We start from the raw sequence: 72,089 nt of genomic DNA, 5'->3' as shown, positions 1-72,089 counted from the left end.
GGTACAGCTGATGGCTCACTCTGCAACTGAGTAATCTCTCCAAGGGCCCTGTCCGGTTAGGTCACACAAAGCCAGGCTTATTATTTAGAGAGCACACAATGCCCCCTCACATGGGGCACAGACAGGAAGGAATTTTTTTTAAGCCAGTTCCAGTCCCTTGGAGCAGCAAACTGCCCTCGGGGCAAAGAAGCCTGCAGGATAATTGGGAGGAGTCTGGCAGGAGAAAACCGTCTGCTGGAGTGAATCTCTCTCTTTCTCTCTCTATATTGAAGGATGCCACACCACTGTTAAAGCATTCCCCTCTGGGACAAACCTGTATGTCAAGATAAACAATTAAATAATATGCAAGGGCCAAATCAGGAAAATTGCAGCCTCAGCCCGAGACAGTAATGTGGGGAAACATCATCCATCTGCCACAGTGAAGGTGCTGAGACAGGTTCCGAAGATTCCACAAGAGAAATGGGTCAGGGAGAAGGTGTTTTCTGCCTGGAACAGGCTTCAGGCCCCCTGAACTTGGTAGGTTCATGCTTTCTCAAGATAATAAGGTGGAAAGTGACCTTACCTCATCTCTCTATCAAACCAGAGCTCAGCTGCCCCTGGATCCCTGACATAGTCGTGGATAATGTGTCTAGGGAATTGAGTGAGAAAGGAACCAGAGACCAGACCCCAAAACTGTGAGAGGAGGGCAGACCATTAGATGGTACACCTCTGCCCTTAGAGCTGGGCAGGGGCTGCAGGGAGAAGATTTTGCACACTGTCATCCCTGGAGCGCTATCCTAAGTGCCAAGCGATAGTCTGAAGACTGTGAGAGGAGGGCAGACCATTAGATGGTACACCTCTGCCCTTAGAGCTGGGCAGGGGCTGCAGGGAGAAGATTTTGCACACTGTCATCCCTGGAGCGCTATCCTAAGTGCCAAGCGATAGTCTGAAGAACAGAAGTAGTGGTCACAACTCTTGTCTAAGAGACTTTTTGGGGATAAGGGGGAATATAGAATTCACAGTCCTGTGTGAAGGCATGGACAGAACTGAATGATCTTTGTGTCTCGTCTTCTTGCTGGACAGGGCAGGCCAGCAGGGGCTGGGGATTTGGGCTGGCCAACGTGGCATTCTTAAGAGGCCGGAGCAAATCCCAGCAATAACACCCAGGAACATAGCCACTGGTGCCCAGGGCAAGCAGCCAGAGCCGGCGTCGGGTTACTAAGGTCGAATTAGGCAAGAGAAGGGTGGGTCAGGGGAGCATGCAAGAGCATCTGGGCCTGTAAGGAGCTAATGAGCCCTGGGTGAGAGCCAAGGTTGGAAAGCTTGGTCTAAAGGAAACTACTGGGGGCTGTCTGCAGGGGATCCTGGCACCCGTGTTCGTGTTCGGGGGCTCCCTGACAGCATCTGTATTTAGGGCACCCATATCTCAGGGCTTAAGGGTATAGCTCAGGAGTGGAGGATAAGAAATGTTTTGCGCAGACTCACTCTTCTGAAAAAGTGAGGTATTCTTAGTCTTTAAGATCAACTTTAGGAAGTACAGTCAGGCAAACCAGGGAGCCATACTTTGGATCCCTTTGCCACAAAATCGAAGGTGATCTTTGTCTAAGAATTCCTTGTCTAATGATTCCTCTATCAGGCCAGCTCCACCCTCAGAGGGCTCTTAAGTGTATGTTTCCACGCAGAGAGCTTTCTATTTTCTTGGGTAGGGTGGAAGCAAATCTCACTCTGAGAAGCCCCACTGGGTGGGGGTGGGGGGTCTCAGTGTTGCAGTACAACCCAAGGAAGCTTGATGTTCATACGCTGTGACAAAGGAGAGATGCCAGATTTAGCAAATAAAAATACAGGATGCTCAGTTGAATTTGAATTTCAGAAAAACAGTGAATAAATTTCTTAGCATACATATATCCCAAACATTGCATGGAACATACTTATACTGAAAGTTACTTGGTCTTTTTCTGAAATTCAACTTAAGCTAGGCATGCTGTATTTTCTCTGGCCACACTGCTTTGGAGGTCCCTATGGAACAGCTGGCCTGAGACAAACCCAGGTGGGGGGCCAGAGCCAAGCAGGCCAGTATCTTCCCTTGGCTCAACGTCTACCAAAGGTCCAGATGTAAGGCCAGATCCTGAGTCAGCAGAACAGGCTTATGTGTTTAGTAAAATATGACTTGCCACCAAAAGTTCTTCGTATCTGGTTTGCAGTCCACTCTGACGTACTCCTCACCCCTGCGCTTCACACTTGTGGAGAGCTATACACAGGCGTGTCTGCTACAGAGATTCTGACAGAGCCTGATGCAGGCATAGCACCCACAGTCCCGGGGTGCGTGGCTTTCAGAAAGCTTGCCGATCTTTCTTTTTCTTTTGTTTTGAATTCTCCCTAGGTAAATGCACCGAGGAAGAAAGCCACGACTGCTCTTCCTGGGCCAGAAATTCCAGGCCGGGATGACCCAGGGGTAGCAGGCAGGCTTGACATTCTGTCAGTTTCTGGGGTGTGTTACTCATCACTCATTACTGCTAAATGGCGGAAACTCGTTTTCTTCATATCAGACTCGATTGGCTCCTGATACAGTGATAGCTCAGTTTCTGGAGTGTCTTCTGGGAACTGGATACCACCCTGTCCCCTTGGTCATAGGGAAATCATTAAGTCAGCCCAAGGACTTAGCTTCTTGTTCTTCCCAGCTGAGGCGAAACCTCTGAGCCCTCTCCAGATTCTTTATACTACTTTTATGCTCTGATCTCACGTTGGCTGTGGCCACATTTATAATTTCTTTCTGTTCTTTGAATGTGCTATGCTCATTCCTCCAAAAGGGCATCTGGAGTGTGCTCCCCCCCACCCCAGTCTCTCTACAGCTATTCCCCATGACCTCCTCCCTGGCCTGCCAGTCTAATCCCTGTCTGCTGCCTCATTGACTTAAAAAAACAACAACAACCTATAACACTTATCGCTAATGTTGTTTCCCAGTTTATGTGTTTGTTCATTTATTTATTCTGTATCCCTCCTCTGGAACAGAAGCTGCCAGTCTTAGCGCAGAGGTTGAGAAGCAGTGAGTGACTGGACAGGAGGGTCATGAAGAGCTTCCCCTATGGTGCCTTTTCTCCCTCTGGGGCAGGTCCTCCTCTGGTTCCTCTCGCCTTCTACCACACCCACAAGCAAAGAGAATCACCCCCAGAGGCCAGTGCTCAGATTGTTTTACACATACAGATTAAAACAACAACAACAACAAAACAACTGGAACTTGGTCCTCCGCTCTATGGAGATAAAAACAGAGTATTGTATTCAAGAAGAATGCGTGTAATAACAGTAATCTGAAAATAATGATATCTATGAGGTGCTGGCACAGCCACCCAGGAAAAGAAAAACAATAGACGGGAAAGCTTCAGGGAGTCAGGACGCTACCTTTCAGCATCAGACTGGCCTGGAATCAGATTCAGATAAACTGGTTTCATCAACTCCAGACTCAGCGGTCCACGTCCTTTTTTATTCCCAGTGCCAATTGCACATTCTCCAGATAATGGCAAGGTATTGGCTCTCCTTCAAAACATTCAGCCCTGCAGAGGAAGAATGAAAAGGATTCCTTGCCAGCTTCTTGAGGGCTGAACACAAAAAATAGCTCCCTTCCTGGGCCTGCCCAGTGGGCTTCCTTTTTCCTCTGGTCCCTACAAAGAACTACTGGCTGGACCAGTATTTCTTGAAGAAAATACCCATATCAGGATGATTTAAAATGCAGATTTCTGGGACTCACCAGAGACCTAGTGACTCTGATCTCCTGGGCAGCACCCAGGAATCTGCATTTTAAATGACTCCATACTCTGAGGATTCTTAGGCACACTTGGGTTTAAGGGTCCCTACGTTCGTCTGGCCCCGTGGTCCTCACCCTGTCCTGCTGCCTGTGTTGTCACCTGCCATCCTCCTAGGGAACGTCTCTTGTTCCCAAAGCAATTCTGAGGGTTGGGTAGACATTTGACATTTCTTTCTTGTCTGCTTTAGCCCCGAATTCACTGCAGGTGTTCAAAAAGATATTTATTGAATGAAAGACGTGAACTGATTTCCCTTTGCCTCGAACTTGTTTAAGGAAACTTCCCCCAAGGAGATTGGATCATGAATTTGCCAATTTGGTGATTAAGACAAATTGACGTCTGTGTCTGTGTGTGTGTCTTGCTCTCCCAAATAAACGTTTTACGTTGGTGGCCCCCCTTTGTCCGAAGAAGGACAACAAGGTACATACTGTTGGACAGAACTGTCTCATCCAAAGGTAGAGGCAGTTTTTGCCCTTTCCTGGAACAGTTGTGTGAAAAGATGAGTGAAGTTCTCAGGATAAGGGAGGGCGGTCCTAGGGGTTCAGGTGGACATGAGCCCTGTGTGGTTGAGGGGATCGAGGAGGTCTCAGTGTGCACACGTGGTGTCAGTTGTTTTAAAGTCCAGAGCCCAGTTCAACGTCTAGGCGTGTCGAAGCCCAGAGAGCCTAGCACCCACTGGTGGAGCTGCCTGGGTGGATGGGTTCTGAAGGAGCTAGAGGTCCTGGCTGTGGCTGTGCTGGGAGGGCAGCTACGTAGGGAGTGAGGAGGGGGCCAGCAGGACAGTGCTGGGCCCCTGGCGGGGAGGGAATGGTGCAGAGAAAAGGTCCCAGGGGGCAGTGGTGAGGGTACCGAGGGCAAGCCTCGCCTCTTTGCTGGTCTTCTCAGAGTGGATCCTGAGGCACAGCCCAGGGTGAGGCCGCATCACCACCAGGAAGACTGGGAATGGTTGGGGTGTGGGGGTAGAAGATGTAGGTTGGAACACTCAGAGATGGATCTACTCTTGCTTAGATGGCCCTCCTTCTGGAAGTGAGAATGAGGTCAATGGGCTCCTGCCCATCCTGCTCAGTCATCCCAGGGAGAGGCTGCTCATGCCCTCACAGTCAGGGCAGGGTTTAGAAGGCACTTTCACGGGGTGCCTGGGTGGCCCAGTGGGTAAAGCCGCTGCCTTCAGCTCAGGTCATGATCTCAGGGTCCTGGGATCGAGTCCCGCATCGGGCTCTCTGCTCGGCAGGGAGCCTGCTTCCCCCTCTCTCTCTGCCTGCCTCTCTGCCTACTTGTGCTCTCTCTGTGTGTCAAATAAATTAAAAAATAAATAAAAAAAAATTAAAAAAAAAATAAGAAGGCACTTTCACCCGCTGAGGCATTGTCAGCTCCTCCAGGGTGTCGGCCCTTTACTGGTTCTCCCTCTCCCTCCTTCCTTTCCTGGACTCTCCTTCCTGCCAGACACTTTAGGCGGGTGAAGGAGCTCTTAGCCCCCTCGCCTTTTCTAGCCTGCAGGTTGAACTCTTCGAGGTACTCCCACTTCTCCCCACGTGACTTGCCTTCCTCCCTCCTTGTTCTGCTCACTGGCGTTCGGGTGTCAAGCTGCCGCTGCCTCCCAGTGAGGCCCTCTGTTTCTGCCCATGGCACCTGCATCTTCTCGTTACCCTGGCTTGACTAAGAGGCTCAGCTGTGCCTCTTCCTCCTTTATTACCCTCAAACTGTTGGGAGTTTTGGGGGGCAGGGTGCATTTTCATCCATCTCGCTTTTGTCCCGAAGTCCTGAGGCTTCAAGCGGAAGTATACGTGGTGTAAGCTTAAGGTCGGTCATATTTCAGGCTGGGCTGTCTCAAGGAGAGTTTGCGCTCACAGCAAACTGCCCACCACAGAGGACACGAGGTGATGAGGGGCACCACGGTCTGTGCCAGAGCTTCACCTCACCTGCCCAAAACTTTGCAGAGACCTGTTTTCCACTTCTCCTGGTATGAGTGTAAATCTCCTAGTTGGGCATTCAAGGCACTATGTGATCTGGCCCAGTGCACCTTTCCAGGTCATCTCTTGTCCTCCTGGAAGGACGCTTTGTGCTCCAGCCATTCTGAATGCTTCATGTTTTTTGTTTGTTTGTTTTGTTTTCTCCCAACAGAACCTGCTCAATTAACATGTTTGGTTTGGTCCTCTTAGTAATGGGGGATCCACCAGCAATTTAGAGGTGTGAGGGTAACTTGAGTAAGCTGCAATTTTAGGGAGACCAAGCTGGTCTGCGGCTGGAGGATGACTGAGAAGGAAGTAAAGCACTGGAAGAATGGGGCCAGCCTCTACCCTGAGGGTAATGAGGGAGCCACGAGTGTGTTCCAAGCAGAGTGGTGAGATAACCGTACTCATTTGTTAGATGACTCTGGCTATAGGATAAAGCTTGGATTTGAGGGTCACTGGGTGTGAGGCTGTGGAAAGAGTCAAGGATGATGCCCTAGGGTCTAGCCTGGGCAAACTGTAGATGTTGGTGCCATTCAATAATACAGAGTTCGAGGAATGAAGAATAGGTGGGGTGGGAGAGAACTAGTTTGTTTTTGAATATAATGAATTTGAGGTAGCTTTGGACAGGTAGAGTTGTCCAGAAGTCTGTTCAAGAGGGAGAGCTGGGCTGGAGCTATAGATAGGGAATCATTAAAGGATATAAATGATCGAGTCCAGAGAATGTGTTCATTGAAAGCAAGGAGGGTTTTGGGTTGCACCCCAAGGTACCCCTAGCATTTAAGAGATGAGAAACCCACCAGGAAGGCTGAAAAGCGGAAGCCCGTGAGGTAGGGGAGGATGACCAGGCTATGGCTGACAGGCTGACCAAGGGAAGAGGCTGTTTCGAGGGCTCAATCGGCAGTGTCCAACACTGCCGAAGTTCCCATGAGAGGAAGACAGAGAAGGGTTTGTTGGTATTATTAAGAAGCAGTCAGTTGGCGATATGAGTAAGAGGGGCTTCTGTGGGTGGTGAGGTCAGAGGCTGGTTGCAGTGGGTTGAAGAGTGAGGAGGAGTTGAGGAGATGGAGATAAACACAAAAATACATTTTGTTCTTAAAGAAGTCTGATTGTGAAGGAGAGGAGCGGAGAGGCCAGTGGCTTGAGTGACGGTTGAAAAATGACATTAGAACACATCAAAGTGTGTTCTTTATCAGTTAATATGAAGGATCCAGTAGAGAGGGCACACGCACCAGTCAGGGTCCAGGAAGCAATGGTGGGAGATGCGAGGAGTTCCACTTGGTGACTCTCTTTACTGTGAGAATAAGGAAGCAAGCTCCCCTGCTGAGGATGGAGGGGGGAGGTGTGGCCAGCTAGGTTTGAGCGAGCATGGGAGATTTAAATAGCTGCATGGTGGCACGAGAGAGCTCCAGCATGAAGCCCCGTCTCTGGCCAGTGTGGATGCTTGGGGGAGTCTTGGGGTTCCTTCTTTGCTCTTTCTACGTGGGCGTGACCTCCCCCCCCCACCCCGCCCCACGTGTCTTGCAGGATCTGTGCCTCTCTCAGGCACCCACCTCTCCCTAATTCTTCATACAGCTGTTTGCGGGCCTCTTAGCTGTCCTATGAGACTGTCTGTTGTAAGCTCATCAAAGGCCGGCTTTGTCTTTCTATTACTCACAGCCCTGTGACAGTGCATGGCACATAGAAGGGGATCAAAATGCATTTGTAGAATAAGTGAGTGTGGCCTGACCCGTACAAAACAGCAGGACTTACTCTGTCAGCTGGCCAGGCTATCTTTAGAAAGCAGGGATGTATCTGCTATGCTCTGGGGGTGGGAGTGGGGGGACACGGAGGTGGACATACCGGTTTAGGACTCATTAGAGTGTATAAACCACCAAGTTCAGAGACACTTGACTCTGATGCCCTATTCCTATTCCCATGCTGCAAAGTTCACCACACCCAATTATTGAATTCCAGGAATCTTACAGCAGCATTCTCAACCCTATCAGACACAGCATCCTCTTTTCCTTAAAATAGATTTTGTAATTCCCATTTTACTTTCTCGAGGTGAAATTCATTGATAACATAACCTACCTTTTCCATGTAATTAAAAGATTAATATAATGCCCTAATGTCATAGAGAGGAGAAATAAAAGGAAAGTTATTTGTGATTTTTAAAAATGCTTTCCCAGTGCTTTTTTGGTATCTAACATAGAAGAGGGCATCTCAAATTTTATGTGACTCGAAGTCATCTGGAGGTCTTAATACAGTGCTAAATCTTAGCAGATCCAGGATGGGGCCTGAAATCCTTCCTCTACCAAAGATGCTGGTAGTCGCAGATGCTGCTGGTCTGTGAGCAACCCTTGAGCGGCAGGGAACTGGGGCTCATTAGGAAGTACCTGGGCACTTTCCTCATGTTATTACCAATGTGTTTGGATTTGAGAGAGGTAGAACCACATCTAACTGAATATTGTCACTTTCTTTAGAGTGACATTTTGAAATAAGACAGATATATGTATATATGCATATATACACACACACACACACACATACATATATATAAAATCATCATGAATGTGACAGATTCAAAGGCAGATTTATACATGTCCTGTGGGTGACTCAAATACCATGATATGATTTGGGGAAGTGGTGACTAACTTTGGGAAAACTTTTGGAAAAAAACAAAGTAAATCCCCAATTCCCGCTGCAGTTTCATTATTGGATAATGAAGGGTATGTGGAAACTGTGCAAAAGATTCGTGTTTATATGTAAAACATAGTTCTGTTCTAGTCTCAAAAAAGTGTAAATAGGATTTTTCACCTGCATCCATACCTGGTGGGAACCCTGCACATCTGTAACCACAACCTGGACGGCTGTGACCATCTCAGACATCTCTGTCCCCGCCCAGTAAATGCTGATGGTGCCTCCCAGTCATCAACAGGACCAAAAATTGCCCTCGAGCTTCACAATATCCCCACTGAGGACCAGTGACCTCCAGGAGCCAAGTGGATGGTGGATGGAGGCTTCCTGAACTTCATGAGAAGCCTCGGCCCAGAGCAGAAGGTTTGTTTCCCTGGGAAGGAGCCACAGGCAGATTGCCTCCACTACTCCCGAGTGTGCAAATCTGTGATTGCTGAGTGGACAGATATGGCTCGTGTTGTGTATCACAAAGACAGAAGCCACTTTCCTAGGATAAGACATTTTCAAGGTGCTGTCTGAGACAGAATCATATATCTTTCTGGGCACAGATTCGTGCCAGTGGTGTTTCTACTCTAGCAGTCAAACGAGGCCAAGGTTGTGGCCTTCTTGTTCTTGTTCATCCTGGAAGAGAGGGAAAAGTAGATTGGGTAGGCCTGGCTCCTCGTGGCTACCAGCTACTTCTCTGGCTTCTTCCAGTGTCAAGCCTCTTCACATTTGCTCGTTAATTTGTTTTCGATTTTGCTTCTGTGGTTTCTGGAAGCTTTTTGAGATCTCAGGGTCTCATACATTGTTCTCTATGCCTAGGATGTTCTCCTGCTTTCTTATCCAGTCTAAATGACCCTTCTTGAGGCACGTGGGTGGCTCAGTGGGTTAAGCCTCTGCCTTTGGCTCAGGTCATGATCTCAGGGTCCTGGGATTGAGCCCCACATCTGGGCTCTCTGCTCAGGGGGAAGCCTGCTCTCTGCCTACTTGTGATCTCTGTCTGTCAAATAAATAAATAAAATCTTTAAAAAAACTGACCCTTCTTTAGGGAAGCTTTCCTGGACCCCCACCCCCCACCCCTGGTCACAGATGGGTCTTCCTTTCATGCTCTCGTATCTCTCTGAACTTCTCCTTTATAGCTCCAGCTGTAGTATTAACTACACAGTGATTCCTTCTTTAAGCTGGCCTTCCCTTCCACGTGTGAGTGAGTTCCATGTCCTAGCACCATGCCTGATGCCGAGCAGACGGTTAATACTTGTTTGATGAATGCATGTGAGTGAAGGGATTTTACTAATTTATTTTTACAAACAGTAAGTATGCAGGCCAGGAGTCTGTGGTGGGATTGAGCTAAGGTGAGAAGGTCAGTGAGGCACAGATGAGTTCTTCTGAAAGAAAAAGGGAACTGTGGGATGTGGAGAAGTTTCCCAGTAACCACACAACGGGCTGCTTGATTATCTGCAGCTCTGCTGGGGCATCTGGAGAGGAGCCGGGAAAGGAGATGGGTGGACTGTATGTGAGCCATTCCAGAGAGCTCAATGCAAATTCCAGTGGGTGCAGGTCAGTAGATCTGCTAGTGAGTTGGAAGGAATGTTTAAACTTTTGCCCCATTGGGTAGTGACTTCATATTAAGGCAGGGCCCTGGTTTGCTTTCCAGAGTCTGTTGTTTCTAGACTTTGGAGAAGTTTATTAAGTCCCTTCATCTTCAGTTTGCCTCACCTGGGAATGGGGACGTACTCCATCTCAGAGACTGTCGAGGAGGGTAAGTTGAGGCAGGGTGTCTGAGAAAGGCCTTGTCCATTGTAAAGCATCATGTCAGTATTTATTACTCGTTCCTCTCTTTATGTCCCAGGCAGCTTCCTCCACACTGTCTGCCATGTACCTAGAAACCCTAGAGAAGCCCGCACCACGGTGCTGCTGTTCAGGCCCTGTGCTTGGCGGCTGCTGGCACTCTGCTGAGCGTGCGCCGAGGGCCAGGCTTTCCTCCAGGCCTCAAGAACCAGAAGTGGGACCAACAAAGTGGAGCAGGTGCCGGTGAAGTGCTGCCCAGCACACTGAGCTTAGAGCAAGGTGGAGGTGGGCTGTGCGATTCTGGCTCCAGAGCAGCAGGGCAGTGCCCCTGAGTAGAGACATCTGACCAAGTGAGTGACTGAGCCGGGGGAAAATATATTAGGGTTATGAACGATTTTGTTACTGAATTGAATCTTTTCAGTAATCCCAAAAGGCAGCTCTTTTTGTATGAGAGGATCCGGACGTGTGGAGAGGTGAAGCCAGGTGCCCCAGGGAGCGTGGCTGGGGAGGGGAAGGAGGGGCCTCACCCTGCAGAGCTGCTCCCAGCCCATGCTCACACTGCGTCTCTCTTTCCATCATCGCCTATGTCGTTCTGTCCTCCTCTTGCTCTTCCTACCATGCTTATGTGGACCTTTCCACAGCTCGCTCTTTATTCCTCTTAACAAATGGGCAGAGAGGAGAGGGGGTGAGGAAACCTGATAATGTGACGTGTGGGTAGGCTGTCCAAGGCTCTCGATTTTCACCTCTGAACGGTATCTTGCACGCGCCCATTTCTCTCCACATCCCGCCACCTTCCCTGTATAGGTTCTCACGGTCCCTTGTGAGCAGATCCTCCTCACTGCTCTCTCTGCTTCCAGTTCATTCTCTGAGCAGCTCCAGAGATCTTTTGCAAATGTAAATTGGATTGTGTCACTCTGTGTTTAAAACCCTCCAGTGGCTTCCCACTTGTGCTCAGAATAAAATTCACACTTCCCGCCCTGACTCTAGCCCCGCACAATCCTGCCTCTGCCTACCTTGCCAGCCTCATCTTGTCCCACCTTCCCCCTTGTGCGCTCAGGTCTTTTTTTCAATTCCTCAAACGTGTCATGCTCTCTGCCCTTTACATTCTGATCCAAGCGCATATACCCGCTGAGTTCTGGCTAACTTCTCTTCATTTTGTGTCTTCAAATTAAATGTCACTTGTGCAGATTGGCCTCCTCTAGCTGCCCAGCCTAAATTAGGTCTCTCTTGCTATTCCTTTCAGCCTCCAGAGACTCTGATAGAGTATGAAACCTTGAGGGCTGAGGCTGGCCATGTAGGCAGGCTTTACCATGGCCCCAGGGATCCCACACTGGGCTTTTCAGAACCTTGGATAATTCTTTCTCCTTCAGGGTCTTCTGAACCCAGTGATTGGATTTGAATCAATAGAATGTGGTAAAGTTGCTAGGTTGTCTCTTGGGCAATTAAGTTACAAAGGATCATGACCTTTGCCTTGCATTCTTCACTTGCACGCTTTGATGACACAAGTTTCCATATTGGAGACACCCAAGTAGTAAGGAACTAAGGGAGCCTTCTAGTCATCATCCATCCAGGAACCTGGTCCCTCGAGAAAATGAGGGCTTGAAACTGAGCTTGGAACTAGATCTTTCCTTGGGGGAGCCTTCAGGGGAGACCATGGATGCTGGGCTGACTCTTCCACTGCAGCCTTGTGAGGGGCAGGGAAGGGGAGGACCCAGCTGTGCTGTACCCAGTTTCTGGTCCACAGAAACTGTGAGATCATAAATGTGTGTTGTTATGGAAAGAGCCCCGATGTCCATCGACAGATGAATAGATAAAGAAGATGTGGCACACACACACACACACATGCATATACATACAATGGAATACTATGCAGCCATCAAAAAATGAAATCTTGCCATTTGCAACGATGTGGATGGAGCTGGAGGGGATTATGCTGAGCAAAATAAGTCAATCAGAGAAAGACAATTACGTGATTTCATTCATATGTGGAATTTAAGAAACAAAACAGGATCACGGAAGGGAGGGAAAAATGAAATAAGATGAGATCAGAGAGGGAGAAAAACTGTAAGAAACTCTTAACTCTAGGAAGCAAACTGAGGGTTTGTTGGAGGGGAGGTGGGTGGTGGGGATGGAGTAACAGGGTGATGGGCATTAAGGAGGGCATGTGATGTAATGAACACTGGATGTTATATATAACTGATGAATCACTGACCTCTACCTCTGAAACTAATAATTTACTATATCTTTATTAATTGAATTTAAAGAAAAAAAAAATTTAAAGAAATGTGTGTTGTTTTCAGCCACTAAGTTTTGGAGTCATCTGTTATACCATAGTTGATAACTGTGACATGGTCTGAACATTCATTCATAAGACCTTTTCATGATCTGGACATTCTGAGCAGGACTGGGGTAGGAAGTGTTCCAAAGTACCAAGATTAAACGTATAATCTCTGTAGCTTTTAGCTCTCACAAGGCTTTTTTTTTTTTTTTTTTTTTTTTTTTTTTTCCCCAGACCACATAAGCAAACTGAATAGAAGGCCTGTTGGCTTCCTGAAAAGCTGATTTAAAGCAAATGACCTTACCTTTGACCTTTCTCAAGACTACCTCTTCACACTGTTAGGATCCAGTGTCATAATAAGATAAATTCCAAAACCCAACTCACATCTTTTCCAACAAGGCATGAATTCTCCCACTGCACAAACAACCCCACCCTTTTGCCTGGTTCTCAGTGATGGCCTGCTCATGTGATAATGCCCCTGAAATGAATAATTGATGGTTTATGAGTATACTTCATGAATACACAGGATGTCATATAAAGTAACATGAATGTTTCCTAATAGAATTAATACACTTTCCAAGCAGTTCAGCTTAAGGCAATTATCGCACTTCCTGGGAGATACAAATTACTTTGCCCTCAGCCTCATGCCAAATAACCCCCCTAAGACACACACTAATTACCCAGAAATACACTGCCTGCCATAGCTCATTGACTAATTGACAATCAGTTTAAAACTTCAGCAAAATATCGTAAAACTTAGGCATCGCATTTAGCAAGGAAACCCAATTTTGTTTATCTCCCCATTTTGGTCTGCCTCATTGGCAAAATGTAGCATGGTTTCTAAGTAATGACTGAGCAGGCTTATTATAATGATCAATGACAAAGCAACAGCATTCCATCATACCATATAGCATTTCCGTCTCTCGTTTCTGTGATTCTATTAAGAACAATTACCAATATCATATCTGTTAATATGATACAAAAATAGAATGCAACTGTGTATGCAACAGTTATTGCTCGTGTGGTCTGTGAGGCTCAGGGGACAGATGTCACCATCTCCTTTCTCTTGCACTTTGAAGATGTGGCTTTTCCATGCTGTGTGCTATCTTCTGATCCAAACACATGTACCCACCGAGTTCGTGCCATACGTCCACACATTCTTCCTACAGAAGTCCGCTATGGGCAAAAGCCAGGTCCTTGGGAATGATTCCTCACTATGCCCTTCTTATTTACAAGCCACTGTTAGCAACCTCACTTCCTGATGAAGTGTGTACACCTAACTCCTCTTGAGTCTTCTTTCAAATCATCTAGATTGTTCCAGGAGTTGACATATGGCTTCAAAACTGTTTGTGGATTTTTTCTAGGACAGGCCCATCTTGTAAGGAAAGTGTATCCAAATTTCAAACAACAGATTTGTAATTAAATACCTGGGAAGTGACCCATTCACACATTGGAACTGGCTGTTAACAGGTGGCGTGGAACACATCTGTAGGAGTATAGGGCTTTCAGGGAGGCAGGTGTAAGATTGTTAGACTGGCCTTCTGTCTGGTTGCAGCCACAGAGTAGTCAGGCCGGAGTGGCTTGAACAACTAAGAGATTATTTTTCCTCACAGAACAAGAATTCCACAGGCAAGAAGTCAGGGACTGGTGTGGCTCATTGCTGGCATCAAAGACCCTGCTCCCCTTATTCATCTCTTCCACCTTTGCACATGGCTGGTTGCCCCCAGCTCTGGACGTGAGTGCTGTGGAAGTGGGCAGCGGTCTGCACCAGCTCTATCTAATGCTTCTATCAGGAAATCACAGGCTCCTTCCTAAACACTCATCAGACTTCAGCTTAGGTCTCATTAACTAAAATTGTGTCATACCGGCCACCTGTGGCTGGAATGGGGAGGTCTGGAAACAGTATTTATCAGGGCACAGTGCTGTCCCTAATAAATCGGGGTTTTCTTAGCAAGAGGTACATGAATATAGGGGAGGGGGAAACGAATGTTTTTGTCATAACTGGGGAGGTTCTGAGAGAAGAAGCGATGTCTAAGCTGGAATGTGGGGGATGGGTATGATATTTGCGGGAAACCGGAGAGGAAAAGGGACCTTTGGTAAACTTGTAGTGAGTCACTTTGCAAAAGGAAGTAACAGCGGCATGTCTAGGAGACTGTGGGAATGTGGCTCCAAGATTTTGTTCTGAGAACTTGGAAAAAAGTCAGCCCGGTGAGGTCTGTCCCGTTCTGGGAGGAACCTTCCACTCTCCCTGCCCCCAACACATCCCCCCTTATGCTCACTCCTGGAGCCTCCCTGGTCAGGTTCAAGCAGCCTTTCTGATCAAGAAGAATGAAATCTTACGGGGATGCTGCTTCCTGCACTTTGATCTTTCCTCGAAGCCAGTTTTTCTCAATATTGGCTACACATTGGATTAGCGTAAAAATCCCCATACCAAGGTCATTCCCTAGACCAATTAAGTCAGACTCTGAGGGTGTGGGAATGGTATGCTGGTAAAAGTTTAATAACTAGCTCTCTAGAAAAAAAAATACATGTATATATAAATTTTACTGATAGGAGGGATGTGTAGCACTTCCAAATGGTAATAAAAGATACAATACTCCTTATTATAGAATGTTCTTTACCTCATTGATTCTCAGATAATGCTTTCTTTTTCTTTTTCTTTTTCTTTTTTCCCCCCTGAGCTCTTGTGTCTGTAGTTAACTTATGGCTGTGATTCAACTCTGATTTCACAAAATCAGACTGCTAATGAATGTTTGGTCACTGTCCAAACTCACCCATTGACTCATGGGTAGGGTTCCAACATGAGTGTTGGTTGACATTTTCATCTACACTGACAAATAAGACAAGCATGAAACAGTAGACATGATGTTGGAACTTCACCTGTTCGCCAATGACAAGAGAGACTTCTTTGCTGACGGGGTCATAGTTTTCAAATGCTGGAGGAATTTTTTTCCTAAATTTTCTGTGCCAACAGTTACAGATAGGATGTGCTCTTAAGTTTAACTTGTATTGTCTATTATTATAAAACTGTCTCCCTGGTTTTATACCTTACACATCACTTTAAGTCTAGACCAGGGGTTGGTCACGTTTTCAGTAAAGAACCAGAGAGTGAATATTTTTATATTTTGTGGACCAGAAATGGTCTCTTTCTTCCTGCCCCTCCCCTTTAAAGCAGTCCTTTACAAATGTAAAACCTGGTGAATCTTGCAGAAACAGATTGCAAGCCAGATTTGACCTGGGTGCTGTAGTTTGCCTACCCCTCATCCAGATATCAACATAGCAAATCAAGCCTTGGTTTATAGTATTTGCTGATTCCTGTGCCAGCGCTGACCGAGATGCTGGGAAGAGAATGCCATGTTTCTGCCATTCACGGGCAACAGCCAACCTCAGGAGCACAGATCATAGTAAAATAATCAGAAGGTGATTAATTTTCAGTGCTTGTTACTTTCACTTTTAACAAGACTCATTTAATTGTATGCTTACATAATCCCTTTTTGAATGGTGGCTGTGTTTAACCACTGGCTCTGGAGATGTCACTGTTTCTGGTGAGCTTGGAATAACCAGCTCTAACACACCATGAGATGGGAGTCAGGCATCCCTATTTGGGGAGAGGGCATATTTTAACAGACTTTATTTTTTAGAGCTGTTTCAGGTTCGTAGGAATATTGAGCAGAAGGTACAGAGATTGCCCGTATACTCTCTATGCCCACCTGTGCGTAGTCGTCCTCTCATTATCAACACCCCCACCAGAGTGGTGCATTTGACCGCTGATGAACCTACAGTGACATCTCGTTATCACCCAGAGTCCACACTGTACACCAGGGCTCACGCTTGGTGTTCTGCATTCTCCGGGTTGGACAAATTCATGATGACACATATCCACCATTCTAGTATCATACAGAATAGTTTCACTACCCTAAAAATCCTCTGTGCTCTGCCTGTTCCCCTCTCCCCTCCACTGCACAACCCCTGGCAACCACTGATTTGTTTACTGTCTCCCTGGTTTTGCCTTTCCTAGAAAGTCATAGAGTGGGACTCACACTGTACGTAGCATTTCATTTGACTTCTTTCAGTTAGTCATCTGCATTCCCTCTCTGCCTTTCCCAGTAGCAAACTCCTGAGTTATTGCTGTCCTGCCGACCCACCCAGGCCCCTTGTGGTTGCCTGCTCGAACTGTCCACCCTGGCCACGTATCTGCCTACACAAGGAAGTCAGCAGCCTCAGTCTGGACTATTTATTTGCCTCTCGGGGGCTGCATTCCCCCATCTTCCTCCTGGAACTGGCGCCTGGCACACAGTCAGTACACAATAGACAGTGGAAGAACCAGCTTTCTGAGGACAGTTGAGGTTCCACCATGGTTCTGTAGGTGGGTGAGGCCAGGCCATGGAGGGCTTTCATGGAAGTCATTGACCTGTTTGATCCCAGATCCATCATGCGCCTTTTCTGCATTGAACCTCGAGACACCGACCTCTTGAAAGCTTCCATGTCCCCTGGCTTCTGAGCTAGTGTGGTCTGTGGAAGACTCGAGAGCAACAAAAGGAGCTGGGCTATCCCTCACCCTTTCTTCCTGTGTTGAACAGTGTCATGGCGGTGGCTGTGCCCTGTTCTACCCTCCAGCTGCCGCTTGGCAGCGCTGCCTCTGATCTTGGCCTCCCACACAGCCCGGGGTCTGCGGCTCTTCCCTTTGCTTCTGCAGCCCCAGGCAGTGGCTATCGCTGTCTTACCATCCCTTTCGCCACTTTCCGTATCTTTGTCACAACTCCCCTGCATTCAATTCCTTCTCTTGAGGTCCTGTCTTACTAGGACCTTGTCAGATCCCACCTGATGTGTTTGGCTGAGGATCCTGGGCTTCATGCTGTGTGGAAGATGGTAGGAAGCCACTGGAGGTTTCTGAGGAGGAAATGGATAAGATTACATGAAAGAAATGGGTGTTTTAGGGTGATTCATTTAGGAGAGTTGGAGGCAAGGGACTATATGTGCTAGGGACCCCTTGGAAGATTAGTAGATCATCTTTATGAGTCTGTGGATACTCTACACAATTTTGTACACAAAATTTTGTGTATATGTGGGAGTGAATTTTTTCTGGGGGCAGAGCCTGTGCCTTTCATCACATTCTCTGTGAGAGTCTAAATACATTAAGAACTACTAGGTTAGATATGGGGGGAACAGTTAAGAAGCTTAGTACTTGAGTATGTCACTGAGAGTTCTGGTAAAAAATAGTGTTCTCCTGAGAATGTTCCCATGGCAGCCTTAAAGAAGGGACTACATTCAGAAGTATGGGCAGGGCTAGGTGAATGAGCAAGAGACATCGGGACATACAGATAGTAGCAACAGTAGGGCTGTTAGTCTCCGACGACTATAGGGCAAAGGAATGAAACTGGATGATGGGTGTTCATGATAGCTGGAGCCCTGGAGGAGTGGCCGCTCTGTAGGAATAAGAGTGCTGGAGGGAACAGCCTCTTCAGAAATGGGGGATCAGAGCAGGGAGCCAGGAAGGAAGGCACGTGCTGGCTTCTCTCCTCTCACTCTCTGACTGACCATTATTAAGTCCTCCCGTGGTCCCTAACCACCAAGCAAGCCTGGGTGATGTGGTTAGCAGGGCCAGAGCAACCAGCAGATGTGGGTAAATGGCTAGACTGAGCAGTGTCCTGGCAAATAACCAACACAGAGAACACATTTCTTAGAACTTCCTGAATTGCCCAAGCAGCGAAGTGACATAAGTCATGTTTGGTAGCTTTCGGCACCATCACTCACTCTCCGATATCTGAATTTTGCTTCTCGTCAGACTGTCCTACACTAAATTGGCCCTATCCAGTGACACCAGGTAAAAAGAAGCAAAATATAGAGGATTTTGTTGTTGTTAACTTTGTCCTTCCACCACGGCTTACAAGCTCGTTGACATTGGCAATCACAAAAGGTCCCCGAGCCTCCCTCATCCATAAAGTCTGCAAGATGCATTTGATGTTCTCTGTGGTGCCTTCTGGCTTGAAAGTTTAATGATGCTGTAAGGGAGTAGGGGGAAGCTTTGGCTTCCTTCCTATGAAGGGCATTTAGTGTTTTGGCTCCTTCCAAATAGGTGAGCAACCCTCCCTTGCCTGCCGTCATCTGCAAAGCCTGAAGACTAGCAAAGGCAGCAGGACCTGTGTCCCTTCAAGGAGCCAAGTGCAGGCTATTAGCATTTTATCGACTTTGGATCCGCTGTCAGTTTTTAGGATTCATAGTGAGATGCTTTCCTGTATGTTTGAGTCAAAGTGTTCCTGGGGCTGAAGAAGCATCATTTGGAAGACAGGTTTGCATTTTAGTCTGTGTTCTAGACCGAGCTCATATAAACATCCCCAGCAACTCTGCTTACCGGGGTGGGGTTGGGGGGTGGGAAGGATTGGGAAGAGTTGCTGAAGGGAGCTTGCTTTTGTATGCATTTCAGAGATTTAATTTTATTAGCTGATGCAAATGATCTGTTCCATAAATGTAAAACAAAAGGACAAGAAAATGATCCTATGTCAACATCAGGATGTCTGACTTAAAATCCTATTCAAATAACTCCCTAAAAATGATCAGACACTGAATACATTATTTTTCTGACTTTGACAAAACCAGTCTGCACAAAGCAGCAGCCCCAAGAGGCTACGGATAAACCAACCACGTTAAGACTTCAGCATTTTCATGTCAGTCACAGAATTTCTTTAAGGGCCAACTCACTGTTTAAGGACTAATGTGTTTGGAGAGGGGAAAAAAATCGGACTGTGTTATTAGGCAGAATCCCCTTTATATACAGGGATTGGATCAGTTTGACCCTGATTGTGCTGCCTGCTTTATTGTCCTACTTCAAACACGGGGCCCTGGGCATCATCTTAAGGAAGGGCTGATTGAACTGTCGGCCTGACACTTGTCAGCTGTGGAGAATACGGGTTTCAGTCCATCATGCTCACACATAAATGAACCATGACAGAGATAGACTGTTGAATAGAAAGAGCAGTTTTACTGTGGATAACCTTTCTTGAATAAATGCGACAAATAATAAAGTCTGAAAAAGGGGACATGGGCCTTAGGAAACCAGTGCCGTGCGGAACCCAATGGTCATTATCTTTTGGGGCCGTCGAAAATTGCCCGTGTATCAAAGCATGTGAGTGAGACAAAAGGGAGAAGCGCTGTAATCATCATAGAAACAGTGGCGGTTGAGGCCATGCCGTCCTCAGTACGGTATCACATAACCAAACCCTGGTCCAGCTCGCCAGGGCTCAGCAAGGAGGCATCGTTTGTCTACCAAACGGACTCCCCAATTGTTCTTAGAAAATGGTGGCACACATCTTCATTAACCCAGCAGAAAAAGGATCGGAAACTCTTTATTTCTCAAAAACGTTTCTCTCTTTTTGATTTAAAAAAGAAAAGAACTCCCAGTAGAAGCTGTGGAAAACTCTACGTTTCAATCAAGACAGTCAAAAGAATGATTTGAATTTACAGGCCTGTAATTGGAACAAATTGGAAACAAAAGAAGAGCGCTTGGTGAGGCCACGTGATGTGGCCACAGCGCTGCTGTGTACAGTATGCTGGGGAAAGAAAAATCATGTTTCTTTAAAGCAAAGCTAACTCCACTGCAGGCTCCAAGCAATTTGCATAGATGTCTCTACCATGATTTTTTTTTTTATTTATGGGCCCTAAGTTTCTAATTAAATACTAATTAATACTATCACCAGAATTGTCTCCCATCCCCAGCTCTTCATAGCTTTGTCACTTTGATTAATGCACAGCCATTTATTAACTTATTTAACAAGCCAGGGTGCCTCATGACAAACTAGATTAAATTATGCTCATAACAGTCTCATTACTGAAAAAAAGGGAGTTTTAAACTTAATAAAAATTATCCTCAATAATGTTAAAGCTTTTTCACAGCACCCTTAAAAGATAGAAATAGGTTTCTTGTTTGATTTATAATATATGGAGTTGTAGAAAGCATCCATTAATAAAATTTATAAGTTCATTTAAGCTTGCACATTACAGTAGTGCTGTAGCCTTGGGTGCTTATTATTTAACTTTTGCTGTAGTTATGAAGGTAATTAATGTCTTGACCAGACAGGGACTAAAATACCCACTAGAATGAGATAATTAGAGACATAAATAATGTTTAGGTTCTTGTGTGCTGCTTTTTAAATTAATTGTTTTGTTTTCCACCCAAACTTGATAAAGAAGAAAATAAGAGTTTACCAAGGAACTGTACAGTGAAGGTGAGATGTACCCCCCCATGCCCCTTGCTGGATCCAGAAATGCTAAGAAGCCTGGAAGTTTCTGGCCTGGAGGAGGGAGTGGGGGTGCGGGGACCAGCGTGGGATTCAGCTCTCCCCTGGGGAAGCTTGGGCCCTCGTTGCTCTCTGGCTCCCTCCAGTGGCCAGGTTCTGGAGGCAGGCGCACCTTGCTGCACTGCCCGGCTGATTAGTGGCCCCAGGAAGCCAAGGGGGTGAGTCAGAAATGAGAACTGAAGGAATTCTCTCATTGAGTGATGGTGTAAGCTTTTCTTCTTTATCAGGCTCGGAGGAGGAGAGCCCCAGAGGGAGCCAAACAAGCCGATGACAGCAGATCTTTCGTGCTGACTGGGCAGAACCCAGGAAGCTGGAGCACCCGCCCTGCTGGTCTGGAAACAAATATGTGTTAGTGCATTCAAACAGACGTGGAGCCCTGATCCTATGGTGTGTTACCATAGGGATTTGGTCTGTTCAGTGGGCTTTTTCTGTTCCCGTTTTCAGTGTCTTGCTAAAATAACACCCTCATCGAGAGTCCTAGGTCATCTGGTGTGAGAACAATGGAAATGCATGTACTGATGGCAAAAAGTTCGCTAATTAAGCTTCCTTTTGATCTAGGGTGTCCTGAGTCTCAGGGTAGGGGTGTTGGAAAGGGGCACGAGCTCCCCGGTTGCACAGAGAGAGCAGGTACTCGGTATGGATACCGATTCACCATTTACAGAGCCCTTTGACACATATCCATAGTCCCTCCAGAGTCCCGTGAGACCAGAGGGAGTGCCTATTACTGGGGCAGCTGAGGAGTAAGATGGCACTTTGGATCCCTACACTGGCCCATGGGTTACTCCATCCCTGGGAAGGGCACCTAGCTCCTTTCCTTCTGGTTTCTGGTCTCTCTCCTGCATTTCTACATCTCACCTCTGTTCCTTCTCTCTTATGCCCTCCTTCTCCCTCTCACCTTTCCCTTTTATCTTTGATTCAGAGCAGAGATAACAATAGCTCTCCTTGTTCATGTGCAAAAATAGCTCACTTGTCAGAGCTGCACGGGGACTGGTGCCGCAGATACTAGGTGAGTGGAAGAATGGTTTAGAGAATTTCCTTTGGGTTTAGAGTGCTTCGTGGTCATAGTCATCTCTAGTTCACACTCCGTCCCTGGGAGGTAAGTGGATGGTAAACATCCCTATCATTTATATCCCTTGTTTAACATGGATTAAGATTTCCATCTTTGCAGGTCTGTTAGTGGAGACTTATTAGTAGATATGGGTTTGGTCCAAAAGAGATCGACATGAGGCCAGATCTCAGGTCCCTGATTGACTTGGTTTCCTCCCGGCAACTTTCTGAGTTCAGTATACTATGTCCCTGGCTCGCCCAGCATTCATTTTGGGCAAGTGCTCAAATTAAAATAAGCAGGGCCTCTAAGAACCACGTGAGAGGTCGTAGATTAATTAAAATAAGGTACAGTAAGGGAGGAGCTCAAGGTCCACACAGGAGGGCCAAAGCCCGCTGGGTCTTCCTCCTGCCTGGGCCATTCTCTTTGTGTCTCCACGGGCTTTATTCCAAAGACCTGAAGAGTGGAGTGGCAGACCGGTTCGGTGGTGAGATGGAGAGGGGCTGGGGACAAAGGCTGCAGAGTTGGGAAGAACAGAGGAGAAGCACCTACTTTCAGGGGTTCTCAAACTTCAGTGGGCCAAACAATGCAGATTCCCTGGCTCCAGCTTCAGCATTTCTGATTCAGTCTGCTCAAGCCTCAGGAATCTGTATTCTTCATAGGCCTGGGACTGATATAGGGGTCTGTCCATGGACCCCAGGTTATAAAACATTGGCTGCAGTAGAAGAGAAACAAGAGATGGAAGAACTGACAGGAGGGGAAGGAATTTTGCTTGAATCATCGTTAACAACTGTGGGAAGTGCCATCGTTGTCATGTCCCCGGAAAGACCATGATTCCCTGGGATTGCATCTCCTATTCCCTGGGACCGGCAGGTGGCAAGCAGGGGACAGGGGAAGGGCAGAGTGTGGAAGGTGCCCTAACAAGAGGAAACAAGAGGACAGTTCCATCACAACTGCGTCTCCTGGGCTCTGGCCAGCACCTCTGCTCAGTGCTTACATCTGCACCCCAGCCTGACCCCCATTTTGCATCCACTCAGCCCGCTCCTTTAAAAATTATTTGTCATTTTCCTGTCTACTTCTTCCTTCTGACAGTGTGGCGGTGTTTTGTGGGGAATCTGAAGAGAATGGGGGGTGCAGTGGGCCCGGGGGCCAGGCTGCTCCAAGCACCAGGGGCAAGGGAAGATGGGCTGGTGGGGCCCTCTGGCCTGCCTCCATAGCAGCCTGCTGGAATAGGCACGGCAAGAGACGGGCTGCAGGTAAGCTGCCTGAGGCACACGGGGCCCCTGTTGGGCTGGGATCCGCCGTGGAGTGTCTGGCTTCTGAAGGCCAGTCGGCTGTTTGGGTCAGGGTGCAGATGGGTGCTATGAGAGCAAGGGGTCCTCACACAGCTTCAGAACTGAGCATGTGCCCGGCTGGGCCCTGCTGACTCATGGGGCTTTGTGTATGTGCTCCTCATGCCTTCACCGCAATGCAGCCAGGGCCAGGGGCATGGCACCCGAATACACTGTTCAATATGACAAACATGGCAGACACTAAGGGGTCACAGGCTAGTGCTGGGGGCCAGTGATACAAAGATGAAGGAAGTTTTCTTGTCAGTGGGCTTGACTCTACCCCTTGAGGCTGAGGCCATTGCCCTGAGGAGAAAGGCTAAGTCTGGAGATGTGATCAGGGACCCTGCTGGTCCCCCAGCACCATGTGACCACCTGGCAGAGAACGGAGCACTCGTGGCTCGGTGGGTTCAGGCTTGGTGGGCAGCGCAGATGTGAAGGAGGGAGAAGAGTGACGGGGCTTAGGACTGTGGTTCCCAAACGGGGCTGTGCCCACCTCCAGCGGGTGTGAAAGAGTCCACTGGGGATGCACAGAGAACACTGGAGCTCTTCCTATGCTGGGCCTTTGAAATCTTGTCATTTATGCCTTTCTATTTCCGTGGAATGTTTTAAAATGAAGAAATGTCAGCCCAGTAGTAAAATGTATGCAATTTAAGAAGGAAGGAAGAATGAAAGGGTGGGAGGGGTGTCGGAGAGTTCTGTTTCCGGTTTCACCATTGGAGGTGCATTATGAAATAGAGTCACAGGTCATTGGTTTAGAGCATCGTCAAAAGACTGGCTGAGGTTCTGGGTCCTGGAGTCTAGGCTGGAAGGGGAAAGAAGCAAAACCATGAGGGAGCTGAGAGGATGGGGAACATGGAAAGAATGGGGGATGGCCAAGCTCAAGGAGGCAGAACATCAGAGTTCGTGGAATAAAGGGAAGAAGGTGTCAGGAGTGGAAGGTGTGATCGGAGAGCCTCAGGTGGGACAAGGCAGGCGATTCAGAAGCCGGCTTGTGCACAGGGCAGGGAAGGAAGGAAGGGGGGTGAGGGGCGGTGTGGGGGATGTGTGGTCCACATGGATATTCAAGTGAGCTGATGGCAGAGGGTACGATAGAAACAAAGATGGTTCACCACCCACATGCCATTAAGAGGTCTGGGGGTCGTAGTGGGCAGCCGAGTGGCACAGGGAGAGAAGGAGGGATTTAGGTGATGAGTGAGGGTCTCTCTGAAGAGAATGGAGGACACAGACCTGGGAGTCTTGGGGAAATGGAGAGGGATGAGTGGTGTCAGCAGACAGAGCCAGGCTTCAAAGGAAACAGGAAGAAAGAAGAAAGTTCCCTACCCCCAGGCTACAGCTGCGGGGGGGGGGGGGGGGGGGGGGCGGGGGTGTGTGTGCTTGCCATGGAACAGAGGTTTCAGAGGGCACTGGAAAAGCTCTGGAAGAGGGCTGCGGTGGGAGCAGGTGTCAGAGAAGACAGGAGCAGCCTGGCGGTGCGGTTGTGGGAGGAGGTGCAACGCTGCCCACACTGGTCAAGGCTTGCCCTTCCCCACCGGGGGTGCTCTGTTCTCCTGTGCTCTTTTGGTGCGCTGTGGAATAAACTTTGAAATCATAGCTGGCACTTTAGAAAAGGAAGGTACAAATGTCTTTCTGCTTAAAAACACAGAATATGTTACCTGTGCCTGGGCACAGTCACAGCCGTAAACCGTCATATACTCGGTCACCTGAAATCCTTCATTTTTCTTTAGTCGGCAGTTTCTCTAATGGCGTTGGTGAAAAATGTGTTCTGGACTTCTTGCAACAGTTCATTAGTAGTGATAATGTACCATTTTGGGATTGGAACATGCCACCTTCATGCGCTCTGCCCATGCCTGGATCCTCTTCCTTTTTGGGATCTCCAAGGCAGCTTCGGGTCCGTTTCACACAGTAGCAGCGGCAGCAGCGAGGCAGCCCTGACTCCCTCAGCAGGGCCAACCCAGTGCCTTTCTCCCCCTGAGGCGCAAAATCTCCAAGCAAAGCGTCACAACCAGCTTCGGAATGGTTTTGCCGAACGCTCTCAGCTGTCAAGGGTCCTTCTGTCGTTCTTGGCAAGGGTATTGCAGACATTTTGAATATTTTCAAAAATAATTTCTGTATTGGTTTTTAAAATCTTGATTCATTGGGAGTTAGCGTGTCCAAACATGGAATACCCTGAAACCCAGCTCAGCCACCTTCCAGAAAGATGTCTTCTTCGAAATAGGCTATAGCGGCATCCAGTGCCTCTGGGACGTTTTCGTTCATTCACTCCACACCACTCGTCCCATCAGCCGGCAGCACGGCTGTTGCATCTGAACAATTGCCATATGTTTGTTCAACTCTTCCTCTTTGTACCCGCTAGTAGCAACCTTTCTGGAGTACATTTTTGAGTTTGTGACTCATCACCTTTCCCTTTCAAGAGCTTGGAGTCATCCTTGGTCTCAATGACTTCTATATTTCTGAAGCTGAATATCTTCCAAGATTTAGGGTCAGTCCCTCTGTGAACACCTGCAAATGCATTTAAAAATGAGTCTGTTCCAGGGTATAGCTTTTCTTTTATGATACCAAATTTATTCATAATACATTATGCAGGTGTTTTGATGAGAATCCAGAAACATCTTGAGACACCATATTTCTCTGAAATGTGAGAATTTAAGACCATTGCTGTTCCAACAAGACTTGTGTATAGAGCTTTTTATTGCATTCATTTGCATTATTTTGTTCACTTCTCAGAACTCTGTCAATTAGCAACAGCTTGATCATGCAGATGAGAACGGAACACAGAGAAGCCTCACCCAAACTCATACACTTGGAAGATGGTGGAGCCAGGACTAGACCCAGTGTTCTCTCTACTTGATCATTGTGCCTTTCAGAATTAAAGACAGATCAGACAGTAAGATCATTCCAAATCAGGCACATGACAGGGTAGACTGGAAGGGACCCTTCTCTGTATCTAATTCAACCCCCACCTTCCTAGACATTCAGTAAATGTATCTAATTAGGAAAGATGCAAATTATTTGACTGTATACCTATAAATGTTATCCCTGGAAAGAAAAGGAACATTTGGTAAATGTACAAAAAACATGGGAAGAATTTGCATGTTTTCCTCATGTAAGGACCATGTTAATCTTGTCTATATTGTTTTAGTTTTAGTATACATGCTGCCAAGCAATCCACAGAATATTTTAAAGTGAATATACCGCAGTAGAAAATAACAAACTCTATCACACATGGCAAAGGTCATTATTGTTTTATGAGACTCTTGTGTTGGTTGCATATATGTATAGGTGTCATGGGTTGATAGAAAATTTATTTCCTGCTGTGGATTGTGCTAATAGGTGTTGGAAAGCCACTGGTATGATAGAAAGAGCATTGTAAAGTGGGTTCAATGACTTGACTCCAGTCTTGGCTCCACCAACAACCACCTGTGTGAGCTTGGCCAAGTAACTTGACCTTCTGGGGCTCCATTTCCTTATTTTTAGAAGGAGCAGGTTGAACTAGATGTTTTTGAGATCCCTTTCTCTAAGATTGTGTCATTCTGGTGATTCTCTCCTGGCTTCAGTGAAACTCAAAAGGCTTTCAGATGAGAAAAGTAGGTGGAGGGAAGAGTCAGGAGAAGCACGGCAAGCACAAGCCAGGTGCAGACGGCTGACTTTACCCACAACAGCTGCTGCCCGGGTGCTCATTCTTGCTGCTTGTCATCATGCTGGTAGCACCCCAAGATGCTGCTGCCACGAGGGTGTGAATGATGACCATGGCTAAATCCAAGTTGGAGCCTGTTGATGGTGGTGGAGGTGAGGACTGCCAAGCACACACACCTGGTACCACTCTTGGCACTGCAAGGTGCTCAGAAGCAGTTCTCAATGACAAGCATGATAAATATTCCAAGGAGGAAGCAAAGGAAAGGCAACCGAAATAGACTGAGTTGAAAACCGGGAGCCGTATTTCCTCTACAGTCTATGCGGCCCTGCAGTAATAAAGATTTTCCTCAGGAGAAAAAAAAAAAAAAAGGGGAAGCCACTTCAGAAAATATGCAATGTGAAATGCATAGTATAATTCCTTCTCTGGTGTAGACTAGCACTTAGTTTTCTGTAAAGAACAGGGACCTGTTATCACTTTCCACTTCTTTGATGGATAAGATGCAAAGTTAATTTCATGGTGGAGAAACATCCGAGAGGTTGCTTGCTTTCCACTAATAGAAGACGTTTTTGACACCAGCACATAGGACGTGTGTATGTACACACAGATGCATGCACGCACGCACACACACATGAGAGCTGATAAGTACATTAAATGCATAAATTATTGATTGATCTGGGGACAGCATGCAGTATGACAAGAAGTGAGACGTATCTATGTGATATGCACGCACGTGTAGAAATCATGTATTTTTTTTTCCCCCTCAGAAATATCATGCTAGAAAACATTCTGCCTTTGAAGAACAAAAGTACAAAGGTATTCCAACAATTGAAGGTTATAGTTTTGCACAATTGCTTATTATTCATTGCGCTTGGAAATAGGGCACAGAGAAGACAATTATCATTCCCAGCCTGGATCTCTTTAGCATGCTTCAATTTAGTGTTACCCCCTAGGTAAGATTTAACAAGATGTGTCTGTTGGCCTGCAAAAAAAAAAAGCTGGTTGACAAGAGCCTTGTGTGTCAGGAAGCAGATCAGAAGTGGACTTGGTTGTTGTTAAACACTGTGTACTTTTTTCAGCGTTCCAAGATTCATTGTTAACACTGTATACTTTTAAAGAAATAGATTAATGATGTAAACCCTTTTAGTCCTTGTGGAGGGCCCTGAACTGACAGAGCTGACAGCCTGTCTGCAGCCCAGGTGCATCATGGGATAAACGTGGAACCAACCCCGCCCAGTCCCACAGATGAGGCTCTTCCAGGCCCTCTAGCTGCACTGTGGAGAAAAAACAGCCTGGTGGTTGGGTCTCACTGTGACCATGGCCCCGCAGGAAGCAGTGCTGGATAGAGGGCGGAGATGCACTTGCTAGACTCTCCTTTTTGTGTAGGTGACCGGGGAGGTGTAGGACACAAATATACCTTCTGGTCCTGACCTATGGCGATGGGCCCTGAAGCCATGAACCTAATGTGGGGTGTTGATGTAGCTTCTTCTGTAGTTATTCTGTTTACCTCCAAATGACAAAAACAAAATAAAATCCAAAACCCAAACAAAAAATAACTCCAAACAAAGTCCCAGGAATAGGAAAAAAAATAATCCAGCCCATACTAACCAAGTGGCTGTTATTTTTGGCTGTGGGCTTGCTTGGGGAGACGCTGTTTGGCTGGCTGTCCCCATGCACGGCCGTCTGACTGGAATTTTTGTGAGCTGGGAAAGGCATGGTTATATTTGGCCTCTGGAAGGGAAGTTGCTGAGATAGAAAGGCAGCTTTGGGTCATAGGGTTTGCGCCCATGCCAACAGGAGGGGAGGCAACTCTCCCCGTTTCCAGCCAAAGAAGCTAGTGGGACAGCCAAGCTGGACCCTTCTAGCAGGGCTTTGTGGGGGAGGTCTGCAGGGGACCATAGTACCCGACTGGACTGCCCAAGGAACTTGGTCCAGGCGGGTGAGACCGGTGAGCCCTTGGCTGAGCTGCCCAGGAGATGCAGCCTGGGCTCAGCTACCAGCTACAGTGCCTGGAAAGCAGAACTCCCTGCCTTCTCTTTTCCTTCATGTTGCCCCCTGGCCCTCAGTCTAGGTTACCTCCTGGTATCATATTCATGGAAGTTTCCATGTCCTTTACTAGTTATCATTCACACGCCCTGCGCTCACTAGTAGATGGTGTGTGTTTCAGTTTTACCTTCATGATCCACCTTCCAGACGTGAGTACATTTTAAGAATCAAACCTGCCTGAGGTTGTCCTCCCCTTCTACACTCTGGGTTATGTATATATATAAAGTTAATGATTAAATCTTTAGTTTTGTTATAAAAAGAATGACACTTGAGTCATGATACAAAAACAAGATTGTTGTTTATGAATAGACCACTAAAATATGCATTTTCTAAGGCTCATTGATTTATTTCCAATTCGAGAAACCACATAGACATACAAAATGGTTCATTAGATATTCATTATACCTCCTTATCTGCTTTTATTAGAAGTGCCCATGGTGCCAATGGCAAGGTTGATGTTTTCAGGGGTTGAATCAATGCTTGAAACTCATCAATTTCTCATAGGCAGTTTCGGTTTAAGGTATTTTGATGATTTTATAGAAATGTTTTGTCCCATTAAAAGCTATAACTTAAACTGTGGTGCAGGGCAGGCACACATTAGATGATAAATGGCTTTGTGTAAGAGATTTCAAATTTGTCAAATCTGCATTAAGGAACTATATTTGAAATTGGTTGGAAGGTTGGGTGAATTCTCCAGGTGCAAATGACATTTGTTTTATGGATCCCTCTGAAACAATTCCCCCAGAGTTTTCATTTGAATAAATCACATCCAAGTTCAGCACTCCAGAAACAGCTAGCATGGTAGAGTTGCATTAGCTGCTTTTCTGGTTCCTCCTTTTAGGGAAGAGGGCTCGATTTTCTCATCTGTAAAGGAGGGGAGCCTAGATAGCCTGGAGGTGTGAATCTTTATACCTGCTCTCCGCTCATTCACTCATTCATTCATTCATTTATGCGTTCTACATGTATTTATTGAGTAGGTACAGGTGTTTATTGAGCACGTTCTGCCACTAAAGAAATGGCAATATACAAAACCTAGGTCTCTTTATCATGGAGATGATATCCTAGGAGAAACATAAACAAATAAGATCACTTTATAGATTGGTAAGTGCCCTGAAGACAGTAAAGGATAGTATTGTAATGGTAAATTGTTGGCACAGGGCCCCGTGCCTCTCTGAGAAAGGGTCCTTTTAGCTGAGGAGAAGCACCTGGAGGGAACATCTGGAAGAGGAGCATTCCAGGAAGAGGGACCAGCCAAGGCCATGGTGTGGCAATGCCAGTAATGTGGTCAAGGAAGAGAAAGACCTGTGTTTTTTTCATGGGTCTTCTTCTTCTACCTCTAGAGCAGTCGGTATTCTGCATGAAAATAATGAGGCTGAGGGTGCAGTGGGACAGGTGCAGGGGGAAGTGGAAGGGAATACTGGGGTTGGAGTGGATTGCCATGTTAAGGTAGACTAGGCACACTACAGTCCTGAATAGCTCCACAGCTTAATGCTTTAGTTTTTTTAAGGATTTGTTTATTTTAGGGAGGCAGAGGGAGAGGGAGACAGGCAGATCCCCCCCCCCCCCCAGCCCCCGGCTGAGTGAGGAGCCTGATACAGGGCTTAATCCCAGGACCCCAAGATCACAAAAAGTCAGGGGAGGGGAGTCCTAATTGGACCTGGAAGGGAACTCATCTAGATGAACCCCCCACTTTAGGCTCAAACTCAGTCATTTCAATGCATGTTAAGAGTCTGGAGGAGACATGAGTTTTGATGTTAGAGACCCCTAATTCCTATTGCCTGGCCTTCATGGCTTCCTTCCTTCTGACTTCCCCCCCCCATTTAATCCAACTCTACTGCTCCCACCTCAGACCAGTCACTCTTGCTGGGCTCGACTTCTTGAGGCTTCCCACTCAACAGAGAACAAACTTCATCTCCTGTGTTCTCACTCTTATTCCCTTGCCAAGCCTGGATGCTCCTCTCTCTCAAATGCTATAGCCCTTCTTGTCTTTGTGGAACTTTTCCTGCCTTGTTGGGCTTCGATGGAGTGTAATCACAAAGAGACTGCAGGTCTCTTCCATTTAAGCTTCAAATGCTCAGGTGGGTCCCTGTTTCCTATCCTTTAGAGTCATTCCATGCAGTTCCTATTGCTTTCTGGATCCCTTTCAACTATTAAAAGAGTCTCAATTTTGAAAATGAGGTTTATTTTCAAGTACTAGAAGTCCATTCCAGTGTAAGGTAAATCTTCAATCTCACCTCCAAATTAGAGGTACATACCTAAGCTTAAGTTCAGGGTTGTGCAGTGGGGAAGAAGGGGTTGATTTGCTGTTTGTCCTTCCTCCACCTCATGCCCTCATGCTCTTCCAGAGTTCTATAATGAAGACATTATTGGTCAGATGAGAAGAAGAAGGGCAAAAAATTTATCTCACATCAGGAGTCCCTACAGGCTAATGTTGAGAGGCCACACAGTGCACTCCTTTCTAGCAGATGCCATCATCCATTCTCTCCTGGGGTGCATTTTGAACTACTTTGAAGAACCTCCTCTCACTAATCCTATAAAACCCATCCTCCCATCCCCTTGCTCTACTTCAGCCACTCTAGCCTTCTTTCCACATCTCAGTGTTGACAGGTTCCTTCCTGCATCAGAGCGTTTGCAGTGTCATCCCTCTAGCTGGGACCTACCCTCCCTAGCCCCTTGCCTGGGTAACTCCTAGTTATCTTTCAAATCTCAACTCAAACATCATCAGTTCGGTGGACAAGCCTAACTTGAACTCTCAGCCCAGGGCAGCCACCAGTCAAACACTCCCACAGCCATTAATGAAGACATTAATTGTGTAAATAGTTGTTTAACATCTCTCTTCCCCTACTTGTGTGTGGAATCCGAGAGGGCTTGATTGATATTTGTAGAAAGAGTATTTTCCCAATGAGCTCATGAGCACATGGATACGCCAAGCAGATAGTCAGTACTCAATAAATATTTGTGGAACTGACATGAACATGAAGGCAGGAACCATGCTTATTAATTTCTGGATTCACTATATGACTGAGCACATAGTAGGATATCCGTAAATGTCTGTTACCTAAGTGTTTTGAACAACCTCTTCAGAGTTACCCTAAATAATGGATTTCGGCCATTTCTGACCTGACTACCTTATGGGTGCTTCTGAACATCAGCAGAAGAGTTGCTGTGTTACCTTTGCCAAGCCAGGCCTTGCCTCTACTGTCTTCATATTCCATAGTTTGGGAGGAATATGTTGTAGGAAGGGGACACGGGAATGTAATAGCAGATCCAAAGAGTGACAAGTTCTAATAATTTGTCCCTTAGTTCTCTTCAGTACACTTGTGTCCCTGGCAGTCTACCCAATCCAATCTTTGGTTCTCCAAGCGGGGTCCACCATATGTGCCTTCAACCTGACTTGCATGAAGACTTGTTTTATTAGTCACAATGAGTTGCAGGTGCAAAGACTGAGGGTACAACTAACTGTATGTGGAATCACCTCCTCACATACGAAATTAAACACTTGCACACTCAGAATTAGGTTCAAGTGGCTAATTGCACCCGGAAGTAGGTAATTGCAGGTGCAATTAGCTGCAAGTGCAATTTTTCACCCGAGACTAATTGCTCCCAAAGTAAAGAGATAGGGATTGAAAATTCAGCGCTGAATGGATGTGTGGTTATTGCAACCACCTGTGATTTTAATGGCCCTCCCCCTTCTGACTTACAGTGTGGTGGTCTCCCTTTGGTCTTTATGAACAGTTAGGTTGCTTAACTTTATCTGTATAGCCTTCTGCAGCATTCTTCTTTCAAGTTGGGTCTTCTTCCCCTTGCCAAGAACCTCTTTCTTCAAGACTTCTGGAATCCCTGGCCTTTTAAAAGACATACATTCCTCTACAGTTTTTCTATTCCTAAAACCCCCCAAAATAAGTTGGACAGCTTAGTGGGTGCTCACTTCCAACTATCTTGAGGATTGTCATTTGTACATGATGGATGAGAAATTGTACAGGATGGAAGAAATGGACCCTCATCAGACTACCCAGAGAAGTGTTTTCTCTAGCACATTCAATCTGACCTCTCTTTTCCTAATAGCTTTTCTGCAGGGTCAGTATAGGATTCCACCCCAGAAAACAAAAACCACCATAGCTTTCAAAATTAAAGCATAATTGGAAAAAATGCAATGAATTTTGATTTAAATTGGATTCAGTAAACCTAACCAAGGAAACCAAAGCTACTAATACCACTCCAGAAAGTCTTTTGATCATATAAACATTACTGAGGTAAGGAGTTGATCACCATAGTTATCTTGACAGAGAGTATTTAATAAAGGCAATTACTTACATTGGTATTAGCAGACTGAAATGGCAAAAAGGAACCCTGAGGTTTCTCAGAGAGAACTGCAGGAAGCAGCTACCACCCCAGGGGCTGGGGAAGCAAAGGCAAGAGGCTGGGTTATTAGTACGTAGAAGCTTGGAGGATTTTCTAGTGTTCCTATAGATAAGGCACACAGATCTCTGGGGGCCGGAGGCTGCCTGGTGGCTCACTGCCTCGGCAGCCTGCATGGGGTGGCCACACAGAGCTGGGACCCAGAACTCTGAGGAGACAGAGTAGGCAGTTTTTGGTGCCTTGAGGAGCTTAGGGGGGAGGCCCTCCATTGTGAGCCCAGGAGCTCTATGTGGGGCTATTCCCCAGCTGGGACTGTACTGTGGGCAACCCGTGAAACCACAGCCCATGTTCAGAAGGGGAAAAATGCCTTCAGGGTGGGCCATGGAGCCTGGGCTCGTGGTCTTGGGTAGGATCAAAGACTTAACAGGTCTTTAAATAATATGGGGAAGTGGCAGCTGCAGAGAAGAATTTCTGGAGAAGGCATGAAGGAGGCCAAGTGGGCTCTGTGTGGGGTGTGTGCTTTCATGTGTGTCCTTGCTCTGGGTCCAGCATTCTCCTTTGCACAGCTTTAGTCCTTTTATCATGAAGCAAATTTTAGAGGGCAGGGAGGGAGATGGGAGGGAGAGGGAGAGAGAAAGAAGTGAATAGAGTGAATAGAAGTGAAAAGAAGCCAGCAGTGGCCTTAAGAAGGTGATCTTGGCAGGTGCCTATAACCAGCCCTGCTCAGGCATCTGTAGCAGATGCCGTCCTCAGTTCACCGGGCTGATCAATAGCCTTTCCTTCTTGCTGCCAGAGTTCAGAGCTGCCTGGAGTTGGACCTCCTGACTTCTGCAGAATGCTGACTCCTCCGCTTCCCTGCTTAGTCATTCCAAGGTGGGAAGGGATCCCACTTGCTAAGCGCGTGGTGGCCTCAGCTGGATGCCAATCTGCCAGGGCTGCTGAACCCTGCAAAATCCCCTGGGCTGTGGAGTCTGTTCTTGTTTAGATCCTGTGGTGTGCAGGAGCTGGAGAGGAGGCCATGCGAGGAAGTGAGAGAGAGGACAGCCCAGTGGGCATGGAGGAGGCCAGGAGGACTTTGACTTGGCCTGGGCCACGCTCCGCTCTGAGGGTCCAGGGTGCTCGCTGCTGCAGGAAGGTGATGTTTAGTGGGCTGCTGGGCCAGGTCCTAATGGACTGCCTCAGCCAAGCTTTTCCTGTTGGCAAGAGGAACAGTTGTTCTTTTGCCCTTATCACCCAACTTGGTGGCAACTTAGGCTTCTCAAGAGGGGACATACATATTAGGGGAAGTTGGGTCACCTACCAGTGGTTTAGGCTAAGAAAAATTTTTGCTTCTCAGGAAAATGAATAAAACCACATAAGGAGAGTGCTGGATATAGAGAATTAATAACAGCTATCTCTATCTATCTATATATATGTATATATAGATATCTAACAGCTATATATCTACAGCTCTATATCTATAACAGATATAGAGAATTAATTAACAGAGAGTTAATGACAGCTTTTAAAAATCTGACTACCTTCAGGGCGCCTGGGTAGCTCAGGTCATGATTCCAGGGTCCTGGGATAGAGCCTCACATCGGGCTCTCTGCTCAGCAGGGAGCCTGCTTCCCCCTCTCTCTTTTTGCCTATCTCTCTGCCTACTTGTGATCTCTGTCTGTCAAATAAATAAAAATCTAAAAAAAAAAAATGACTACCTTCAACAGCCTCAAAGAGCATCTGATGGTGCTTTTTTCCATCCCTCTGCTGTGCAAATAGTTCATTGTTCATTTGTTCGTTGGTTCATTCATTCATTCATTCATTCCGTATTTGTTGAATGCTTACTATTGCTAATGCCTTGAGGTATCAACAAGATAGATTAAAAATCCTAAACCAGGGAGCTTATATTCAATGGGGAGGAAAGTCAGCTGTCTCATGCATACGATTTCTTACCCTGTTTTCACTTGTCAGTCAATCTCATGAGCACTGGCCTTATTGCTTTGTCCTCTTCATACCCGTTATTCTGATGACTGTTTACTTTTCCAAGTGAATTAATCAGTTTATTTTGACCATGTCACTACAGTCAACTGTGAGACTCTTTCCCATTTTCACGGTTTTATTTTTTTTAAAGGTTCCATTTTTTTAAAGGATTTATTTATTTATTTGAGAGAAAGAGAGCAAGCATGTATGAGGGGAAGGGGGGTGGGCAAAGGGAGAGGGAGAGAGAGAATCTCAAGCAGATTCCTTGCTGAGTGTGGACCCTGACCTGAGGCTGGGGACAAGGGGCTTGCTCTCACGACCCTGCGATGATAACCTGAGCCAAAAACCAAGAGTTGGAAGCTCAACCAACTGAACCAGTCAGGCACCCCCGACTTTCACAGTTTTAAATCATGTGGTGATAAATATATTTTTGTAGGGAGATTAAATGATTTTTTTTTTTTTTCTGTGTTGTGGGTATTTTCCTCCCTGGCCATATCTTTCAGAGTATAAGATAGAACTCTTGGTCACAGAAAGCAGAGCCCAAATCTGGTTAACATAAGCAGAAAGGGAACGTATTGGAAGTCTGTCCTTTCAGTAGCTTACAGAACAGACAAGAGGCTGGAGAAGCAAGCTCAGAAGAACAGCAGGAAGGCAGGGCTGGGGCAGCAAAAGTACAGTCTAGGTCCACCCCTAGGGACAGTGGGCTAGCACCCTGCAGGGTCCCTTCCTCCTGGACACAGCTGCAGTGCCTCGGGCCCCGACTCCACCAACTTCAGGAAGAGCCTTCATCTTCCTTGAGCATCTGTCTCACACCCTCCCTGGAGATTACAAGTTGAGGGCAGGAGATTTGGCCTGGCCCGGCAGATCACCTTCCTGCCTCTCTATGTCTTCAGAGGGACAGGAGGGAAAAGAACGTGCTTCCTTGGCTGTCCTAGGAGGAGGTGGGTTTCTGCACACTGTCCTCAACCCCACCTTCCTCCCCAAGTGTGGTGGATCCCAGATAGGAAAAAGAAAAAAATACGCACTACAAAGATGTTCTCTTACGTTTTCTGTGTGTTTATTCTATGTTGGGGGATGGAGGGGTGGGGCCGTTTGATTTTGCCTGCCTGTGGAGGGCACAAATACTGCTCAGCAGGGCTGGGATGTGGTCTGACCCTCCACCGACCCTGCAGTGCTCAGCCCTTGGGCCTGGAATCATGTGGGTCCAGTTCGCATTGATTGGCTCCATTCTCTGGATGAGGAAACTGGGGCTTGGGATGGATCTGCGGCTTATGCAGATCACACAGCTGGGAAATGGGAGACCTGATAAGTCTTCTGAAACCCACTGATGTTACTTGACTCGTACTACTTCCTAGCACTGAGCTGGTAAGGGGTCTAAGGGGTGCCTGGAGCAGTCTAGGCAAAGGCGCTTTCAACAAAGGGGTCTTTGTCACAAGCCTTTATTTGTTTGGCCACCAGACTGTTCCCTGGAGTCATGAAGGCCTGTAGTTCTCAGATACAAGGCTGGCCGACACTACCTTTGGCTTGACAGGATGGGCTGCTAGTGGCACGCAGCCCTACTGCCATGGCTGTGTCTTCGGTACATGCAGAGGGACACAGGACCTGCTGCTGCCCAGAGGAGATAGGTTGAGACCTCCCGTGGGTCCCCTGTGTGGGGCGATGTCTACCTGCATCTCTTCCACCAGTGTGCAGTGCCCTCTGGGGGTGGTGAGTAACTGCTCTCCTCTTTGTCCTGGGGGGATCGGCTCCCCTCAAGTCCCAGGGAACCCCGGAGGCCTGCATTATTACCCTCTTGGGTCCTCTTCTTTCCTCGGCGAGTCTGTACCTTCGTGTTAGAATTCCCTCATGTCAAGTTGGAAAAGCAAACTTGACTGTGCCTGGAACGGAGATGTTACTAGCCTTTCATCAGATTTGCAACACTGCGGACTGTGATGGGCCCTGGATAGCACCTCGGTCTCTGTCCTCAGAGTGCTTTTGATCTCTCTGGGGTGGCAACCATTCAGAGGACAGAGAGAATGTGCTTTCATAAAAGATGGTTCCTGGGGGGCTCAGTAGGTTAAGCAACCGCCTTCTTCTTGGGTCATGATCCCAGGATCCTGGGATGGAGCCCCACATTGGATGCCTTGTTCAGCGGGGAGCCTACTTCTCCCTCTCCCTCTACCTGCTACTGGGCCTGCTTGTACTCTCCCTCTGTCAAATAAATAATAAAATCTTAGGAAAAAAAAAGACGGCACCTGGATCATGGCCTTGCCTGGCGGATGAGTCTCTGCTGGTGGCCTTTGCCCTCTCGGACCCCCTCCCCCAAAAACACGCTGGTGTGCAGTTCACGTGCCTGTCCAATTGAGAAATTTCAGGGGTTCAGATGGAAGTGGAATTTTGGCATCGGTAGAGTTAATATTTATAGATTCAACTGTTTGTGTGTGCCCTTCAGGGCTCATGACATGAAGTGATTTTTAATCACGCTGAGGCACACATTTTCATCTCACGCGGGTGGGTGAGTCACCTCACTGCTGAGAATCTGGCACCAGTATTCCCACAGAGCTTGGGGCTCTCCGTTCCTCCTCACTGAAGGCAATCTGTGAGGGGGTCTTTCCACGTTCACAGTATCTGGGGATCTGGGGGTTCATGAGGGTCTCTGGCTGAGTCCCTCGGCGTGTGTGGTGAAGGCCCTGGTGGCTCAGGCTCCCTCTCCAACACTCTCCCTGATGCCCCAGAGCCCTCCTGAGCCCTCACACCTGGGGTCAGTCTCTCTCAGGCTCACCCCACGTGCTTACCTCAGGGCAGGGGCACCAGCACAGACAGCAGGAGCCGATCTCCGGGCTGCTGCACGTGGTGTGGGGCTGCAGTGTCTGCTGAGAATTTAAAACCAATAATAAAATCGACTGTAAGTCAGTCTGCTTTTTATTATCCCCATGCCGGCAATTCTAAACAATGTCAGTGATAAAATACTCCTTCCCCCAAATCTTTTGTTGGTCCACGTTCTAAACAATTGCTGTGGCAACTGTTGAATTTTAATTATATACAGTCACATAAATGTATATATATAAATATATACATATATGGTTCAAATTAGCATACTTTATTACTTTTCCTTTAATAAAGAGTATATCCCACCTGAAAGTTAATTAGGAGAACTCCCAGGAAGAACAGTCCATGATGGTTCGAGCTGGTTTGAGCTGTCTTCAGGTACAGATTGTGTCTCTAGCCCCCCAGTACTTAGGTTTTCCTGCTTTTAAACAATAGATAAACAATGATAGCCCAGTGATTGCAAAACCTAACAATAAAATTAGTTAATCAGTTCTGTCCTTCTACATGACCACTTGGTGTCTTGGTGTATAAAATTTCATAAATGACAATTATTTTATACAGAAAGTATTTGATTTTGAATAGTATCTTTAAAATTGAAGTTTATTCTTGTGGTTGTTTTAAAACTAATTTAATAATGAGAATAATAGTAATGACTGCTTATGACAGAATTACCACTGAAAATAATTTTGTCCCATAGAGGAGGGTGTTAAGGAAATGATTCACTCTGGGTGTCAAACACATGAGGTTTGCCACTGCCTGGGCCCATTCAGACAGTGGGAATCCCTCTAGCTCGATGAAACAGGATGGGATGAATAATCAGGTATTCAGTGGTCTACAAACTGAATACGTGATTCAGGTATTCAGTCCTGGGCAGGGATGCAGTGGTCAGAGCTCCCAGAAATGATGCCAGCTTGAGGAATTCCTGTGTGCTCTGACAGGAAGGCAGTGCTCCCACTTCCTGCTGCAGGCCCACCGCTTCTGCCATGACCAGGCTGGCCATGTAAAAACTCCATGTCTTGCCGCTCATCCCATCTAACTGGGCCCTAAACTGAGGTCTCATGCCAGTGCATCTGACTGGCCAAACCTAATCCCGTCTGGCCGGCTACCTGCAGAAGAGGACTGGAAACCGAGTGTTTCGTGTTATGGGCGCTGTATGGAAGAGCTCAGAGGGGAGGCAGAGCATGCCGGTGACCAGCATCCTCTCCACTGACGCTGCTGGACCTCTCTATGTCACCTTGCTTTGGTCTCAGGAGGGGTAAAGACCTCCCTAGTTTGACAGCCAGATTCTGTCCATGCTGACTTCAGGGAATAATGGCTGGCTCTGAAGTCAAGTGTTTCCGGGGAAGCCATTTTCGTGCTTGGAGGACGCTTTCCTGTCTGCCATGGGGATCTTCCCCACCTGGGCTCCTCATCTTGGCTTTCCTGCTGGGTACATTGTGAATGTGTTCTCCAGATCTTCACTTCACCAGATCACTCACATCTGTTGGGAAAGAGTGGCTCCCACACACCCCCAGCTCTCCATGAAGCCACCCCAAAACTCCGTCCCACTCACACACGTGTTTTTATTATTATTACTCTTTTATTATACTTTTTAAAAAGGGATTCTCTGTAATACGGGTTTGCTGATTAATTGCAACTGTTGTCCTCGAAGAGTTTTTGCTACTATTCTTGTAACATTAAAAATACTCTAATTTACATGTATGCTTGGGACCTGAAACTGCAGGTCTCCTGTCCCTTGTGGAGCAATGGGTGGTTGTAGGTGAAGCTAGAACCAAGGAGTAGGTTCTGTGATGACTGCCTGGAGGGTGACACTGCAGAGTGTCAGGATGTGACATCGGTGTGGAAGTGCCAGATGAGGCTTGAACCCAGTAGCCATCCTGCAGCCTGGAGGCAGACCCCACTGGGCAGCCACAAACACTAATGTTCATAAGGCCAGGAAGAAAGCACCTATGGCAATCTGTAACCAAAGAAGCTGGATTTCTTTGTTGCCACCTTTTTATGGCTATGTGGCCAAGGACCAGGTCGCTCTGGGAAGGGATATTACTTATGGTGATGGTGATTCTCCTTTCTGGCCAAGTAGGACTAGGCACGGAACTGACACAGAGAGAAGCAGAAAGAAGGATTTGTAGCATTCAGGGTATGGAAATACTCTGGAATCACTGCCTTTGAGACAGCACAGATTGTCAGCATGGTTGGCAGACTCCTTGCTCTACTTCTCCCCTCCCACAGCCACCATCAGGAGACTCAGAAATGTGTCCATAGCCCTAAGCCCTAGCAGGGAGTAGAGCTGAGGAAAGGAAGTGGGTCCAGCATATCTATTTCCTTCCCCTTCCCAGTAACCCGCACAGGTTTATACCAGTCTTTGAAAGCCTCTTCCTCTTCCTTCCCTGCCGTTTGCTAGTGGCCTGAACCTCATTTTACTTCTGGTAATGGGGTCAGAGGGTTTGACCTCACCTTCACTGATTATAGGAAGTCTCACTTCCTTATTTCTTGTTTTCTACTCTTTTGTTTTTTAAGTAAAAGCTATATATATTTAAGGTGTACAACAAGATTTGGTATACATATACAGTGTGAGACCATTATTACAGTTGTTATGGAATGTGTGTTTTTTTTTGTTTTTGTTTTGTTTTGTTTTTTCCAGAATCTATGTCCTCTTCAAAGTATGGCTTCCCAATGCCTTGTAAGGACATAACATACCACATGTCCAGTTTTATATATAGAAAATATTTATGTTCTCTCTGTGTGTGTACACACACACACACACACACACACACACACGTCCATGTACACATGCATGTGTTCTGTATGTTTGTGTGAATATGTTTGAAAGCAAGATAGAAGCTTATTAGCTCACCTAGCAGTCCAGAATGACAAGGCACCTTGCTGATGCCTCCAACCAACTAGGAAGTCTCTCCAAAACTGGACATGGCCAAGACAAGGCTCTTCTCAAAAGACACAGCTAATTCCAATCAGCACATTAAGATTCTAAAGTTAAGAGCACATTGTGAAATGTGAATCGATGTGACATTGTCAAACAAAATGACCTGTGGGTTTGGGAGGTTGGCATTTGTAGGAGGAGGCCAAAGTGTGCATTTTAATCTTGATTTCCTTTGGGAATACTTCCTCTGTTGTGTTCCTGACTCTGACTATGTTCTTGTGCAATCAAAATAGCTCTAATATCCTGGACTAAACAGTTCTTTTCCTTCCTTCCTCCCTCCCTTCCTTCCTTCCTTCCTTCCTTCCTTCCTTCCTTCCCTTATTTGTCCCTTTCTATAAGCACAGGAAATATCGTCGTTGTTGTTTTTTTTGATCAGCAACAACTGCTTGGTTTTTGAGATGTAAGTCTACACGTGTGCACAAAATCCCATCCCAATAGGAGGAAAAGGCATGGATTTAAAGTCCTGCTTGGTGTGTAAATTATTTAATGCACAGGGACCTCAAATGTTCAACCAGAAAACCAAAGTTCAGTATTCAGAATTCAACCTCAAAATGGCATGAATGATCCAATAGGTAAGCACAGATTTCTTCTTTATAGCCTTAATCTCAGGATATTATGAAGCCTTTAGCCTTAAGAAAATTTCAGGCGGGATTTGTATTTAACATCAAGTTTTATCTTCCCGTGGTTCTAAATGTATAATAGGGACTGGTTATGCTGTGTAATAATGGAGGTTCTGAATTCCAATATAAGGTTTGTCACCTTCTCTCTCCTTTCCTGTCAATACATGATCTGGCAGCTTCCCTACTGTATATTGTCACAGCTGATTTTGGGGCATCTTGAACCAAAGCACAGTGTTTAGAGTATCCATCCATCTCCATCTCTGGACCTCACTCAAGCCCTCCCTAAACTCTCTTTCAATTTCTTTGGCTATGTACTTCAGTGAACTGCAAACAAACAGATCATTTTCTTGATGGTGATAAAGCAGTAATAGACTTTACTTCATTGCCCAGTGCCCTTCAGATATGCTTTCAACAAAACTCCTCAGCAGAACAAATATAGTTACTGAATTTGGTTATTGGTACACAATGAAATAATAGCTAAATAACAGAGTTACATGGTTATAATATAGTTAAATCATGCGGCAAGTTGCCCACAATAAAAAATGCAGTTAGGCAGGGAGAATGAAATTAAGGGCTAGAGGTAAAAGAGAGTGTATATCTTTAGATGTGATCTGAAATGAAAAGCAGACACCCTGCAAAGGACATAGAAAGATGTCACCAGATGATGCCTGAGGAAGTGACTTCCCTTGTTAAGTAAGGCTAGACTGGGTAAGGACATTGGGAAGGGCGTGTTCAATTGGCTATATATCTTATCTTATATATCCCTTCCTTTCCTCTTCCAGAGAAGTCATCCTAATTAGTCCTTCATATCTCTGTCCTGGTCTTTACCAGTTAAAGAGCAGATCTTCCAGTTCTCTTCTGATTCATCCCACAAAGCATTGCCCAATCAAATGTTCTTAAACACCACTCTGATTATATCATTCTTCTGTCCCACGTCCTTCACAGCTGCTTATTACTTGCTGAAGTAGAGTGGGTACCAATTTCGTAGCTTGGCATCCAAGGCTTTGGCATGTTCCTTTCCCTAGCCCTACTATTGTTAAGTCTCTACCAGCACATTAGCATCACCTGGGAACTTAGAGATGCAGCATCTCAGGTCCTGCTTCAGGTTTATTGAATAGGAAAATAGGAATCTGCATTTTAAAAAGATCCTTAGGTGATTCACATTTACAGAAAATTTGAGAAGCACTGCTCTAGCCAAACAAAATACTCATATACTTCCTATTTTCCTGTTTTTGGCCTTTGCATATGCAGTTACCTCCATATTTACTCCATCTTTGCCCGTCCATTCAAAGGATCCTTTTATGATCACCTCAGATGTAACCTCCTCTATAGAACCTATCCCAGTTATTGCATGGACCAGGAAGATCAGTGAATGCTGGCCAAGCCTCTTATAAATTGAACTGCCCATGCTGAAGGGACAGCTTTATGTATACCCTCACTCCACCCCCCCAGACCCAATCCTTTTGGCCCTAGAGAACTGGCCTGTGATTGGGTCATCAGTACTAAAGTAGTCCATCTAGTGCCTGACTACTAACCCAGAGTGTGGCCGCATGAAATGTGGGTAGAGACAACCAAATTCTCTCTCTCCTCTTCAGAAATTCAAATAAGACAGCAGTGCTTGCTAAAACTAAACACCAGGAGGTAGAGTCAAGGTCATGAGCAATTATGTGCAAACCATAGTTTTAAGGAAACAGAAACTTGGAGTAAGCCAAGTCAGTAGAGATAGGAGGACAGAGCAGACCAGCACTCAAGGTAGAGATGCTATGAGACAAAGAGATGGACAGAATAATGAGTCCCTAGACCTGCCCAAGTTTCTGATGGCTTTCCTATGCCAGGTCTGGGTGTTTGTTTGTTTGTTTGTTTGTTTGTTTTTTAATAACACCTAACCCCCATGACTTGAGAAAACTTGTGTAAGTCTCTTCCCTGCAAATGAAGTAGGCACTTTGAACCCCCCAAATGGAGCTTCTGGCTCCATCTTTAGACTTTGCTTTGAGACTGCGTTTCTCATTCTTGTTGGCTGTTTCCCAGCCTTGTATTATAACGCCCATGGTTCTTTATCAACATCAGCTTTTAGCGACTTGTGATAAGATCATGTTCTTCTCATTCTGAGCATCCAGCAAGCTGCATGCTTAAAGTAGTGGTAGGATTGACTCAAACTGAATTCCAAGGAAGCAAAAACATTATAGTGAAGAGATCTGGGAAGAAAGGTGATAGGATCTATTATTAATAAGGGCAGCTGAACTGGAGAATGGCCAGCATTTACTTGAAGTCTTTGGTGCATTGTACCAAACAAGCCAAAGAGCCACTAGCCAGTTTGTGTTTTTAATACAAGCTGTTCAGTGTCATTGCAGCAAAATTAGTTATTCCCATCTCTTAGGAACCTGATCTCAACTGACACTCTTTTATCATTAAAATAATTTCTTGTAGTGAGTTGAATGTACCAAACACATGTTTCCAGCTGGTCAGCAATCTTCCTTCTTAACCTTTCGTCTGCTCCAGGTTGTTCCTACAGATTACAGGACAAGTGATGTTTGGAGAATGATGGGTCTTAGTAGATTAAAGGAGGCTGCTTCCTTGCTTATGTTTGGATGGTTGCCTCCTACTGAGGGTCATTGTGGGTCTGTTTTACGTGTACATTTTGGTGTATGCAGGGAGCTATGCATGCAGAGAAATGGTTGTGTGTGTGTGTGTGTGTGTGTGTGTGTGTGTGTATTTCTTTTAGTGCCAGAGATCAAGCTGAATTTGAAAAGTGTCATGGTGGTTGTTTGGAAGGAAGGCGGAGAGGGGGCCCTAATTTTACAAGTAGATGGGGATTTCTTTTCCCTTTTCTCAACTCCCTCTTGAAGAACATCAAGGTTTCATCTGCTTTTAAGCTGGAAGCTTCTTCTTTAATGGCTTTGTGACTCACAGGGCCCGGGTGATGGTTGCTTTTTCTGTGTATAGAACTATAATCCTTCTCAATTATCAAAGACATAAATTACTATTATTTCCTTACCAGATCGAACATCTCCCTTAAATATGTGAAAGAAAAATTGTTGGTTGTCTGGTGAATTTTCCTCTTGGAAAAACTGCCTATTCTTAATCTACAAGTTCAATGAAAGTTCAAAAGTTTATCAGTGCAAACTCTATATTCTAATAATTCATCACCCAGCTTCTACATCCACATTAAGAGACTCTAGGTTGAGATGTTTTGTCTCCTCTCCTGTGTAAAAGTAATCAAACAGCACATTTCCTGGGCATATCATGAATACCTATTGATCATAATCAGAGCACAGATGGTTTGAGAGGGCTTGGCTGACATGCAGGCCCTTGTGTCAGTCACAGGAACAAATTGATTCTGACTACCCCGCCACAATTCTACTACCCCAGCAGAACTCCTTGCAGGGTTGCTGTTTGGAGAATTTTGAGCAGACAGCATTTCTGAAGGAGTGTCATAGTCCAAAGTTATTGTAGAGGTAAACTTGATTACTGAGAAAATGGTGATTTTAATGTACTTCACACTTACCTCGAGAAGGTCAATACCTTTCTCCGATGCTGAAAGAGCTCTTATCAATTTAAACTTTATTTTGAATTTTGTCTGCTAATTAAGGAAAAGGAAAATCCCGATTTGCATTTGTCTATTACAGTATGAAGTACCATTAGTACTTTTCTCCAACAGGGATTTGTTTTCTTACTCACTTTTTAAATTAATAATTTCTGTTGACAAAATTAAAGAGCTTGTGCTTATGCCATCAATCTTTCCCTTATGACTTGGTATAGATATGTATGTGGGAGAATAATATAGAAAGAGAGGGCTGATACCCCCAATATTGTTATAAGCATTAAAATCCTCTGTGAGAACCAGATAAGAAAGGGCCTTCTTTGATACTATCCCTTACTGTCCCGTACTTTACTGCTTCATGCATCAAAGCTGCCACGGCAAGTTCAATAGGAAATGGGTCTGCCTCCACCAGGGAAGGGTTTGAGATATGCATGCATGGCTTGGGGACCAAATTATTCTGTCCTTGTCCCAGTTCCCAGCTCTGGGATGGCCTCTTTTCCACATGGTCCTCCTTACTTGTTGCTGTACCTTTTTCCTTGACTCTCTTCCTGCTGTGCTCACTCACTGATTGTGGGGGCAGGTGCAGGGAGAGACTAGGGGGCTATGCTTTTATGTTAATTTTTTATTAGATACCTGAACCTGTTCTCCATCCCTATTTGATTGCACTAAGAGTCGTTGTTTGACTCAAAAGGGACCAGTCCACAGGCTGGGCTAATCTAATCAAAACCCCTCCAGAATTCAAGTGAAGAGATGAATAATCTGTAATAACATAATGTTGGGTGGGAGGAATCAAAGGCATAGAGGCCACGTAGGACTCCAAGGCCATGCAGACCTGGGACAACCATTTTCAGCCATGGGTATGCTGATGAATCAGCAGGAAAGTCTCATCTGGAAAGATATGTTCTGACCAGAGAGTATCCTTTTAGAGAGATTCAGATGGGAAATTTCTATTTCCTTCACTCACCTAGTCCAGTGCCTGGGAACTCTAGAAAATCATGGTGCCCACTCTTTTGTGAACATAGTTGAACATAGTTCCACAAGAGAGTCTATACCAGGAGAAAGGGTGTTATTATCTGAATGTTTAGATCTCTTACCTTCAAAGCCCTCTGTACTCATTCTCTGCCTCATGCTCTGATGCTCACTCCTGCTGTCTAGCATTGACCATTTACTTAAACTATTTTGCTTTATTCATTACTTTCTGTGGTCGATTAAAGTTGGCTACAATTTCATTGTGAAGATGAAGTCTAATCCGATTCCCTCGAATATGGACTGCCTTTGTGGCCCGCTTGACCAATAGCATGCGGTAGAAGTGATGTCTGGATGTTCCAAGGTTAGGTCACAGGAATATTTGGAACTTCTGGCTATGACCCTGGGGACACTTTCTTGGAACGCTGAGCAACTGTTGTAAGAAGTTCTGTTACCCTGAGCCTGCCATGCTATGGGGAGCCCAAGTTGAGCTGAGGGAGATGGTAGAGAGAGAGAGAGAGAGAGAGAGAGGTAGACCAAGGACTCCAAGTGCCAAACTGAAGAGTGAAGAAGCCATCTTAAAGATGATGCCCAACTAGTCCCAGGTGATGCTGTGTAGATCAGAGATAAACCACGCAGCTGAGCTCTTCCTGAATTATTGAGATACAAATATTATAAATGAAATAAAGTGTTTGTTTTAAACTACCAAATTTTGAGACAGTTTTCTACACACCAACAGATAACCAGAATATTCAAGGCCGGAATATTCAAGGTTACTTCAGCCTGCTTGTCTCTCCTTGGATGATTCCCTGGGATGATTCCTGTTTCAAGGATACACTTTCTCTTCCCCTCCACCTCTATATCCTTTAGTTATCAGGACAATTATCCCCGTCTCAGAGGGGGCCAAAGCCACTCTTAGAACTCTGTGCATGCTGTCCTGTGTGCCTCTTTGATATGATTTTGCTATCACATCCTAACTTCCCAGGGGCAGAGCCTCTTCCTTGCCCCCCCAACCCCCTTTTTTTTGTCTTGCCCTCTGACAGAGTCTGGGGCAGAAGGGTTTCAGCATATGTTGAGGCTCCTAAATGTTCTCATCTTGAGACTAAATGACCCTAATCACCTTGAACTGAATCTGTATTATTCAAAGGTTTGTCTTCAATTACACGTTTCTGATTAGGTCCTTCAATGTAGACATATTTTCTGTGTTTTATCTCAGAATGTGTATAGAGTTTGAATTTTCTGGGTGGTTGGGAGAAAACCCCAAGGGGCACAGAAGGAAATTTTCTGGGTAGCATAAATAATAGGCAGAATTAAGTGACATACTCTGTTTGTTTGCTTGTCAACACATGCCTGTATCATTTATGGGAGGTCAGGGTCAAACTCTGTTTATAGTTCTGTTCTAGCCAGGGTGAATGAGTGAATGTCTTTTAACCACATCACCTCTTTCTAAAACCTATTTTTTTTGGATTTCTCCCAGCCCACAAAAGTGAACTTTCCCATGTTCCCAGGACATTTTTCTTTTCTTTCTTTTTTTTCATTTCCGTGTACCCTTTGGTGATTTTTCCCCCCCATTTCCATGTACCCTTTGGTTTCCTTTCACATGCAACACTCTTTTCTGCAGTGTTCAGAAAACTCATTAGCGTCCAACCTCCTCAATTAGGCAGAGTAAACATGCATTACTCCGAATTGGCCCCCTACTGCATGGAGAGAGAGAGAATTCAAGCAAAATGTTGGCCTAGTACCCAAGGATTTGACCACGACATTTATTTCTCTTCAGTAAAATTCAGGTCACATCTTCCTATAGTTTTATAAGTAATTAAGCTCTTATCTTCAATTTTCAAAGGATCAGTGTTTCCTTTTCTACATATATCCATTTCCTCTTCAATTCATGGTGTGTACTTATCTATTATTGTATGCATATCATTTGTTTGTGGCATTATCTGCTGTGAGATTTTCCCATTTTTCTTAATCTAACCATCACAGAATCAGCAACATGATAGCAGACGAACCACATTGAGAGGCAGAGCTCTTTTTTCATGCTGCAAAAGAAGGGCACATTTTAAATTGTTCTGCTTCTTAAAGAATTCTATTTAAAAAAAACTGTGAAGTTATTGCACTTCTCCCTGGAAATCGCAAACTATATAATTTCTAACTTTCCCCAGTGTTCAGGCACATGGGATATGGGGAAACATTAGCTGCGTTCTATTCGTGTTCATAGGTCGTGACTAAGAGGAGTAGATTTTCGAGAAACATTGATGTGGGTGGACTTCAAGTGGGAGGAATGTTCCAGTCTCCCTGCCGAACACCTAGAATATTAGAGACTTGGGAAGTTTGTGCTTGACTCCTTTTAAGAGAGAACTGTGACTCGAGGTCACAGTGTGATAAATCCCTGACATGACAGTGTGAGGGAACAGGCATTGAACAGAGGGGAGCAAAACAAGCTGGAGTGAAAAGTTCAAACACATGACGGTATTCTTACAAGTGAGGCAACAGAGGGTTATTAAAGAGGAGCTTTTATAGAGGAAGCACTGATCATCCACTTTTTTTATTTTATTTTTAATATTTTATTTATATATTTGACAGAGAGAGAGCACAAGCAAGGGGAGCAGCAGGCAGAGGGAGAAGAAGCAGGCTCCTGCTAAGCAGAGAGCCCGATGGAGGGCTCAATCCCAGGACCCGGGGATCATGACCTGAGCTAAAGGCAGGAGCTTAACTGCCTAAGCCACCCAGGCGCCCCTGATCATCCACATTTCTGACAGTAGTGTGCTTATGCAAAACCTCTGGCTGTTGTCAGTTCTAATACACCACACACACACACACACACACACACACACACACTGCTTCTTTATACTTAATATTCAGTCTGTTGAAAAGAATTTACTCTTCTTCATCAGAATGCTGAATTGTGACATATATCTTCAGTTCCTTAGCAACAAACTGTCATGTCACCCTTGTGAAACTCTGGTCAGCTGAGAGGCAAGGGAATGCTGAATTGCAATGGAGAAAATCCTTATTTTAATCACAAATGTGTATACGAACTGGAAAGACTCTATGAAAAGGCAGGTCAAGGAAGCTGCATTTGAACAAGTGTTTTTGATTAAGGTTTGTGTTGGCCCAGAAGTCCCCTTTAAGTTCCTTTTTATTGAATAATTTCCCTTTGATCCTTGAGTAACTAAAAGAAAACCCAGTGCTTGACATTAATGTGGGACTAGAGCCCCGTGGTAGGATTCCTTTGCCCGACTGCTGTCAGGGGCCCCACCACACAGGAGCCTCACCCAGCGTGGTGTGAAACCACTGGTTCCTATGCCAGCTGCCGCCCCCTCGCAGACCCTGGGGGAGGGCTGTGTGCAGGACATACAGTCTTAGTAGTCATTCGGTGTGTGCTTATTTCTTTGCCTGTTTTTAACTTCAGAGGGGCTTGTCAGAAGACACTGGTGACAATGCAGGAAGATATGGATTAGCTCTAGAAATTGACCCTGGAAAAAAGACAGAGAGACCAGACACTGACCATGTTGATAATGCAATCTCATCTTCTTTTCCTTGTTTTATCTGTTAGGAATGATGTAAAAATAATTTTTAGGGGCAACCATATCATTGAGTGACACTAGAATTGGAACAATGGGAGGAAAAGATGCAGAACTCTTGAGAGAAAGAGGGGGAGAGAGAGACAGAGAGAGACCCAAGAAAGCAGAGATTATTTAAACAACTCTGAGAAACCGTATCAGTGCAATTTACCCGAATTCCCAGTTTCCATATTTAAATGTCTGATCAGTCATTCAGTTCCAACACAGACATGATGTTTGAAGGCCACTTTGTGACAGTTTTACCCTGGTTCAGATTATTTGCAATCCAGGGGGAAAATGTGCATTCTGTGCAAAAGCAAATAGAAAACATATCTGAGCACAAATCAAAAGAATGATTACCACACTCTACGCTCTGTACCCATTACCGGGTCCCCAAGGCTCTCGTTCTGTTTGTCTTGGCACTTTTTTCTTTAGCTGCCTTCGGTTGGACTGGGTGGGAGCAACAGCCATCACTGCCACCCACAAAACCCTCAGCAGAGAATGAGGGCAGTGGAAAGGGATAACCTGGGAAGCTGCGACATCTTTCCGGGGCTTGGCGCTCCGCACTTCACTGTTGGGGGTGGGGGTGGGGTGCCCTGGGGAGAACGCCCAAGGCTCACAGGAAAAGTCTTCGCTGAGTATGTGTCAGGAAGTGCCTGGCCATCTGCAGAAGGGGCAACGCTGCTCCCGTTTCATTCTCCAGCACACTCTTCTTCAGTGGATAATGAAAAATGACATTTGCACAAAGTGGAGAGAAAAAGCATTGTTTCTATAACACATTATGCTTTGCACTGCTCAGGAGACAACATTTCATCTCCTATAAAAAGAATTATCTCTATAACTTACTGTGCGTGGCAGAAAAGTTGCAATGTGTCTTTAAAAGAGCTGTCTCCACATGACAAGACACATTTTGTCTCCTTCCCTCCCCCCTGACAGGATAGCCCGTGTTTATAAGCAAATCCACTCAACCCCTTAATGATGACCTAGAGTAAGCATCTGACATACACTAGCTTTCAAGCTCTCCTGTGTTTAGGCATTAATTGTTCATCTCTGTGCCTTTTGTATCCTGTCTGAAGGAAAGACAAATGATACAAAGGATGATTTACCTTATCGATGGAGGCAGAGGTTATGCCTGTGTTTATCTGATCCTCTTCTATTGTCTCACAACCAATGAGATAACCAGCCTGGTACACAATGACCATTTCAGTTGAGCCTCCCACATACCCACATACCTCATTTCCACGTTGACTTTAATTTCAAAATACATTCAAAAGACAGGCCCTGGACTTGCTAGGCAACTTGGGTTCGCACAGGCCTGGAGGACAAGGTTGGGTTTCTCATTTAGCGTCAGGCTTTCTCTCCATCAACGCTGCCAGGGTATGGCATCTGGGCCATTTCTCTCTAATTGCACCAGGAGAATTGCTTCTCAGTTCTGTGAGGGCAATGCGGATGCCCAGCTCAGACTGCCTTCTCAGCAGAGCGATGGATGTTTGGAACGAATCTCCTAGCCTAAGAAAAGATCACAGGAACCTGAGGAAGAGATAGGCTTTCTTCTCTGTTGAGTAAGTTTGTAAGAAGAAATCCAGTCATTTTAGGAACCGTCAGTCTGACCAGGAAGAGAACTTCATGAAATCAACTGGAAGCCACTAGGACCAATGGAACCACGTTTGACTAGGATGTCCCAAGACTTAGGAATCACTAAGAATCCCCTCTGGAATGAACTACTAATTCTCATGTAGGAATCGATCTTGGAAGAAAGAAACACTCCTTTGCTGTCCGGAATGTGTCCTGTCCAGTCCTGATGCGCCAATCGCACAAGTTCCCTCAACCTCAGCCGCAGAGATGATCCCTGGGAACCCAGGGGATGGGTGGGCGTCAGGGCAGTCGTGCTGCAGGAGAGAGAGCAGCAGTGGGGTGGAAGACAGGAAGACCACACATCAGAGGTCCCTAAACCCTCTCTGAATCAGCTCAAAGAATGTGGGGGCAAAGTTTCAGATGGGAGAAACACACTCCACCTAGAATTCTGACAACTGCAACTATAAAACCTAGACAGGATGATGAAGACTCTGAAAGTTGAATTGGTGAGAAGATCAGAAATTGAAGTACCACAGAACTGGGGGAAATCTTACCATTTTTTCCCTCCATTCGCCCCCATCCTGAACTTGATGCAGCCAGAAAACCGGAAGTGGCCTCTAGAGAGCAGGTTGGGAGGGCACCAGGAGCGCTCAAGGACTGGGGAAAGAGATTCCTAATTTTCAGAAAGAGAGCAAAAAGCCATCATTTCTTTTTTTCTCTTCTCTGTTCCCTCAGACCCCGGTCCCCAAGCAATCCCTTAATGGCAGCAAAGGGAGCGAAGGAAGCAATAAAGAGCAGAAATCAATGAAATGGAAAACAGAAAAACAATGGAGAAAATTTTAAAGAGCCAAAAGTTGGTTCTTGGCAAATATCACTAAAATTGATAGGCTTCCAGCAAGATGAAATGAGAGAGAGAGAGCAGGAGGAGAGAGAGAAGACACGAATTACCAGTATGAAGAATGAAAAAAGATATTGCTATAAATCCCATAGACGATAAAGAAGAACATCATCAGGGAATACTACAAACAACTCTATGCACATAAATTCAACAACTTTGAAGAACTGTATCATTTTCCTTCAAAAGCCCAAACTACCAAAACTCACCAAGATAAAAGAAATAACTTGAATATTCTATAACGATTAAAGACATTGGATCTGTGGTTTAAAATCTTCTGAGGGAGAAATCTCCAAGCTCAGATGATTTCACCATTAATTAACTCAAACATTTAAAGGAATTAGACCAATTCTATACAGTCTCTCCCAGAAATTGAAAGTGAATGGAATGCTTTCCAACTCAACATAGGAGGCCAACGTTAACCTGATACCAGACAGATCCTGTGGTTTCATTGATTTCTATTCTTATGTTTCTTTCTTTCTTGTTTTCTGCTGGCCTGATGTTTATTTTGGTCTCCTTTTTCTACTTTTTTAAGAGGGAAACTTAGATTATTGATTTGAATACTTTGTTCTTTTCTAGCATTTCATAATGTTATAAGTTTCCCTCTAAACACTGCTTTAATCTGTATCTCACAAAGATGATACTAAAAAAAGAAAGAAAGAAAAAAGATAACTGAAGAGACACGGAAACTTTTCAACGAAGTCATAGGAAGCCAAATTCAGCAATATATAAAGACTATATTACCATGATCAATTGCGGTTCACAATATTAACGGTCTGAAGTTAAATGCACTCTTAACACACTACCCAGCAATCCCACCACTGGGTATTTTATCCTAGAGAGATGAAAATTATGTTCTCACAAAAACGCATCCACAGATGTTTGTGGCAGCTGTCTTCGTAACTGCCTACACCTGGAAGTGATCCGGAGGTCCTTCAAACAGGTGAATGGACAAACAAGCAGGGGTGCTCCCATACAATGAAACACTTAACTCAGCAATAACAGGTAATAGTTTGAATGGATCTCAAAGGCGTTTGAAAAGCATTCTGAGCAAAAGAATTGGGTCTCAAAAGACTATACGCTACATGATTCAATGTATACGGCAATTTCCAAGAGACACGACTGTGGTCATGGAGAACAGAACTAAGGGATACAATGAGGGAGTTTTCTGGGGCAATGGACTTGTTCTGTGTCTCAGGGAGGTGGTAGTTATCCACATATCGATACACCCGCCCAAATCCATAGACCTGTACTTACACGGAGTCATTTTTACAGTATAATGATTAAAAAATGTAATGTAGGGGATCAAAACTCGCAGGTTGTCCACCAGAGGCCCTCCCCCACCCCATCTCTTTCGGGTCCCCCAGGACTCCCCCTCCTTTCCTTGCTCCCTGTTCCCAGCTTCGTGGTGCCTTCCTGTCCGCCTCCATATCTCCCCCATCACCAGGCTGTGGCCCCTCACCCAGGGCTACCCCTTCTGGAGAAATTCACTGGGTTTTGATTCGGTTCATTCAACAAGCCGACAAAAGACAAAAACAGAGCCATCTTGATTTCTTTTTTTCCCTCCCGCCTCTCTGTCTACAGCGTCAGTGAATACTACCAGTTCTGCTTTTTGATCCGATCCCAGCCTAATCACTGACGCCATTGCTGTCATAGGCCAAAACTTCTCAGCCACCGCAAACCCCATGTCCCCGTTTCTATTTCTCCCTCTCTATCGCTGTTCTCAACCCAGCAATCAGAGTTATCCTACTAAAACAGAGAGATCATTCCTCTACTTGAAATCCTCAAAGTCTTTCTGGTGCATATAAAATAGAAGACCCTACTCTGGCCTCCAAGGCCTCGGAACTGGCTCTTGCCTCCTTCCCCAGCCTCATCTCCTTCTATCCTTTCCTCCCACACTAAGCGCCAGCCACTGTGACCTCCTTCCTCTTTCCAGAATATGTCAAGCGTATTCCCACTTGAGTGCTATTTTCTCTGCCTAGAACTGGCTTCTCCCAGAAATCCGTATGGTTGCTGCTTCACATAGTTCAAGACTCAGCCCTGAAGTCACTTCCTCAGAGAGAACTTCTCGGACCGCTTGTTTTAAATAGCTTCCCCAGCCTTCCAGTCTCTCTCTATCCCTTTAACCTGATTTATTTTTTCTCAGCACTTAACCACCTTGTGTAAGGCTTTATTGTAGATACTGATTTTCCATTGCAAATTGACTCCAAACTCCTTACTGTGGCCTACAAGACGCTGTGACCTGGTTCCTGCCTCCCTCTCTGACACCATACCCTCTATTACCTAGGGACAATCTCCCCTTGCTGTCCCTCTCCCTGCTTGCTCCCCTCCAGTTTCACTGACTTCCCTACGTTCCTGGAACACGCTAAGCATGCTCTACCTCAGGATCTTTGCACTTGCTCTGCCCTCTCCCTGTAATGTTGTTTCTCCATGTAACTTCCTTTTGTGCTGCCTGCTAAAATGTTACTTCATGAGATGCCTTCCGTGCTGTAGCAGCTGTCTTGTACAGCTTCTACAAACCATCATTTGGTTCTCTTCTTACCTGATTTTTCATTCATAGCATTTATAACTACGTGGTTTGTGTATATATGCATATTTTTATGTATTACCTGTGTCGCATCACTAGGCTGATAGGAGAGGGACTCTTTTGTTTGCTGTTGTCTTTGTGGGTCTCAGCTTTGCTCATACCAATGCCAGTCTGAGGAAGGTTGGGGTGGAGGGAAGCACTGGGACTATCAGGAGACTCAGGGTGGCCCCTGGCAGCATGGCCGCTTTTCCTGCTCTGTCTCTCTCCACTGGCTATAAACTCTTTGTGGGCAGTGGCCAAGGGGCAATGCCCAGTGCATAGTGGATGCCTGGGAATAGTAGTAGAATGAATAAATGATAGAAGCCTTTGGTTATTTGAAAAAGATTTTCCAGTTTCTAGGAGGAACTTTCCATGTTCTAAAACCCAAATGCAGAGTAATGGCAAAATTGGGGGAATGGGGCACCTGCTTGGGTGGCTGTCTATTAAACATCCAGCTCTTGGTTTCAGCTCAGCTCACAATCTCAGGGTCATGAGATGGAGCCCCACACTGGGCTCTGAGCACATTGCGGAGTCTGCTTAAGATTCTTTCTCTCCCTCTGCCCCTGTCCACCCCCCGCCACCACGGGTGTGAGCGCTCTCTCAAATAAATAAATAAATACTTAAAAATAAACAAGTACGTAAACAGATAAATAAATTGGGGGTAGGAGAGTACTGAATTTAGAGGCTCTTTCTGACATCTTTATACTTGATCTTGACTGGTGAACCCTTTTGGTTGGCCTTCTACCATTCTTGTGATGGTAATATACCCTAACATGGCTTCTACCCTCTCCTCGACCACACTCCCTCCTGTGTTCCCTCCCACTTGCTCTAGAGCTTAGCCACACAGTAGTTTTTTTTTATTCTTCCTACACGTGTATTCCCTCCCTGCCCAGGACCTTGGTCCAGGCTTCTTCCTCTGCCTGAACCACTCTTTGAGCCCTCCTCATAGCCAATGCCTCCCCACCTTCCCTCACATTCACATGGGGCCAGGCCCCCAGACGAGCTCTCCTGTACCCCACTGATCACACTTGTGGTTTGACAGGTGTCTGATTATTCAGTGAGGGCTCCGTGGCAGCTGGACCAGGGCCGCCTGTATCCCACCATCATAGCTTTGGGGACTCAGCACCAAACTGACTTTTAATAAGGATTTGTTGAACAAAAACAATTAATTAATGAAACAAAATCTACTAGCTTTTCTGTAGAGCCCTGATTTCAGGATAAGGCAGTGAATACAATTACTAAAACAAAAGGCAAAGTAACCCATTAAGCTCTTGAGCCCATGGTCCTATCAGAACATGAAGGATGCCGTGGTGTACAGGGGATGGGATGCGCGGCAGGTGGGCTTCTAGGAGCAGAGAGAGGAGAGATGAACTTCGGAACTGCTGAGACCTGCACCTCCCTGAGTGGGCTTCCTTGTGGCTTGACAGTATCACAGGACCAAACCTTCCAACCAATAATAATACAGCTGGTGCTCAGACTTCGTGTTTTTACGACACTGTGTGGAATTCTCTTTTTGCCTTTCTACTAAAACCCAAAGGATAGGAATAAGAATAGAAAAGATCAGGGGGCGCCTGGGTGGCTCAGTGGGTTAAAGCCTCTGCCTTCAGCTCAGGTCATGATCCCAGGGTCCTGGGATCAAGCCCCACATCAGGCTCTCTGCTCAGCGGGGAGCCTGCTTCCCTTCCTCTCTCTGCCTTCCTCTCTATCTACTTGTAATCTCTGTCTGTCAAAAAAATAAGTAAAATCTTAAAAAAAAAAAAAGAATAGGTGAGATCAGCTCAACATAAGGTGTTCTTCAGACAGGCAGCTGTGTCCCACTATGAGCTACCTGTCTTCAGGTGGGGGGTGGGGGGATGGGTTTCTAGAAGCCAAGGCACTTTGTCAGGGATGGTATGGAGGGGATTCCAAGTAGGGGATGAGAAGTCTTCTTTCAGTGCCCCTTAATTGGCCTTTCCACCTGGAGACACCCAGAACGTGTGCCCATGCTTTCCCTTCAGTCTTGTCCCTTACCTAACCTTTGCTAGAAAGACTCAGTGTCTGCCAGTCCTGCAGCTCATTGGAATGACATGGGGAAGTTGAAACATTCTGATGCCTAGGCTCCACCTGTGACCAAATACGATAGAATATCTGGGGTATGGTCCAGGTGTCTGTATTTTTTAGATGCACCCTAGGTAATTCTGAAGCATAGCCAGGGTTGACAACCACTGTCAGGCCCAAAGCACAGTAGGCCGATTTCCTCCTTCCATCCCTGTTGTTCGTTCTGCTTCTTAGCAGACAGGCTAAACGATGTTGGTGTATGCGCTAGCCAACTTCTCAGATGGCCACCATGATCCCACCTCCTTGCAGTCCTCCCCACCCCCGTCACCCCCTGCCCCTTGACTGTGGTCTGGACTTGAATTCAGATCAGCCTAACCACACAGAAGAAAATAGCCAAAACAGTCAGGAGAGTGGGAAAGGTGAAATGAAAACCCTAGTGTTCAGGTGCTCAAACTATGGTAATCTTGACGTCTGCTACCTCGGGTCCCCCTCCCCTCTCTCCCTCCATCTCCAACCTCAGCCCAGTGGGGATGGTTCCGGGCTGGTGCACCCCTTGGTGCTCCAAGCATCCTCAAAAGAAGCTTTCTTCAAGGCTTCTGGTTCTGCCCTCCTCCTCCTTTTCATTTTTTCCTTATCTCGGTTCTCTGCTCTGAACTGGGAGCTGGCCTTTCTCCCTCTCGGCTAGAGAAAAATCCTCCTCCCCTAGGAGAGCCAGTCCGAACAACCCTCTGCACAGCATGGCCGTAAGAAGCTGTTTATCTAGATCGTTATTACACTCATTAGTGTGGTGTGAGCTCAAGCACCAGGGCCAAGGTCTTGTTGATGCCCTGGCTCTAGCTGTGGGCTGCCCTGGCAGAACCAGTGTGTAGTCTCTGAAAGGGGAGATCAAACCAAGTCTTCCTGACCATTGGAAATCTTGGCACTTTGTTAGGGAAATTCGGATGGCCCGGCCCATCAGTTCCTGTTCCCTTGAAATTTCCCCGAGCGTCAGAGGAGCCGCTGTGGGGACTCTAGTCCATGTCCCCAGTTCCCCCCACCTCCAAGGTGCCAGCAGCCCTTTTGTTGGTCTGGCTCTCCACTTAGATCATTGAAGCGATTTCAGGTCCAACTGGGCAACACTCAGCATTTCATTTCTGTCTTGGCAAGGTTACCATGTTATTACTTAACTGTGCTGCTGCTATTCAATAAGAGGGAACTGATTGAAATAACCACAGGAGTTGCTGGATTCCCCTAATTTTAGCACAGAGTTAAAGCTCACTCCCACAGTTGGAAGTTAAAATAGGCTCCCAGCCCACAGAAATGCCCACCCACCACACTTAATTGTCACACCACTGTTGCCTGTCATGGCAGGAGATGTGGAAGACTGCAGAACATTCTTAGAAGCAAGGTTCTTTCCCTTGGCAGCTGCCTGAGGTCATTTTGGCCAGGCCTGATTCCTTTCAGACCCTCTGCTGTGCAAATTTGCATGACTGCTTTAGAGAACAACGTTTTCTTGTCTGATTTGTTTAACAGGTACTCCCAAGTGCAGAGTACGCAGTAGAGCAAGGGGTGGGAACAGAAACTTCTGTTTGGGGGTGCCTCTTGAAATGACTCATTCCTGAAGTCCAGATGTGCTGAGGGGCATGAACCTGAGCCATCAGCGCAATTTGGAAGGCAGAGTCATGATATCTAATCCAGGCTGATGTGCTTTCTCTTGGTGTCCCAGCAATCCACTGCAACACAAACGCCCCAACTTGACGAAAAATTTGGAGTAAATGGCTTCTTGTATAACTCCCTGCAAACCTGCCCATTGTTTTTGTTTGTTTGTTTTCTTGCTATTGAGAAATGTATTTTACTAGAATTTTGAAGGAATTCTATGAGATGTTATTTCTTAGAGCGTGCCCATGGCTCAATATTTCTTGTCACTGTGCAGTTTTATTCTCTTGCTCCTATTTTAAGTCATAGTCAGCCCTTAACATTTTAGCACAGCAGAGCTGATGAGACCGTCAAGGGCAAAGTCAAGGGCTAGAATGGTGAGACTTTCAGAGAAAAAGAAAGGCCTTATTCATGACACAGTTGCTGGGAGGACCCTGGGCAGCTCCCAAAGTTCTGTGAAGTCTTCTTGTCGAGCCTCGTTCACTCACTTCTACTCTCTCTGTTGTCACAGCCATCGTGTCTCCTCCTTAGCCTCATGGCCCCTCAGCCGGACTGTGCGGGAGTCTCATGACACCCATGTTGGCCATTAGTGTCGCATCCATTGTCTTTAAATATATCTTTCCCCCTGTCGTTTTCCCTTCTGTTGCCTGTAGGATCAAGTCCGAATCTCTTGGGCTTTCATTAAACTAACTGGTTCCTCTCTAGCATGTCTTTACATGCTGCCTTTGTGAAAACTTTTTCTAATCAGACTCACCATTTCCTTAGCACACCTGTTCAGACTTACCTTTTCACCTCTGTCAACCCGCACTCCATGAATGCCTCGTCTTTCCTCCTCTTGCCCACTTCGCTCAGTCCCATCCAACCTTCCTGTCTGTCCGAGGCTCAGCCCCCCTCTGCTCCTCTCTGGAGACTTTCCTAATGGTTGCCGCCATACAGTGATCGATCTCCCCACTTCTGGAGTTCCCCAAGTACTTTTTTTTTTTTTTTTAAGATTTTATTTATTTATTTATTTTTTGGACAGGCAGAGATCACAAGTAGGCAGAGAGCCAGGCAGAGAGAGAGGGGGAAGCAGACTCCCCGCCCAGCAGGGAGCCTGATGCATGACTCGATCCCAGGACCCTGAGATCATGACCTGAGCCAAAGGCAGAGACTTTAACCCACTGAGCCACCCAGGCGCCCCACCCCAAGTACTTTTTGTGCCATTTTCATGCTGGTCCTTCCGTTTCCAATGAGACTCCTCGAGTATCCTAACACTTGTAACTATTCTCTAACAGATTATTATTTCAGAATCAGTATTTTGGGTACTCAAAATGGGTAGGAGAATGTGGATCCAAGAAAAGACAAGGGAAACATAGACAAAGGAATGGACAATTCTATCTAGGACATGATGTTTTCAGTGTAAGCTGAGTACCCTCTAAAATCTTTCAAAATTCCTACTTTGGGGATCACTGTGTGACAGAGGTCTGCAGCTGTGGTATTGGGGCTAGTGGCACATGGAGTTTGACCTTGCCCTTCAGGAACTGATCATGGTGAGAGAGACTTGGACTGGTTCATATTTTCCCCAAAGCTGAAAGGAAATCAAGTCCATGACCATACTTACACATTTAGTGAATCAGGCCAAGCTCAGAACTAAATGATGAAAATGAAAATTAATCAGGGATTCCCATGGGTCTCACATATGGCAATTTTGAATCTTTTTTCCCCCCGCTATCATAATTGTTTTCTTACTCATTTTCTTTGTTTGAATACACACCTGCAAAAAAAGAAAAAAAAACCCAAAAAACAAACAAACAAAAAAACAACCCACCCAAAAAACATAACCATAAGGCAGTGGTGGTGATGGAAATGAATAAACCCATGGAAACCACAGAATATCTACAGATGTAAGATTAGGAAGGAAGGAAACAAAGTCAATTTCAGCATCTCTGTGAGGGGTGCACACCTTTCCTTGCCAAGACCCCTAGATCAAGTTGTGGGACTTGGTGGCAGGTGCTTCCTTGAGCCACACAGAAAGCAGGCCATGGACCTCTGGTACCATTGAGGTGAGTTATATCTGGCACAAACAGCTTATTCTGCTCCTCCTTTATGTCCTTCCCAGAAGAGAGAAAAATGAAACAGTATTTGAGAAAAGAGTCAGAAGGTTTGGTGCCTCTTCTTAATTCACAGGGCTTTAAAATAAAAACACTTTATGGCATTATAACATAGGGTTATGTCCCTTTTATTAAATTTTTGTGGCAAAACGGAACCACAACAGAAAACAAGCAATCATAAAGAATATCATGCCTCAGAACATCATTTTCCTTGGTAGAACATCACCACTTTAAGGCACTGAGACCTTTTCTTTTCACACTACCTAACAAATAGCATTACTTTGGCTCAAGTCAGATTTTGAAAACTTGTCTGGTGTCTTTCATTAAGAATTGAAAGCTGTGTAGGACTCTTGCTCCAGGAAACTTTGTTTGATATTTTAATCGTATTGCCACGGCAAGAGCAGAGAACATCCACGAACTTAGGCTTGTACAAGGTAAATCATGAATCCATCCAAAATGGAGCACCTTCTCAGTGATGGGGCGGTTTTTCTATGAAATGTCAATGTAGCTTCCCCACTTGACATAAAAGTCCCAATTAAAAAAAAAAAAGCTAAACTATTGCTCAGTTTTTTTAATCAAGCAATTTTTTTTTTTTTTAATCTAAAGTGCTTTTTAGAAGAGACTGGATAGGACTGGAAGGTAGTTCTAATGACTAATAAGCACTAGGGGTTGGGCTAACCAACACTGGCAGGGAGGGACCTCTGAGTCCCACAGACCTCTTGAATGAATCAGATTCCTTCAGTTGTTTGACATGACCTTCTGGAAGGGACAGCATGAGTTAACATGCACCAGAACAGATCTAATGCACTGCCAGCTGGGCGTTTACTCTGGTGCTGGGAGGCTGCTTTTCTTATGCACAACACTTTGTTGTGCTACAGAGACATCATGTATAAAAACCTAAAAGTAAGCCTTCAGTTCTTCATGTCTGGCCAAATTGTTGGTACAGTGTGCCTCGAGGATGTATCCACCATGCTTGCCTTGCGGGGTCGTTGTGAAAGAATTCGATCGCAGGGAAGAGTCACCCCACACACGTTACAGTGTACAGAGGACTAACGTCTCCATTTTCTCAGTGGAACCTGACAACATCAGTGGGAGGCAGGGAAGGCAGATATTATTATCTCTTGAGAGGGGGTGACCCCGCTGCCGCAGCATATGTGCAAGTTTTGCTGGAAAATGTTTATCGGTTCTATTTTCAAGGATTTTATATTGTACAAGGGTGTTTATTGCAACAGTGTTTATAATAAAGAAAAATTGGAACCTAACTGAATGTCAGTAGAGGGCTGATTAAAAGTATAGGAGTAGCCCTATGTGGACTATTATGCAGCCATTAGGAAGTTTGAGTTAGCGGTTTTAGAAGTAACTCCATTAGTGTTGAAGTTTATTTATTTATTTATTTTAAAGATTTTATTTATTTGTGAGAGAGAGAGAGTGCACAAGTGCTGGGGGGTGGAGGGCAGGAGCAGAAGGAGAGGGATACACAGACCCTCCACTGGGCAGGGAGCCCAGGGCAGTATTTGATCCCACGAGCCCAGGATCATGACTGGAGCTGAAGGCAAGCGCTTAACCGACTGAGCCACCTACGTGTCCCTGAAGTGTATTTGTTGAGGAAGAAAATTATTCGTACTGTGTTTAAGCCAGTAAAGGAAGGTGAAATGCAAGGTGATTCCTTTGTGATAAGGAAAAATGTGTGTGGTAACACACTGCTTATCTCTCTGTGCTGAGAATACGGGTGGCATTTGTTTTCTTTCTTATGCTCATCTATCATTTCTAAATTTTAATGTTAATCAACATTAACAAATGTACTAGGCAACGTTTTCACTCATATTAGCTTTTGGAATAATAATTAATGGAACAGATACAGCCCCACCTCTGGGCTTCCTGGATAAAGTGGTCCCCTTGTGTGTGAGCGTATCAGCCATGGTCCTGGAAGGGACCTGAGTTCACCCAGATGGTGGAAATGCAAAGCGTGAATTAAGGCACAGTTTACAGGGGTGTGAAATGGGTAAAGGGAGCAGACAGGGGTGGGAGCACCCAGACACCAGCGTAGGGGGAAGCCACAAGCACCACTAGGGTGAAGGGACAAGAGGAGGAAACCGTTCCCAGAGGCCAGGGGCAGGTGCTGTGGAGGAGGGATCCCCTCGGCAGAAGCTGGAGTGGCGAAGGCTCACAGCCCTTATAGGACCCCAGCAGGGAAGAAATCCTCTGACCCCTCCTCTCCTGCCTTCTTTCTTGCTGGTGCCTCCCATTGGTCAAGCCCAACAGGAAGCCTGCTGACAAAGGAGTCAAGGAGAACGGTTCGCAGAGGTTAGCCTGCTAGTGCACAGAACAGAGCAGAGAAGGCAGGAAGTGGGTCTGACAATGCGGATGTACAGCAAGCACAGGGAGCACAATCCCCAGTGTCAGTCCCCTGGAGAAAAGAGAGGTCTCCTAGTCAGGAAACTGAAACAGAAAGGAAGAGCCTGTTGGGGCAACAGGAGGTGAGAGATCGGGTTTCTCTGCTTGTGTTCAGAGCTTCAGAAGCATGGGAGATGGGATCACAGGTTACTGGCCCGGAGGGAGCCCAGGAATTCTTTGTGGACTGTTACACACAAGAGAGAATTGTGCATTCCTCCATGTTGCCTGGAGGGGCAGGGGGACTGCCAGGAAAAAGTAGACCCAAGTCACCCCAGCTCTCCCAGGCTGGTACCTGCTATTCCCCCTCTACACCTGTGCCCTCTACCACTTCAGCGTCCTCGCCAGCAGCCCTGAATGACAGCGGAACGGGAGGAGGGCAGCAGCTCACAGTAGTTGAACAGGGGCCTGCACTATGTGCTCTAAGTACTCCACATGATGAACTCACCTGCATCTCTCAACAAACCCTGCGAAGGAGTTAATGTTTGCCACTTTATCATGTGGCTGAGAGTAGAATAGTGGAGCCAACCACCGGGTTTGAATGATGCCTCTGCCATTTGCCAGCTGCGTGACTCTCTTTTCTCATCTGTAAAATGGGCACAAGAATAATGTCTTGTTCAGGGGATCATTATGAGGAAGAAATTAGTAAATTTATAAGAGTTCCGAACTGGGCTTGGCACACAGCGAGCAGTCAGTAAAGGTTAGTTGCTATAGTCCTCAGTTTCCACGTAAAGAAACTGAAGCATGGAGATGTTAAAGTATTTGCCTCACGTCACGGAACTGATAAGCAGCAAAACTGGGATTTTGACCAAGAAGTGGGATTCCAGGATCATACAAAAGAGCCACTCTTTCCCTCCCTGCTACTTGGAAGCCAAGAGGGTAGAATTACCTCCTCGAGTTTGAAGTGGAGGTAGGCCTGCCTAAAATGCAAAACAAGTCTGTCACATTTTGGGACAGTGTCCCTGTTGTGCAGGTGACAGTGCAGAAATCTCATCCACCTTTCAGATCTCACTTCCTCCTGGGTCACTTCCTGCAGGTGCGTGGAACTCCAGCAGTAGGTGAGAGGCAGGCAGGGGTAAGTGAGTATCTGCTGCTTGGTCTTGTATTCCTTGAAATTTCTTGGCTTCCTCCTAGAGGAGTTATAACTAGATTTTTCATCAGTTTCATCTTTCATTTTACAGTGAGATATGAGGTACCACCCACAAGAGCAGTCTCAAAGCTGTGCCACCAACCAGGCAAAAGGCCCCAACTTTGCCCTTCTTTGCTGGTCTCTAGAATGGTTTTCCTGGGTAGAAGGGATGTGGCCTCCTGGGGTGGAAGTGCTTTCAGGTACAGGACTTCATGAGCCACTGTGCCTTCTGAGAATTAGAAGTAGGCACCCCTTCCTCTGGGCAGATGCAGCCCATTGATAGGACTCTAGTTGGTGAGGGAAGGCCCGCCCACTCACAGTCAAGTCCCCCGTGCACGGCACCACCTGCACAGCCTGCCTGAAGCCCAGTGTGATGGGCATTGCATCCACAAACAGAACCTATCATACCCTAAACAGGAACCTGATACATTGCTCCAGTTTTTTCCTTTTCTAAAAACAAGCAAGCAAGCAAACAAAAGGGACCTTTGTGTTCACGTGAGTAGAAGACTGCTTGAATTATAGCATGTGTGCATCTAACTTCACAGAAAATTCATGTTTTATGAAGAGGTCTGAGATAGTGTCTTAGCCTGGTTTTTCTCAGAAAGCAGAGTCTGAGAAAGGAGGATGATGGAGGTGGTTGATTTGGGAAATGCAGGCACAGGAATTGGGGGAGTAAGAGATGTCAGGACAATCCAACGTACTTGTTGAGCTGGTTGCTGGTGCAGTCAAATGGGCTCCATGCTCCTTGGATCTTTGAGCACCATCCTCTCAAGGAGAGAAAGGATGGATCATTTCATGGCTCCTGGCACAAACTGGTCAAGGGTTGCCCCTGGGGTGTTAACTCCTCAAACATCTAGATGTGCACATATATCAAAATGGCTAAGTCGATGGTAGTGTTGGCAGACCCTGGGTCAGGGAAGGCAAAACCATATCCACTTCTGGTAAGGCTGAATCAGTGTTTCCTCAGGACTAGAGGGCGTCTGATGGAAAAACACCTATTTACAAGAGACTGACTGGTTTCCTTAAGGAACATGTGCCATATGGAGGGTTCCCTGGCCATCTCTCTGGTGACCAGTACAGCAGGTTCAGTGATTCAGTACAGCGGTTGCTAGACTGGTCTTAGTGAGATGGCAGTCCTACTGTTGGGGCCATGCAGACCCTCTGTCCCTTACCCATGTCCCCTCTGTCATGCAAGTCCTGGAGGGGCTAAGGAGACAGGCTAGCTGGCTTGCTCAAGACATCTTGTCCATAGTGGTTCGGTGCCACCCTTGTTGGAGAGGTGCTCTGGTATGCCTGGTATTGAGCTGGGGAGCCAGGCGCTATGTGTCCAGTAGCAGAAGTCCATCTATGTGATTTTCTCTACCTTGTCTCATCTTCTTGTCTCCTGACTTCAGGCCTTTGAGGTTTTGACCCAACCAGCAAGCCATTTGCCACTGCTCCTGGGTCTAGATATACTCGTAACTCAGATGGTTTCCCCCTACCCGTAAAGTGAATGAACAAGTGCATTGTTCACAGCTCTGCTCATTGGGAGGCATGACCTTCACTATTCTTCAGGGCCACCATGAACAGGGCTATGGTATGGCGGCCCAGTGAATGCAGGCACTAACTTGTCAAGACAACCCATCGACCTAGTTAGGTCCAAGTTTTTTCCTCGTTTGTTGGCTGTAGGGAACTAACTATAAGGCCTTAGGTGTGAACTGAGCAAGGGAGGTGGACAACACAGGAATCCGAGACAAAACTTCCTGTGTCCTTTGGATCCCTTCTGACCCAATCTCAAGTGAACCATTACCATGTATGATGTCATACTACTGCTGCGTCTGACCAACTCAGCATGGTCATCTGGCTGCATGGCCACTTGATGTCCCAAGATCCTTTGGGGCTCAGGAACTGCTTTTCAAATGGTTTTTAGTTTTCTGCTGCAGAAGGAAAGTCAAGCACTAGAGCTCTAGGATCTGTGCTACAACTCTTTTTATTAGGCCTGACAGAGACTTCACACACACACACACACACACACACACACACCTTTATTCACAGTAAATAGCACCAAGAGTTCTACTGGTCATAGGAACTGTGTGGCAAGATTCACTGTAGATTTGCTGTGATAAACCTGGCAGCCTTCCAAGTCACCCAACAAATGAATCAGAGCAGAATTCCCAAGAGTGCTATATGCTGCCACTAATTTCTAAAGATTTTTAGTGGTTTTAAAAGACCTCAAAATTCTTTGACACTCCTGCCATCAAGAAATGAGGTCCATGTCCCTCTTCTGGAATCTGGGTAGGGTTTTTACTGCTTCAACAAAGCAAAGACAGCAAAAGATACCTTCTGTGACTTCAGAGACTATGTCATAAAAGGCTGTGTAGCTTCCCCCTTATTCATTGAAACACTTGCTCTTCCAACTATCCTGAAGCTGCCACACTGTGAAGAAGTCACAGTTGGAACTCCCACGCATGTAAGGACATGGTATCCATGTTCTGGCTGACAGTCCTCCCTGAGGCTAGCCTTCAAGTGTCCCAGCCCAGGCACTAGAAATATAGGTGAAATGACTCCCTAAGATTCTTGTCCAGTTTGAGTCATCCCCAGCTGGTAGAGTTTCCCCACCTAAAGCTCCAGCCAACCTTTCTCAACTGAGGTTCTTCTTTTGAACCACAGGAGACAGAAGGTAGTTTGAGTGACTTTTTTTTTGCCCATTCTCCCAAGTACAGTACATAAGTAGTACCATCCTAGACACACAGGAGAGAAATTAGTTTTTCATATACAAATGGATACCTTATGGCATCAAGACTTAATTCTACCACAGAACGCAGAAAAACCTGGCAGAAATCGAGAAGCTGAAACAAGACATTACAAATTTCTGACCCTCAGAACCAGCGAACACAGTAACATGGTAGTGGTTGTGCCTCACTGGGTTTTTCTGTGGTTTGTTATGCAGCAATAGAAGACTGGAATAAGGTACAAGTTCGAACATTTGTCCATTACCTCAAAGATGGTGCAGCAGCACCCCCTCAGATCACTGGACTCCCGACAATGTCAGTGATGTGGCAGATTGGGGTATCTATGAGGGGTTTAATTTCTCTGCCACATGACTTGCTGTTTCTGTTTCCCTGGTTAAATCCACATGATGTTATCAGGATCATGTCCCACATATTAAGGCAGTTAAGATCCCTACAGTCTACTTCGCCATTGCATGAGAGGTTTCACATAGCCTTAAGCAAGATTCTGAATGTGTACTGATGTCCTTCCCACTTAAATGAGACCTACTTTTGATCCTGGTTATTGATGATGGGTTGAAAATATGTTCACCAGATCAATAGCAACATAGGAATGCCAGAGGCTATGTTGATCTGTTTCAGTAAAGATATCATTTATAGCTCAACAACTGAGATTGGGGCTACCACTTGGTTATGTTTATGGTAGTCCACTAACGTCCTTCATGATCTGTTAATATTTCGAGGGCCGGGCAGGTGGATTATACATGGATGTGATGGAGAATGTCATCCCTAGGTACTTTGTCCTTGATAATGGCCTTAACTCTCTTACAGATGCAGTGTTGACTTGGGTTTACTCTCTTGGCTGGTGGGATTGCATATGGATAGTTTCAGAGGCTTCCACTTGGCTCTTCCTACCTCATAGCTCTTAAGCTGTAAATCAAGGAACCAGTGGAAGGATACTGCCAGCTACTTTGTTTATCCAAATTATGCACGTGGGGAAGGGGGAAATAACTACAAGGTGGCTCTGCGGACCTACTGGATCTCCTTTGAGTTGTGCTTGTGCTAGCTCACAATTTCTTTTTGCAATTCTACAAGTCAGGTACTATCTTAGTTGGCTGTTAATCTCTCTTGTCGTTGGGAAAATGCCGGCCTTTTAGCCACTGCCACAGGTGTCTAAGGGTCAAAGCATCTTCCATCCCTTGTCCCCATATAACAATCACAAATACCTTCTCCTGTCACTTAAGAAATGCAAACCTCTGACATTCCAGAATTCTTTCATTCTTACTGATGTGAAGGAGCATAGACTTATGGCACCATTTCTTCCTATCAACCCCAGGGTGCAGGGGACAGCCACTGCTGGAGTTACCAGTGCTTTTTTCATCACTGCATTTCTTATTGCTTTAGCCAAAGCAATCTCCTCTGGGAATTCCTGGGGAATATAAACAGATGGGGACTTTTCTGATCTCAGTAATAAATCTACCCCCCCAACCTTGACCCCTCATCGATAGTCTGCCAAGTTCATTCTAGCAACTCTGTCTTATTTGCTATAACCCATTGTTGTATCCAAGTTTTGAAAAGTCATGCCGGCAATGCATTATGACTGGATCCTGATGTTTTTGCCAGGATGTTAAATCCTGAGTCAAGGAAGGATGCTCCCATATCAGTGACTTCTTCCCATTCATCATTATCTTCAGGCCTCCATTATCCCACCCTTTCCATGTGCACTTCCCTGAGTCTTTTTGCTTGTTTCTGCCAATGTTTGTCAGGCCTTGCAACTTCTTTGGTGTACAGTGAGAAGGAATTCTATTTCCTGACTTAGACTGTGCTTAAAGCTGACCCTAGTTGTTGGTAATGAGAGGAGGGCAAGGTCTTACCTTAAGGAGGACAAGCATCATCTTGTGAAGCACCCACTTCAGATGAGCCCTTGGCAACATTTCCACATAAGAGGAAACTGTTTAACTCTGGAAAGGGAGATATAGTTTTTTCCTTTGAGTCCAGAATGGATGACAAGATCTATTTTTCCCATCCTTTATGTGTTCCTGATTCCTCTATTTCTGCCTTTCTTTTAGGTTGAGTATTTTTTTTTATTCTGTCTGATCTCCTTCATTGTCTTTTAGCTAAAACTCTTTGTTTTGTTATGCTGTTCTTCACATGTAGCTTAAGAACCTTATGATAGGATATATCCATTTCTCCCCTCTAGGGCTTCATGCTATTTTTGTCATATATTTCCTTTATATATATTACCAGACTTCCTTTACATTATTTTTTGTTGCTGTTTAAACAGCCAATTATCTTTTAGACACCCTTAGCTATTTAAAATGTCTGATATACTTACCCCTTCCAGGGGTCTTTATTCCTTTGTGTAGATAAGGTATTTTTCCTTCTGCCTGAAGGACTTCCTTTAACATTTCTTGTAGTGTGGGTCTCCTGGTGACAAAGTCTTTCTTCTTTTGCCTAAAAAGTCTCTACTTTGTCTTCATTTCTGAAAGGTATTTGCACCGGGTATAGAATTCTAGGTTGACAGTTGTTTATCTTTAAAGACATTACTGTTTTCTCACTGGCATTGTTTTTATGAGAAATTGCTGCCATTCTTTTGCTTTTGTTCCTCTGTACATAATATGTCATTTTATTATGATTGCTTTTGAGATTTTTCTCTTTAGCATTGGTTTGAACAATTTCTTTATTATGTTTTTTGGTTTAGTTTGCTTTACATTTCCCATGTTTAGGGTCCAGTTCTTTTCCTACTTCCCCTTTCATCTACTCTCCTTGTAAACCCCAATTACATGGATGTTGGACTGCTTGAAATTGTTCCAAAGAGCAGTGAGTCTCCTTTTTCTTTCATTCTTTTTTTCTCTCTATGTTTAATTAGATAGAGTGTCTACTGCTATTTATTAAAGTTCTTTAAAGGTTTTTTTCTCACAATATCCAGTCTATAATTCAATCCATTCAGTGTAATTTTTAATCTCAGAAAGTGTAGTTTTCATCATAGAAGTTCATCCTGGGTCTTTTAAATATCTCCCATGTTTGTGCTTCACGAGTTGACTACCTGGAATACAGTTTCAATAATCATTTGAATGTCCTTGTCTGTTAACTCTAACATCTGTGTCAGTTCTGAGTTGCTTTGGATTGGTTGCTAGTTGATCTCATTATTGGTCATATTTTCCTGCCTCCTTGCATAACTGGTCATTTTTTTTTACTGGATGCCATACTTTGTGAATTTTCTTTTGCTGGGTTCTGGCTATTTTTGTATTCCTATAAATATTCTTGAGCTTTGTTCTGGGATACAGTTAAATTGCTTGTAAACAGTTTGCTCCTTTTGGGTCTTGTTTTTAAGATTTGTTAGGTGGAACCAGAACTGTGTTTAGTCTAGGGTGAATTATTTTTCAGTCCTGAGCCCCGGGGGCGGGGTTTGAACAACTTCTGAGCACTCTACCCAATGCCCCATGAATTATGATGCTTTCCAGTGTGGCTGGTGGAAACAGGCATTATTCATGGTCCTGCTCCCTCTAATTTTTCTGGGTGGTAACTTCCTCATGGGGTAGCTTACTCACATGCATTCCTTGATCAATGCTCTGCTGAATATCCAAAGGGGGCCCTCTGTAGATGTCTGGTACTCTGTGCAACTCTCCCCTCTTCAGTAGTCTGTTCTTCAAACTCTTGTTGCCTTAGTCTCCAGGAATCACCCCCATCTTCTTGCAGGGAGTCCACTGGATTCCTGTGCCTGGAATTCCCACCTTTGCACAAGGGCCTGAAAAGTCTTTCAAGGCAATAAGCTTGTGTAGGGGCAATTGTTTATTACCCATCTCTTGGGAGTCAGTGGTTTTGATTGCCTAATATCCAATGTTTTTAAAAACTACTGTTGCACAAATTTTGTTCATCATTTTGGTTGTTCCAGATAAGAGAGTAAGTCTCTATTCCTACATTTTGGCTAATAGTGGAGTATCTCTGTACAGCACAACATGCAGCCTTTCATTTGTAGACTATTTGCAAAGATCTTAAGTATAGAAACCAAGCTGACTTAATCTTTGTAACCCTAGATGACTGACACAGAACTTTGAATATAGGAGGTGCTTGGTGAATGGTTGGCAAATTGAATCACAGAAGGAAAAGCAGGTGAAAATTTCCCAAAGGGTATTTTTGGCCTTATGCAAGAAAGAAATATCTAACTAAGAGTTCAGTAATGGAAACTTTTAAAGGTAGTAGTGATCTTTCTGTTATGGGAAGTGTTCAAGCAGAGTGAGGGTGCTCATCTGCTGGAAATCAGCATTTCTGTATTGTCCAGAGAAAGCCTCAATCTGATGCCAGTTTTCCATTAACGCTTCTCAACATCATCATCATCATCATCATCATCATCATCATTATTCTTTTGCCAAATATGAGATTTTATTAAAATAATTATTAAGGACTCCTCTAGATTAATTATAAAAATGATAGTCCCCTGTAAACTTTTCTAAAGCTATACTCTCTGTAATTGACAGAACATCAGCTAATAAGGAAGCTTAGATACTATTACCCACAACTGGCTGATTGAGAAATGGCAATACATGGGAATTCAGGGACTTGTTTTAAGCTACAACTTAAAACTACAGAACCAACCCAAGAACATAGGGGCCTAATGCAGGACAGCATTCTTTCCCTTTGGCTGTATTGCCTCAGAATACCAAAGGAGGTTCAAAAAGTCCATTTCTTATGTTTTTAATGTGGGCTTTTAAAAGTAGGCAAGAACAAAGCTAGTGGAACAACTGTGGGATTCAGATAACACAGCACGTGTCTCTACCGTAGAAGGAGAGGCTGAAATCAGAGTTGCTCTGCAGCAGAGGTTAAACAATAAGGAAATGGAGTGGGGCTCCCCAAAGCCCTGAAGATCTGAAGAATCTAGACAGGCATTGAATGAAGTCAGACAAGCAGGGGTTCAGGTGAGCTAGAGAGTTTTCAAAGTAAATAAAACATATCCAGTAGCACAACCTCATTCCAGGTTGTAAAACAGTTTCTGGATAAGAGAGCTTTAGATAATCAGGGCTTTGCAGCATAAACAAAACACAAGGGACTCAGAGCAGGGGGAAATAATTGAGAAGATTCAGGTAACAAGGAAGCTGGTACCTATAACCACATTCTCTTTGGCTTCTGATGGTTAACTCTCCAAAATTTGCTGAGGCAGGGTGGTGCACAGGATAGAAAATGTTGGGCAAATAACTAATCTTTCTAGATTACATAATTGAATGCCGGAAGAGTGTTGCAATTTATGAATGCTTTAGGAAGGCAAGACAGAGCGAAGTGTAGAGAGGACAAAAGGAGAGCATCCTGCTTGTTATGGAGGAGCAGAGTACAGGGAAGGGGGGCAAGGGAGAAAGGGACTGAAGGGCTTCCTCAGGGTGTCAGAGTTAATGCTGAGGCTCGGTTGTACTCACAGGGCATAGTGGAAATGGGGAAGAGAACGAAATAAACCTGGATGGTTGAGCAGGAATATCACACCTGATATTCCTGAACAATGGATCTGTGTAGCACCACCA

This window comes from Mustela erminea, chromosome 3 (genome assembly GCF_009829155.1).
Source record: "Mustela erminea isolate mMusErm1 chromosome 3, mMusErm1.Pri, whole genome shotgun sequence".
In the NCBI taxonomy this organism is placed as follows: Eukaryota; Metazoa; Chordata; class Mammalia; order Carnivora; family Mustelidae; genus Mustela; species Mustela erminea.
Note: the sequence above shows the minus strand (reverse complement) of the source record.